This window comes from Lepidochelys olivacea (assembly GCF_965140295.1).
Source record: "Lepidochelys olivacea isolate rLepOli2 genome assembly, chromosome: 24".
NCBI lineage: Eukaryota > Metazoa > Chordata > Testudines > Cheloniidae > Lepidochelys > Lepidochelys olivacea.
Window position 1 is genome coordinate 2,773,788 of NC_140434.1, and position 70,480 is coordinate 2,844,267.

The 70,480-nt window shown below is 42.0% G+C and overlaps 9 protein-coding genes across 9 annotated transcripts; 4 read left to right on the forward strand and 5 right to left on the reverse strand.

The window, feature by feature from the left end:
- Positions 1-5,641: 5,641 nt before the first annotated feature.
- LOC311512323 (uncharacterized protein) lies at positions 5,642-8,500 on the reverse strand. The gene is made up of 2 exons (XM_084613470.1): positions 8,469-8,500; positions 5,642-6,630 (listed from the first exon to the last, which is right to left on the reverse strand). Exon 2 carries the CDS (start codon positions 6,608-6,610, stop codon positions 6,107-6,109), a length of 504 nt encoding a protein of 167 aa, XP_084469596.1. The 5' UTR covers positions 6,611-6,630; positions 8,469-8,500; the 3' UTR covers positions 5,642-6,106.
- Positions 8,501-12,090: 3,590 nt separating this feature from the next.
- On the forward strand, positions 12,091-14,129 carry LOC311512325 (uncharacterized protein). Its single transcript, XM_084613472.1, has 2 exons — positions 12,091-12,119; positions 13,156-14,129. Exon 2 carries the CDS (start codon positions 13,176-13,178, stop codon positions 13,662-13,664), a length of 489 nt encoding a protein of 162 aa, XP_084469598.1. The 5' UTR covers positions 12,091-12,119; positions 13,156-13,175; the 3' UTR covers positions 13,665-14,129.
- Positions 14,130-16,459: 2,330 nt separating this feature from the next.
- On the reverse strand, positions 16,460-19,308 carry LOC311512322 (uncharacterized protein). Its single transcript, XM_084613469.1, has 2 exons — positions 19,287-19,308; positions 16,460-17,448 (listed from the first exon to the last, which is right to left on the reverse strand). The coding sequence occupies exon 2, from the start codon at positions 17,426-17,428 to the stop codon at positions 16,925-16,927; it is 504 nt and encodes a 167-aa protein (XP_084469595.1). The 5' UTR covers positions 17,429-17,448; positions 19,287-19,308; the 3' UTR covers positions 16,460-16,924.
- Positions 19,309-22,907: 3,599 nt separating this feature from the next.
- Positions 22,908-24,947, forward strand: LOC311512326 (uncharacterized protein). Its single transcript, XM_084613473.1, has 2 exons — positions 22,908-22,937; positions 23,974-24,947. Exon 2 carries the CDS (start codon positions 23,994-23,996, stop codon positions 24,480-24,482), a length of 489 nt encoding a protein of 162 aa, XP_084469599.1. The 5' UTR covers positions 22,908-22,937; positions 23,974-23,993; the 3' UTR covers positions 24,483-24,947.
- A 2,330-nt stretch (positions 24,948-27,277) lies between these two features.
- On the reverse strand, positions 27,278-30,136 carry LOC311512321 (uncharacterized protein). The gene is made up of 2 exons (XM_084613468.1): positions 30,106-30,136; positions 27,278-28,266 (listed from the first exon to the last, which is right to left on the reverse strand). The coding sequence occupies exon 2, from the start codon at positions 28,244-28,246 to the stop codon at positions 27,743-27,745; it is 504 nt and encodes a 167-aa protein (XP_084469594.1). The 5' UTR covers positions 28,247-28,266; positions 30,106-30,136; the 3' UTR covers positions 27,278-27,742.
- Positions 30,137-34,654: 4,518 nt separating this feature from the next.
- LOC311512327 (uncharacterized protein) lies at positions 34,655-36,737 on the forward strand. Its single transcript, XM_084613474.1, has 2 exons — positions 34,655-34,705; positions 35,764-36,737. Exon 2 carries the CDS (start codon positions 35,784-35,786, stop codon positions 36,270-36,272), a length of 489 nt encoding a protein of 162 aa, XP_084469600.1. The 5' UTR covers positions 34,655-34,705; positions 35,764-35,783; the 3' UTR covers positions 36,273-36,737.
- Positions 36,738-41,550: 4,813 nt separating this feature from the next.
- Positions 41,551-44,426, reverse strand: LOC311512320 (uncharacterized protein). The gene is made up of 2 exons (XM_084613467.1): positions 44,385-44,426; positions 41,551-42,539 (listed from the first exon to the last, which is right to left on the reverse strand). The coding sequence occupies exon 2, from the start codon at positions 42,517-42,519 to the stop codon at positions 42,016-42,018; it is 504 nt and encodes a 167-aa protein (XP_084469593.1). The 5' UTR covers positions 42,520-42,539; positions 44,385-44,426; the 3' UTR covers positions 41,551-42,015.
- A 4,470-nt stretch (positions 44,427-48,896) lies between these two features.
- LOC311512318 (uncharacterized protein) lies at positions 48,897-51,055 on the forward strand. The gene is made up of 2 exons (XM_084613465.1): positions 48,897-48,964; positions 50,067-51,055. Exon 2 carries the CDS (start codon positions 50,087-50,089, stop codon positions 50,588-50,590), a length of 504 nt encoding a protein of 167 aa, XP_084469591.1. The 5' UTR covers positions 48,897-48,964; positions 50,067-50,086; the 3' UTR covers positions 50,591-51,055.
- A 3,230-nt stretch (positions 51,056-54,285) lies between these two features.
- On the reverse strand, positions 54,286-56,444 carry LOC311512319 (uncharacterized protein). The gene is made up of 2 exons (XM_084613466.1): positions 56,377-56,444; positions 54,286-55,274 (listed from the first exon to the last, which is right to left on the reverse strand). Exon 2 carries the CDS (start codon positions 55,252-55,254, stop codon positions 54,751-54,753), a length of 504 nt encoding a protein of 167 aa, XP_084469592.1. The 5' UTR covers positions 55,255-55,274; positions 56,377-56,444; the 3' UTR covers positions 54,286-54,750.
- Positions 56,445-70,480: the final 14,036 nt, after the last annotated feature.

The following is a 70,480-nucleotide window of genomic DNA, read 5'->3' on the forward strand; positions in this document are numbered from 1 at the left end:
GACAACCCCATGCCACCAGCCCACCAAAGCCCTGCTGTAGTCACCCTCAGTTGTCTCCGCTGTAGGTCTTGAACTGGTAGGTGTGTGCTGAGAAAACCTACTGGACTGTGACCCACTGGTGAAATCAGGGGGAAATTCCTACTGAGCAGACTGAGGACACTGAGCACCTTGGCAGCATCAGGACCTTAGTGGATAGAAACTTAGGTGCTGAGGGAATTTAGGTGCCTGCAGTGTTACCAGTTTGGAAGACTTCAGTGTGACCAAGATCAAACAGAAAATCAAATGAAGAAACCAAATGCAGATTTCCTGAGTCCCTGTCTTATGACATGACCACAGGACTTTCTGTTCTCACCAGCCCAGGAGGGTCGAGTTAAAAATTACCAAGGCCACAGTCGAAAATATTTCCATCCTGGCATGCCTGGAAATTTCAAATTATTTTGGAAAGGTTTACCAGAAAGAAGTGCAGAGACTCTGGTAATAATGTGAGTGTCCTTTTTAAAAGAGCTCAAAACAGGAGCTAAAACCCCCATCTGATCTAAGTCATCATAGATCTCAGTCATCATAGCTACCGTTAATTCAAAGGTGCTATTTTAACTTACACAAGATAAAGATCTGAATCAAGGATTACAAGTTACACCCAGGTGATATACTGGATCAAATCAGTGGTCGAATTAATTCAGTGTCCTGTCTGTAATGCTGTGCAGCACCACACCCTTAGAGGAAATTATAGTAGCCCTGACATAGCCCGTTATGGAGGAAACTGCTCATAAGGAGAATTTTTTCCTCATATCAATAAAGCAGGGGCTAGGTTTGCCCTGAGGGAAAATTCATATAAAGCAATACCAACTTCTCAAACGTATCTAGATCTAGGTGGTGTACTAAACTAAAAAGAACAACCAAGTTGCTGTTCAATTGTTATATATATTTCAAAGCTGATCTCCAGCATTTTATGGAAACAATAAGGTCAGATGATGAGCTCACACAAATAGCTACGAGCCCAGTGAAATCAGCTGATGGTCTGGCAATTGTATTTATCTATAAAGAGTCAGACTAAATAAAGTGGTCCATTACCAAAGTAGCTTAAGGCTGAGATTTTTCATAATTGTCTAATGGATTTAAATGCCCTATCCTTTTATAACCATTGGGAATGGTGTCGCAGTCCAATATGGGGAATTGAAAATCCCAGGATTATATTTTTAAAGTCGGCATCCACCAAGTCCTGCAAGTGACTAGTTAGAGAGAGTCTCTCATGGAAAGACAAATCTGCCCTCCTAACATTTGCTAAAGACACACAGTATTGGTGCAGGTTTAGGCAGTAGTTTAAAGTATCTCTAAAGCAACAACTGGAGCAATTTGAATCCGATAGACTTACCCAGTTCACCACGGGGATGAAGTTAAGAGAAGTGGATAAAGCAACCCAGCGTTGCAAGCACTTCTATGTGCTTTCTTAGCATGGGGGAAGGATCGGAGATACCCTGGCTGTACCAAGACCTTATCAATAACGAAACAAAGTGTTTTCTTGCGTGCCTTACCGCTGAGAAAACAAAATCGTGACTTGCTTTGGTAAACTCCTTTAATTATTGTAATGGCTTTGCAATGGCTGATCCATTACTCAATTCCCAGTCCCACCTAGGATGGCATGCACATTTCAGCCAGCATTTCCTTTAATCTTAAACCTTTATGGGCAAGATACCTTCCTTTTATCATCCCACTGATCGCCTCGGTGTTGGCACAGGTATAAATATAGTTCCATTTGATTAGTTCTCCATTGAAGGACTTCAAAATAGAAGGGTGACTCAGAGGTGTGTCAATATTACAGTCTGTTGTCATGCACAGGTTTTCATTCTAGTTCTTTAAATCTCAAGTAGGTTCTAATTAGCGGCAAGGTGGAGTTCACCCTCGTAAATCCTTCAAGGGTGGGAGACATTATTCTCCATGTTTAGTGTCCCCACTCTTAGCTATACATGCTGTTTTTCAGTCAACACCCTTTTGAACAACATGAATGTCTTTCCAATCAGCTTAATGATCTTGTAACCAGGCCTTCTGGGTTACAGTCTTCTCCTGGACCCATGACCAGGACAGTGGAACAAATTGATAAATTTAATGGTAATAAGTCACCAGGACCACATGGTATTTACCCAGGAGTTCTGAAGGAACTCAAATAAGAAATTGTAGAACTGCTAACTGTTGTATGTAACGTATCACTGAAATCAGCCTCTCACTGGCAGATAATTAATGTGTCATCAATTTTTTTTAAAAGTGACTAAGGGCAATCCTGGCAATTACAGGCCAGTAAGCCTCACTTCAGCACCAGGCACATTGGTTGAAACTATGGTAAAGATCAGAATTATCAGCCACATAGATAAACATGACATGTTGGGAAAGAGTTAACACAGCTTTTACAAAGGGAAATCATGTTTCACCAGTATATTAGAATTCTTTGAATTGGTCAACAAATATGTGGACAGAGGTGATCCAGTGGAGAAAGTGTACTTGGACCTTAAGAAAGCCTTTGACAAGCTCCTTCACCAAAGGCTCTTAAGCAAAATAAAGAGTTATGAGATAAGAGGGAAGGTCCTCTCCTGGATCAGTAACTGCTTAAAATATAGGGGGGAAAGGATAGGAAGGAAATAGTCAGTTTTCAAAGGAAAAGAGGTAAATCATGGGCTCCCTCAAGGAGCTGTACTGGGATCAGTGCTGTTCCACCTATTCATAAACGATCTGGGAAAAGGGGTAAACTTTGAGATGGCAAAGTTTGCTGACCACACAAAATTACTCAAGATATTTAAGTGCAAAGCATACTGCAAAGAATTTAAAAGGGATCTTAGAAAACTGGGTGAGTGGGCAAGAAAATGGCAGCTGAAATTCTATGTTGACAAATGAACAGTAATACAGATTGGAAAACATAATCCCAACTATACATAAACAATGATGGGGTCTAAATTAGGAGTTGCCACTCAAGAAAGAACTTGAAGTCATTTTGGGTAGTTCTCTGAAAATATTTACTCAATATGCAGCAGGAGTCAAAAAAACAAAACAAAACAGAATGTTAGGAACCATTAGGAAAGGAATGGAAAAAGAAAAGGAGGACTTGTGGCACCTTAGAGACTAACCAATTTATTTGAGCATAAGCTTTCGTGAGTTACAGCTCACTTCATGGGATGCATACTGTGGAAAGTATAGAAGATGTTTTTATACACACAAACCATGAAAAAATGATTGATTATCACTACAAAAGGTTTTCTTTCCCCCCACCCCACTCTCCGATTGGTAACAGCTTATGTAAAGTGATCACTCTCCTTACAATGTGTATGATAATCAAGGTGGGCCATTACCAGCACAAATCCAGGTTTTCTCCCCCCCCCCCCCCAGAAAAAAAACACTCTCCTGTTGGTAATAGCTTATCTAAAGTGATCACTCTCCTTACAAGGTTGATCTCTTATAAGGAGAGTGATCACTTTAGATAAGCTATTACCAACAGGAGAGTTTTGGGGGGGGGTGTGTTGGGGTGGGGGAGAAAACCTGGATTTGTGCTGGTAATGGCCAACCTTGATTATCATACACATTGTAAGGAGAGTGATCACTTTACATAAGCTGTTACCAGCAGGAGAGTGGGGTGGGGGGAGAGAAAACCTTTTGTAGTGATAATCACCCATTTTTTCATGGTTTGTGTGTATAAAAACGTCTTCTGTACTTTCCACAGTATGCATCCCATGAAGTGAGCTGTAGCTCACGAAAGCTTATGCTCAAATAAATTGGTTAGTCTCTAAGGTGCCACAAGTACTCCTTTTCTTTTTGCAAATACAAACTAACACGGCTGTTACTAGGAAAGGAATAGGTCATAAGACAGAAAATATCATAATGCTACTAAATAAATCCATGTATGTCCACCCCTGTGATACTGCATGTGGTTATGGTCACCCCATCTCAAAAAAATATTAGAATTGGAAAAAGTCCAGAGAAGGGCAACACAAAAGATTAAGGGTATGGAACAGCTTCTATATGAGGTGAGATTAAAAAGACTGGAACTGTTCATCTTGGAAAAGAGACTACTAAGGGGGAATATGATAGAGGAATGTAAAATCATGATTGGTGTTGAGAAAGACAAAGATGAAGTATTTATCCCTCCACATAACAGAAGAACCAGGGATCGCCCAAAGAAATTAATCGGCAGCAGGTTTAAATCAAACATGAGGAAATACTTCTTCACCCAACACACAGTCAATCTGTGAACTTGTTTCCAGGGCATTGTGTGAGGTCAAAAATGTAACTGGCTTCAAAAAAGAATTAGATAAATTCTTTGAGGATACATCCATCAATGGCTATTAGGGCAGATGGTCCAGGAGGCAACCCCATGCTCTGGGTGTCCCTAAACCTAAAGCTGGGACTGAAAGACAGGGGATAGATTACTTGATAAATTGTCTATTTCTGGGAAGGTTATCATAAATTAGCTGGAGGGAAATTATTTTAGAGCCCCAACTGTATCTTGATATTAGTAAAGCTTTTGAAACAGTCCCACAGCATATTCTTATAAGCAAACTAGGGAAACATTTCCCTCAACCACATGGTTGAGACAAAATTATTATCAGGTGCTACATAACTGGTTGAAAGACTGGACTCAGAGACTAGTTATCAATGGTTTGGTGTCAACCTGGGAGGTTATATCTAAAGGGCACCCACAAGAGGTTATCCTGGGTCTTTTATTTTTCAAGATTTTCACTAATTACTTGCATAACAGTTCACTGATATAATTTGCAGAGGACACCAAGCTGAGAGAGGTTGCGAGCACTTTGGAAGACAGGATGAGAAGTCAAAATGAGCTTCCCTAATTGATGACTTCATCTGAGAAAAGCAAAATGAAATTCAATAAAGTGAACTGCAAAGTATGAAGTCTAGGAAGGAAATTGTCCCACTCTGATAGACACTGGTGGGCCTAAGCTGGAGTTTTCTCCCCAGTTTTGGCCAGCACAATTCAATAGGGAAGATGTGGACAAACTAGAGAGAGTCCAGAGGAGAGCAACAAAAAAAAAAACCCAAAAGGTTTAGAAACCTGACCTCTGAGGACTAGTTCAAAACACTGGACATGTTTTGTGCTGAGAAAAGCAGATTGACATGGGAACGGATAACAGTTTTCAGGTATATGCAGGGCTGTTATAAAGAGCATCCTGTTCAATTGTTTTGCGTGTCGGATGAAAATAAGATGAGTTGTAATTGGTTTAATCTGCAGCATGGGAGATTGAGGATGGATATTAGCAATAACTTTCTAACTATCATAGTTAAGCATTGATTTCACACTCCCACAGGAAGTTGTAGAATCTCCATCATTGAAGGTGTTTATAAGGACATGTAATCAAAGGCCGGTCAGGTGCTCCCTCCGCACAGGGGGCTGGACTAGGTGACCTCTCCAGGTTCCTTTCAGCCCTCTTTCTCAAGGATTCTACATTTTTTATGTAATATTTAGACCAGGGAAATATATTCTAATTCCCTTTTGAGACTACCTGATTTGCTGCTTAGTTATTCCCTTGAGGCGGAGGGTTGTAGTGCAGGGGGCACATATGAAGCATCTACACTGGGGTGAATTTCACCCAAATCGCTTTGGATAGAAAGAAGGGAGGAGAAAGTAAAACCAGAAGGCCAATGCTATGATGCAGAATAATTTTTAATGGGAATGAGCAGCGGAGCACACACTTGCAGAATGAATGAATGCAGAGTACAAAGAATGTATTTTCAGGGTTACAATACGAGCAAGAACCAATCACCCGCTCCAAAGTGATTCTTTTCACACAAGATGATCTGCTTTCTGTCTTGAAGCTGCTGACTTTGAAAATCACGTCCCTTTTTCAACCAAGTGACTTGTTTTAGCCAGTTCAACATCAAGTAGCGCAAAGCACAATAGGAGCATAAGACTACGCTGCAAAACCATTGGATCATAAACCTACACTAATATGTAACAAGTGGAAGAGACCGATAGGCCTGATTTACGGAGGTGATGAACACCCACAGTCTGCAAGTAGAGTTGTAGGCATCATTGTCCATTAGATCAGTTGTGAATCTCTATCTTGTCATTTCCTGTTTGTTTCTCATTCCATGGCTCGTTCTTCTGGGTTTAACATGGCCCACAATTTCCATAGCCGGACCCAGAATATCCTCCCCCAGAAATGCTACGATATGACTTCCTGCTATAACCACATGAGCCCCCGTAACCATATGAGCCTCCATAACCACCCCCATAACCACGCCCGGCTCCACCTCCATAACCACCCCCGGCTCCACTCCCAGAAACAACAACGTTACCTCCCCCGTAACCACCACCATAATCTCCCCCATAACCACCACCATAACTACCCCCAGAACCGATTGAGCCTCTGAAACCACCACTAGAACCATATGGGACTCCAGGTCTTGCGGGCAAATTTGGTATGGTTGTTCCCACAATGCTGTCTTGAGGGCAAGTAGCGAGAGTTGGTCCTGGGAATCTCACAACAACTGGTGGCGCATAAACCACTGCACTCGAATCGCCACATGATGTGACACACGGCTCATTGCGGACGTCAATACATGGGCGTGGGCATATATCATAATAGCAATCCTGGGGCGGGCAGTAAGACATCTTCTGTGATGGAAAGAATCCTGAAAAACACAGGAGGGAGGAAAACATAAGACACAACTGATAATGGAAAAAGAGATTCAGGCATTCAGTTTTAGAGTAAGGGGGGTTAGGTAGGTAGATAAGTTTTGTTGAAGGCCACATATCTGCTTCTGTTTCTTCCTTCTAGTCCTCTGAACCCATTCCCCCTTAAGCTTCAGAAACAAAAACAAACTAAAATAATTCCAAGCAATTTCATGAGAAATTACCCTTTCACTGCTCCATGCAAGCATAAAGCTGCACAACACACAAGTGAGTTGCTATTTTCGTTGGGAGACAAGATTAACAGCACAGAGGATAGATGCAAGTGACTTGCTCACCATCATTGGTGAGTCATTGGATGGGTTGGAAGCAGAATTTAGACCTTCCTAATTTCTATTTGTGATAGAATTGATCATTAGGAAATTCCAATTGCTCCTAACTGCTGCAACTGAGACTAGGGCCCCATTGTGACAGGCACTGTACAACAAACAAAGAGTAAGACCAGAGGTAAGGAGCTCACCTGTGAGTTGTCAGATCTGGGGTCAAGTTGCTGCTCTGACTTTGACAGAGTGAGATTGTGAAAACAGGTCTCCTAAATCTGAGCAGAGTGCTCTAACCACTGGGCTATCAGATATTCTAGAACACCCCCATGCCATTAGCTACACTGTCTGAGTGCTGAGCTGTTTGAGAAGCTCATCCTATCGGACAGAGCTGTTTGAGAAGCTCACCCTATTGCCCACCATCACACAGGAAATCAAATGCAGAATCCGAATGCAGATTAACTGCGTCCTTGTCCTCTGCCCTGACCCCAGGACCTTCTGTTCTCACCAGCCCAGGAGGAATGAGTTAAAAAACATAGAGTCTAATTCCTAAACCCACAGTAGAAACTATTTCCCTTATGGATGCCTGGAATTTTCAAATCCTTTTGGAAAGTTTTACCAGAAAGAAGTTCAGAGAATTTGTTAAAAATGCAAGTACCCTTGTTAAATGAGCTCAAAAGTGGGGCTAGAACCCTCATCTGATCTAAGTCATCATAGCTGCTTTTATTTCAAAGGTGCTATTTCAACTTACACCAGGTAAAGATCTGTATTGAAGATTACAAGTTGCTCCCATAACACTTTACAGTTTGCGATACTGGTAAGCTCAGTGGTTGAACTCATCCAGTACCCTGTCTCTAATGCTGTGCAGCACCACACCCTTCAGAGGAAATTCTAGGGGCCCTGTTATGGCCCATTATTGAGGAAACTGCTCATAAGGAGAATTTCTTCCTAACATTACTAACGAAGAGGCTAGAATTGCCCTGAAGAAGAATTCACATATAGCACTTCCAACTTCTCAAACTTACCTTGATCTAGATCATCTACTAAACTAAAAAGAACAATTGGATTGCATTTCAATTGTTATATTTCAAAATTGATCTCCAGGGTTTTATGGAAACAGCAGGATCAGGTCATCCCCTCATGCAAATACTTCTGAATCCAGTGGAGTCGGCTCAAGGTCTGCCAGTCTTACTTGTCTATAACGGTCGGAATAAAGCTGTCCATTCCTAAAGTCGTTTAAGGCTGCAATTTTTCAGGATTGTGGAATGGATTTACATAGCCTACCCTAGTATAATTATTGGGAATGGGTGTCCCCGTCCCATTTGTTAATCCTAGCGTGATATTTTTAAAGTCGGAATCCACCAAGGCCTGCAACGGACTAGTTCCAGAGAGCCTCTTTTGGAAAGAAAGAACTAACCTCCTTAATACTGCTAATCTTACAGACTGTTGGTGCAGGTTCAGTCCATAGTTAAACTATCTCTAAAGCAACAACTAGAGTAGTTTGAATTCAATAGACTTACCCAGGTCACCAAAGGGATGAAGTCAAGAGAGGTGGATAGAACAACCCGGCCTTGCAAGCACTTTTATATGCCTTCTTAGCCAATGAGAAGGCTAGGAGACACCCTTTCTGTACTAAGACCTTATCAGTAACAAAACAAAGTGTTTTTTCTCGATGGGTAACATCTCTAATGTTTGCAGTAGTCTTGATCATGATTAATCAATTACTCAATTCTCAGTTCCACATAGATGACATGAACATTTCATCTTAAATCTTTGTGGGCAAGATACCTCCCTGGTATTATCTCTGATCTCCTTGGTGTTGACACAAGTATAAATCCAGTTCCATTTCATTAGTACTCCACTGAAAAACTTCAAAATAAGAGGGTGACTCAGAGGCGTATCGAGGTTACAATCTGCTGTGACATACAGGATTGCATGTTATTTCATTAAATCCCGACAAGCATCTAATTAGTGACAAGGTGGAGTTCGCCCTTCTAAATCCTTGTAGGGTGGGAGACATTATTCTGCATGCTTAGTATTCCCACCCTTAGCTATACCATGTATGTTTGAGCCAACACCCTTTCGAAGTGCATGACTGTCTCTCCAATCAGTTCAATGGCCTTGGAACCAGGCCTTTTGGGTTACAGTACTGTGCCGGACACATGACCAGGGCAATGGCACAAACAGATAAATTAAATGGTAATAAGTAATAACTTGGATTTTCAGAAAGTCTTTGACAAGCTCCCGCACCAAATACTCTTAAACAAACTAAAGCAGTTATGGGGGTAAAAGGCAAAGTTCTCTCATGGATTAGTAACCAGTTAATATATAATGGGAAAGGGGTAGAAAGGAAATTTTTAGTTTTCAAAGTGGAAAGAGGTAAACAGTGGGCTCCCTCAAGGAGTCGTACTCAGACCAGTGCTCTTTAATGTATTCATAAATGATCTGGAAAAAGAGGTAAATTTTGAATTGGCAAAGTTTGCAGGCCACACAAAATACTTATGATTGTTAAGTGTGGTGCATACTGCAAAGAGTTACAAAGAGATCTTACAAAACTGGGTAAGAAAATGGTAGTACGATTTCAAGTTGACAAATGCAAAGTAATAGAGATTGAAAAATATAATCTCAATTATACGCTAACAATGATGGGGTCTAATTTTAGTTGTTGCCACTCAAGAAAGATCTTGGAATTATTGTGGGGAGTTTTCTGAAAACGTCCGCTCAATCGTAGAATCACAGAAATGTAGGCCTGGAAGGGACCTTAGGAGGTCATGTAGTCCAGTCCCCTGCACTCATGGCAGGGCTAAGTTTTATCTAGACCATCCCTGACAGGTGTTTGTCTAACTTTCTCTTAAGATCTCTATTGATGGAGATTCCACAACCTCCCTGGGGAATTTATTCCAGTTCTTAACCACCCTGGCATTCGGAAGTTTTTCCTAACGTCCAATCTAAATGGCCCAACCTGCAATTTGAGACCATTGCTTCTTGTTCTATCCTCAGAGGTTAAGGAGAACAAGTTTTCTCCCTCCTCCTTCTAACAACCTTTTATGTGCTTGGAAACTGTTATCATGTCGCCTCTCAGTCTTCTCCTCTCCAGAGTATACAAGCCTACTTTCTGCAATGTTCCCTCATAGGTCATGTTTTCTAGACCTTTAATCATTTTTGTTGCTCTTCTCCGATGTTTGTTTTAAACTTGCTGCCTATTAATTACTTTGGGTGACCCCTGGTTCATGTGTTATGTGAAAGGGTAAATAGCACTCCCTTATGCATTTCCATTACATGACTCATGATTTTGTAGACCTCTGTCACGTTCCCCCTCAGTCCTCCCTTTTCCAAGTTGAACACTCTTAGTCATTTTAATCTCACCTCATATGGAAGCTGTTTTATACCCTTAATCATTTGTGTTGCCCTTCTCTGGATTTTATATCTTTTTTGAGATGGGGTGACCAGCACCGCATGCAGTATTCCAGGGGTGGCACACCATAGATTTACATAGTAGCATTACAATGTTTTTCTGTTTTAGGATCCTATCTGTTTCATAATGGTTCCTAACATTCTCTTAGCCTTTTTGACTGCTGCTGGACATGGAGCCGATATTTTCAGAGACCTACCTGCAGTGAGTTTAAAATCTCTTTCCTGGGGGGTAACAGCTAACTTAAACCCCATTGTTGTGCACGTAGAGTTGGGATTATGTTTTCCAATGTGCATTACTTTGCCTTTTCCAACATGCCATTTCATCTGCCATTTTCTTGCCAGTTTTGTAAGATCCCTTTGTAACTCTTTGCAGTATGCTTCAACTTAACTATCTGGAGTAATTTTGTGTGGTTTGCAAACTTTGCCAACTCACAGTATACCCCCTTTTTCATTTATGAGTATGTTCAACAGCACTGGTCCCAGTACAGCTCCTAGAAGGAGCCAGCTATTTACCTCTTTCCACTTTGAAAACTGAACATTTTCTTCCTACCCTTTTCCTCCCTATGTTTTAACCAGTTACTGATTCATGAGAGGACCTTCCCTCTTTTCCCATAACTGCTTAGTTTACTTAAGGGCTTTCAGTGCAGGAGCTTGTCAAAGACTTTCTGAAAGTCCAAGTATACATTCTCCTCTGGAACACCATTCTCCACGTATTTGTTGACCAACTCAAGGAATTCTAATGATTGGTAAGACATGATTTCTCTTCACAAAGTCATATTGATTCTGATCCAGTATATCCTGTTAATCTATGTAGCTGATCATTCTGATCTTTACCAAGTTACAACCAATTTACCTGATACTGAATTTAGGAGACTTTTCTCAAAATTGGTGTCACATTAGTTATCTGCCAGTCATCTCATAGAGAGGCTGATTTAAGCAATAGGCTAGTTACCACAGTTAGCAGGTCTGCAAGTTTATATTTGAGTTCCTTCTGAACTTTTGGGTGAACACCATCTGGTCCTGGTGACTTATTACCCTTTAAGTTATCAGTTTGTTCTATTGCCCTGGTCATGTGTCCAGCACAGTATTGTAACCCAGAAGGCCTGGTTCCAAGGCCATTGAACTGATTGGAGAGACATTCATGCAATTCCAAAGGGTGTTGGCTCAAATACCCACTGTACAGGTAAGGACAGGAATGCTAGACATGCAGAATAATGTCTCCCACCCCACTAAGACTTCAGAAGGGTGAATTCCACCTTGCCGCTAATTAGATACTAGTCAGGATTTCAGGAACGACATGGAATCCTGTACATCACAGCAGATTGTAATATTGATACACCTTCATGTTTTGAAGTTATTCAGTGAAGAAGTAATGCAATGGAACTGGATTTATACCTCTGTCAACACCAAGGAGATAAGTGGGATGATACCAAGAAGGTATGTTGCCCATAAAGCTTTCAGATTAAAGGAATTTCAGGGAGTAATACGCAAGTCATCCATATGTGGGATTGGGAATTGAGTAATTGATGAACCATGGCAAAGCCATTTAAATAATTAGAGGATAATAATAATTATCATCCAAAGCAAGAAAACATTTTGTTTGGTCAGTGGTAATGCACGCAAGAAAACACTTTGGTTGGTTGGTTATTGAAAGGGTGTCTCCTATCCTTCCCATTGGCTAAGAAAGCATATAAAAGTGCTTGCAACTCTGGGTTGTTTTAGCCACTTCTCTTGATTTCATCCCCTTGGTGAACTGGGTAAGTCTATTGAATTCAAATTACTCTAGTTGTTGCTTTAGTGTTAGTTTTAACTATGCATTGTACTTTCACCAATACTGTGTGATTTTAGCAATATTAATGAGGGTGGTTTTTCTTTCCAAAAGAGACTCTCTGTAACTAGTCAGTTGCAGGCCTTGGCGGTGGCAGACTTTAAAATTATCATGCTGGGATTTTCAAATCCACATATGGGATTGGGACACCCATTTGCAATAAATATAACAGGCTAGTGCATGTACATCCATTACAGAATTCTAAAAAATCTCAGCCTTAAACTACTTTAGGAATGGACAGCTTTATTCTGACTCTTTATGGATAAATATAATTGCCAGACTGTCAGCTGACTTCACTGGACTCACAGGTATTTGCAGGAGGTGATCATCTGATCCTCCAGTTTCCATAAAATGCTGGAGATCAGTTTTGAAATATAACAACTGAACAGCGACTTGATTGTTCTTTTTAGTTTAGTAGATGATCAAGATCTAGATAAGTTTGAGAGGTTGGAAGTGCTTTAAAGGAATTGCCCTTCAGGGCAAATCTAGCCCCTAGTTTAGTGATGCTGAGAAGAAATTCTCCTTATGAGCAGTTTCCTCCATAATGGGCCACGTCGAGGACATTGGATGAGTTGGACCATGAGCTGACCCACTATGGCAAAACTTAAAGTCTTAAGGGTAGAGCTTGTAATGTTCGATCCTGATCTTGAGTTGGTACAAGCTGAAATAGCAGCTTTGAATGAAAAGTAGCTCTCACTGACTTCACAGAGTGTTGTGCAGCATAATGGTTGCATGAAGCAGTGAAAAGGTAACTTGTTTTGAAATTGCTGGGATTTTGTGTGTGTGTGTTTGAAGCCTAAGGGGAAAGAGTGCGAAGAAATAGAAGAAAGAAACGGGAGCAGATATGTGGCCTTCAACAAAACGTATCTACCTACCTAACCCCCATTTCTCTAAAACTCAATGCCTGAATCTCTTTTTCCGTTATCAGTTGTGTCTTACGTTTTCCTCCCTCCTGTGTTTTTCAGGATTCTCTCCATCACAGAAGATGTCTTACTGCCCGCCCCAGGATTGCTATTATGATATATGCCCACGCCCATGTATTGATGTCCGCAACGAGCCGTGTGTCACATCATGTGGCGATTCGAGTGCAGTGGTTTATGCACCACCAGTTGTTGTGAGATTCCCAGGACCAACTCTCGCTACTAACCCTCAAGACAGCATCGTGGGAACAACCATACCAAATTTGCCATATATTTCTGGTGGAGGTTTCAGAGGCTCAATTGGTTCTGGGGGTAGTTATGGTGGTGTTTATGGGGGAGGTTACAATGGTGGTGGTTACGGGGGAGGTAACGGTCTTGTTTATGGGGGAGGTTACAATGGTGGTTATGGGGTTGGAGCCGGGGGTGGCTATGGGGGTGGTTATGGAAGCTCATATGGTTATGGGGGCTCATGTGGTTATAGCAGGAAGTCATATCGTAGCATTTTTGGGAGAGGATATTCTGGGTCCGGCTATGGAAATTGTGGGCCATGTTAAACCCAGAAGAACAATCCATGGAATGAGAAACAAACAGGAAATGACAAGATAGAGATTCACAACTGATCTAATGGACAATGATGCCTACAACTCTACTTGCAGGCTGTGGGTGTTCATCACCTCTGTAAATCAGGCCTATCTGCGTCTTCCACTTCTTACATATTAGTGTAGGTTTATGATCCAATGGTTTTGCTGCTTAGTCTTATGCTCCTATTGTGCTTTGCGCTACTTGATGTTGAACTGGCTAAAACAAGTCACTTGGTTGAAAAAGGGACGTGATTTTCAAAGTCAGCAGCTTCAAGACAGAAAGCAGATCATCTTGTGTGAAAAGAATCACTTTGGAGCGGGTGATTGGTTCTTGCTCGTATTGTAACCCTGAAAATACATTCTTTGTACTCTGCATTCATTCATTCTGCAAGTGTGTGCTCCACTGCTCATTCCCATTAAAAATTGTTCTGCATCATAGCATTGGCCTTCTGGTTTTACTTTCTCCTCACTTCTTTCTATCCAAAGCAACTTGGGTGAAATTCACCCTGGTGCAGATGCTCAGTACGTGCCCTCTGCACAACAACCCTCCGCCTCAATGGAATAACTGAGCAGCAAAGTGCATTAACTGGTCAATAGCATGGGGCTGGCCATCTGCTCAGGGGAGATATTCCCCCTTGTTCCAAAAGTCTCAGAAGGGAATTAGAATATATTTCCCAGCTCTAAATATTATATAAAATTGTAGAATCCTGGAAATAGAGGGCTGGAAGGAACCTTGGGATGTCACCCTGTGCAGCCCCCTGTGCGGACGCAGGACCCAACCTGACTGGTCTTTGTCGAACCTCTCTTTATAAACCGTCAATGATGGAGATTCCACAACTTCCCGTCAAAGCCTGAAATCAATGCTTTATAATCATAATAGTTAGAAAGTTATGGCCAGTATCTAACCTGTATCACCCAGCATACAGATTAAGCCAATTACATCTCATTTTATCGTCAGCGGACAAGCAGAACAATTTTCCATCATGCTCTTTAAAATGGCCCTACACAAACCCACCAAGTCTCTTTTCCTGCAAAATGTATTCACAGAAGAACTGAAAACTAAGAATTTCAAAAGTGCTAGATCCTAGATTCTGCTTGAGAGGTGACTTAGATCGATCCCCGCCCCCCATCGTGTAGACCAGGCCTTAGATAGATAAGTAGATTGTAATCTCCCCAGAATGAGTGATTTATCACCACCACCCTATTTACTGATGAAAGGGAGATGAAAGAGAATATTGATTTTGCAAAGGTGACTCAAGACGTCTGTGGCGAAACCCAAGACGTCGATTTTCAAAAGCAACTGGTGATTTTGGTTCCTAACTTCAGACATCTTGAAAAAATCCTTGTTTTTAGAAGTACTCGCTGTCTAGTCTCTGGACCCCTGTTCTCATGAATACGTCTCAAGCAGAATCTAGGACCATGCACTTTTGAAATTCTTAGTTTTCAGTTCTTCTGTGCATACATTTTGCAGGAACAGAGACTTAGAAATTTCGTGCATGAAACAAGCTAAGTGTTTCTAGTATAGTAAGTAGGTGTCACTTGAAGAAAATTCATTATTCAACTAAAAATCCTTTCACTCATATTCTCTTAAGGGTTATCATTTTATTATTTTAGAGTCCTATCTATATCTTGATCTTAGGAAAGTTTTTGACAATCACCCCAGATATTCTTATACGCAAACTTGGGAAACATTTCCCTCAACCACGTCAACCTAGAACGCTATACGTAGGGGGGTACCCAGAGGAGGTTATCCTGGGTCTTTTGCTTGTCAATATATTCTCTAATAACTTGAATAATGGCGTTGACAGTTCACTGATAATATTTGCAGAGGACGCCAAGCTGAGAGAGGTTGCAAGCACTTTGGAAGACAGGATGAGAAGTCAAAATGAGCTTCACTGATTGGAGACTTCATCTGAAATCAATAAACTGAAATTTAATAAAGGCAACTACTAAGTATGAAGTTTGGGAAGGAAATTGTCACACTCGGATAGGGACTGGTGAAGCGTAAGCTGGAGTTTTGTCTCCAGTTTGGGACATCATACTTCAATAGGGAAGATGTGGACAAACTGGAGAGAGTCCAGAGGAGAGCTACAAAAATGACAAAAATTATAGAAACCTGACATCTGAGGAAAAATTGAAAACACTGGGCCTGGTTAGTGTTAAGAAAAGCAGACTGACGGGGGACCGGATGACACTTTCAAGTATGCGTAGTAGAGTATGGTGATCAATTGAAAGAGTATGGTGATCAATTATTCTGCATGTCCGCTGAAGATAAGATGAGATGTAAGTGGCTTAATCTGCATGATAGGAGATACAGGTTAGATATTAGCCATAGCTTTCTAACTATAATGATTGTAAAGCATTGATTTCAAGCTTTCATGGGAAGTTGTAAATCATTCACGGTTTATAAGCAGAGATTTGATGAAGACCAGTCAGGTCAGGTCCTGCGTCCGCAAAGGGGGCTGGAATTGGTGACATCCCAAGATTCCTTCCAGCTCTATATTTCCATGATTCTACAATTTTATATAATATTTAGAGTAGGGAAATATATCTAATTCCCTTCTGAGACTTTTGGAACACGGAGGAATATCTCCCCTGGGCAGATGGCCAGCACCATGCTATTGACCAGTTGTTGCTTAGTTATTCCCTTGAGGTGGAGATTTGTAGTGCAGGGGGCACATACGAAGTATCTACACTGGGGTGAATTTCCACTGAAGTTGCTTTAGATAGAAAGAAGGAAGGAGAAAGTAAAACCAGAAGGCCAATGCTATGATGCAGAATAATTTTTAATGGGAATGAGCAGCGGAGCACACACTTGCAGAATGATTGAATGCAGAGTACAAAGAATGTATTATCAGGGTTACAATATGAGGAAGAACCAATCACCTGCTCCAAAATGATGCGTTTCACACAAGATGATCTGCTTTCTGTCTTGAAGCTGCTGACTATGAAAATCACGTCCCTTTTTCAACCAAGTGACTTGTTTTAGCCAGTTCAACATCAAGTAACGCAAAGCACAATAGGAGCATAAGACTAAGCTGCAAAACCATTGGATCATAAACCTACACTAATATGTAACAAGTGGAAGAGACCGATAGGCCTGATTTACGGAGGTGATGAACACCCACAGTCTGCAAGTAGAGTTGTAGGCATCATTGTCCATTAGATCAGCTGTGAATCTCTATCTTGTCATTTCCTGATTGTTTCTCATTCCATGGCTCGTTCTTCTGGGTTTAACATGGCCCACAATTTCCATAGCCGGACCCAGAATATCCTCCCCCAGAAATGCTACGATATGACTTCCTGCTATAACCACATGAGCCCCCGTAACCATATGAGCCTCCATAACCACCCCCATAACCACGCCCGGCTCCACCTCCATAACCACCCCCGGCTCCACTCCCAGAAACAACAACGTTACCTCCCCCGTAACCACCACCATAATCTCCCCCATAACCACCACCATAACTACCCCCAGAACCGATTGAGCCTCTGAAACCGCCACTAGAACCATATGGGACTCCAGGTCTTGCGGGCAAATTTGGTATGGTTGTTCCCACAATGCTGTCTTGAGGGCAAGTAGCGAGAGTTGGTCCTGGGAATCTCACAACAACTGGTGGTGCATAAACCACTGCACTCGAATCGCCACATGATGTGACACACGGCTCGTTGCGGACGTCAATACATGGGCGTGGGCATATATCATAATAGCAATCCTGGGGCGGGCAGTAAGACATCTTCTGTGATGGAAAGAATCCTGAAAAACACAGGAGGGAGGAAAACGTAAGACACAACTGATAATGGAAAAAGAGATTCAGGCATTGAGTTTTAGAGTAATGGGGGTTAGGTAGGTAGATAAGTTTTGTTGAAGGCCACATATCTGCTTCTGTTTCTTCCTTCTAGTCCTCTGAACCCATTCCCCCTTAAGCTTCAGAAACAAAAACAAACTAAAATAATTCCAAGCAATTTCATGAGAAATTACCCTTTCACTGCTCCATGCAAGCATAAAGCTGCACAACAAACAAGTGAGTTGCTATTTTCGTTGGGAGACAAGATTAACAGCACAGAGGATAGATGCAAGTGACTTGCTCACCATCATTGGTGAGTCATTGGATGGGTTGGAAGCAGAATTTAGACCTTCCTAATTTCTATTTGTGATAGAATTGATCATTAGGAAATTCCAATTGCTCCTAACTGCTGCAACTGAGACTAGGGCCCCATTGTGACAGGCACTGTACAACAAACAAAGAGTAAGACCAGAGGTAAGGAGCTCACCTGTGAGTTGTCAGATCTGGGGTCAAGTTGCTGCTCTGACTTTGACAGAGTGAGATTGTGAAAACAGGTCTCCTAAATCTGAGCAGAGTGCTCTAACCACTGGGCTATCAGATATTCTAGAAAACCCCCATGCCATTAGCTACACTGTCTGAGTGCTGAGCTGTTTGAGAAGCTCATCCTATCGGACAGAGCTGTTTGAGAAGCTCACCCTATTGCCCACCATCACACAGGAAATCAAATGCAGAATCTGAATGCAGATTAACTGCGTCCTTGTCCTCTGCCCTGACCCCAGGACCTTCTGTTCTCACCAGCCCAGGAGGAATGAGTTAAAAAACATAGAGTCTAATTCCTAAACCCACAGTAGAAACTATTTCCCTTATGGATGCCTGGAATTTTCAAATCCTTTTGGAAAGTTTTACCAGAAAGAAGTTCAGAGAATTTGTTAAAAATGCAAGTACCCTTGTTAAATGAGCTCAAAAGTGGGGCTAGAACCCTCATCTGATCTAAGTCATCATAGCTGCTTTTATTTCAAAGGTGCTATTTCAACTTACACCAGGTAAAGATCTGTATTGAAGATTACAAGTTGCTCCCATAACACTTTACAGTTTGCGATACTGGTAAGCTCAGTGGTTGAACTCATCCAGTATCCTGTCTCTAATGCTGTGCAGCACCACACCCTTCAGAGGAAATTCTAGGGGCCCTGTTATGGCCCATTATTGAGGAAACTGCTCATAAGGAGAATTTCTTCCTAACATTACTAACGAAGAGGCTAGAATTGCCCTGAAGAAGAATTCACATATAGCACTTCCAACTTCTCAAACTTACCTTGATCTAGATCATCTACTAAACTAAAAAGAACAATTGGATTGCATTTCAATTGTTATATTTCAAAATTGATCTCCAGGGTTTTATGGAAACAGCAGGATCAGGTCATCCCCTCATGCAAATACTTCTGAATCCAGTGGAGTCGGCTCAAGGTCTGCCAGTCTTACTTGTCTATAACGGTCGGAATAAAGCTGTCCATTCCTAAAGTCGTTTAAGGCTGCAATTTTTCAGGATTGTGGAATGGATTTACATAGCCTACCCTAGTATAATTATTGGGAATGGGTGTCCCCGTCCCATTTGTTAATCCTAGCGTGATATTTTTAAAGTCGGAATCCACCAAGGCCTGCAACGGACTAGTTCCAGAGAGCCTCTTTTGGAAAGAAAGAACTAACCTCCTTAATACTGCTAATCTTACAGACTGTTGGTGCAGGTTCAGTCCATAGTTAAACTATCTCTAAAGCAACAACTAGAGTAGTTTGAATTCAATAGACTTACCCAGGTCACCAAAGGGATGAAGTCAAGACAGGTGGATAGAACAACCCGGCCTTGCAAGCACTTTTATATGCCTTCTTAGCCAATGAGAAGGCTAGGAGACACCCTTTCTGTACTAAGACCTTATCAGTAACAAAACAAAGTGTTTTTTCTCGATGGGTAACATCTCTAATGTTTGCAGTAGTCTTGATCATGATTAATCAATTACTCAATTCTCAGTTCCACATAGATGACATGAACATTTCATCTTAAATCTTTGTGGGCAAGATACCTCCCTGGTATTATCTCTGATCTCCTTGGTGTTGACACAAGTATAAATCCAGTTCCATTTCATTAGTACTCCACTGAAAAACTTCAAAATAAGAGGGTGACTCAGAGGCGTATCGAGGTTACAATCTGCTGTGACATACAGGATTGCATGTTATTTCATTAAATCCCGACAAGCATCTAATTAGTGACAAGGTGGAGTTCGCCCTTCTAAATCCTTGTAGGGTGGGAGACATTATTCTGCATGCTTAGTATTCCCACCCTTAGCTATACCATGTATGTTTGAGCCAACACCCTTTCGAAGTGCATGACTGTCTCTCCAATCAGTTCAATGGCCTTGGAACCAGGCCTTTTGGGTTACAGTACTGTGCCGGACACATGACCAGGGCAATGGCACAAACAGATAAATTAAATGGTAATAAGTAATAACTTGGATTTTCAGAAAGTCTTTGACAAGCTCCCGCACCAAATACTCTTAAACAAACTAAAGCAGTTATGGGGGTAAAAGGCAAAGTTCTCTCATGGATTAGTAACCAGTTAATATATAATGGGAAAGGGGTAGAAAGGAAATTTTTAGTTTTCAAAGTGGAAAGAGGTAAACAGTGGGCTCCCTCAAGGAGTCGTACTCAGACCAGTGCTCTTTAATGTATTCATAAATGATCTGGAAAAAGAGGTAAATTTTGAATTGGCAAAGTTTGCAGGCCACACAAAATACTTATGATTGTTAAGTGTGGTGCATACTGCAAAGAGTTACAAAGAGATCTTACAAAACTGGGTAAGAAAATGGTAGTACGATTTCAAGTTGACAAATGCAAAGTAATAGAGATTGAAAAATATAATCTCAATTATACGCTAACAATGATGGGGTCTAATTTTAGTTGTTGCCACTCAAGAAAGATCTTGGAATTATTGTGGGGAGTTTTCTGAAAACGTCCGCTCAATCGTAGAATCACAGAAATGTAGGCCTGGAAGGGACCTTAGGAGGTCATGTAGTCCAGTCCCCTGCACTCATGGCAGGGCTAAGTTTTATCTAGACCATCCCTGACAGGTGTTTGTCTAACTTTCTCTTAAGATCTCTATTGATGGAGATTCCACAACCTCCCTGGGGAATTTATTCCAGTTCTTAACCACCCTGGCATTCGGAAGTTTTTCCTAACGTCCAATCTAAATGGCCCAACCTGCAATTTGAGACCATTGCTTCTTGTTCTATCCTCAGAGGTTAAGGAGAACAAGTTTTCTCCCTCCTCCTTCTAACAACCTTTTATGTGCTTGGAAACTGTTATCATGTCGCCTCTCAGTCTTCTCCTCTCCAGAGTATACAAGCCTACTTTCTGCAATGTTCCCTCATAGGTCATGTTTTCTAGACCTTTAATCATTTTTGTTGCTCTTCTCCGATGTTTGTTTTAAACTTGCTGCCTATTAATTACTTTGGGTGACCCCTGGTTCATGTGTTATGTGAAAGGGTAAATAGCACTCCCTTATGCATTTCCATTACATGACTCATGATTTTGTAGACCTCTGTCACGTTCCCCCTCAGTCCTCCCTTTTCCAAGTTGAACACTCTTAGTCATTTTAATCTCACCTCATATGGAAGCTGTTTTATACCCTTAATCATTTGTGTTGCCCTTCTCTGGATTTTATATCTTTTTTGAGATGGGGTGACCAGCACCGCATGCAGTATTCCAGGGGTGGCACACCATAGATTTACATAGTAGCATTACAATGTTTTTCTGTTTTAGGATCCTATCTGTTTCATAATGGTTCCTAACATTCTCTTAGCCTTTTTGACTGCTGCTGGACATGGAGCCGATATTTTCAGAGACCTACCTGCAGTGAGTTTAAAATCTCTTTCCTGGGGGGTAACAGCTAACTTAAACCCCATTGTTGTGCACGTAGAGTTGGGATTATGTTTTCCAATGTGCATTACTTTGCCTTTTCCAACATGCCATTTCATCTGCCATTTTCTTGCCAGTTTTGTAAGATCCCTTTGTAACTCTTTGCAGTATGCTTCAACTTAACTATCTGGAGTAATTTTGTGTGGTTTGCAAACTTTGCCAACTCACAGTATACCCCCTTTTTCATTTATGAGTATGTTCAACAGCACTGGTCCCAGTACAGCTCCTAGAAGGAGCCAGCTATTTACCTCTTTCCACTTTGAAAACTGAACATTTTCTTCCTACCCTTTTCCTCCCTATGTTTTAACCAGTTACTGATTCATGAGAGGACCTTCCCTCTTTTCCCATAACTGCTTAGTTTACTTAAGGGCTTTCAGTGCAGGAGCTTGTCAAAGACTTTCTGAAAGTCCAAGTATACATTCTCCTCTGGAACACCATTCTCCACGTATTTGTTGACCAACTCAAGGAATTCTAATGATTGGTAAGACATGATTTCTCTTCACAAAGTCATATTGATTCTGATCCAGTATATCCTGTTAATCTATGTAGCTGATCATTCTGATCTTTACCAAGTTACAACCAATTTACCTGATACTGAATTTAGGAGACTTTTCTCAAAATTGGTGTCACATTAGTTATCTGCCAGTCATCTCATAGAGAGGCTGATTTAAGCAATAGGCTAGTTACCACAGTTAGCAGGTCTGCAAGTTTATATTTGAGTTCCTTCTGAACTTTTGGGTGAACACCATCTGGTCCTGGTGACTTATTACCCTTTAAGTTATCAGTTTGTTCTATTGCCCTGGTCATGTGTCCAGCACAGTATTGTAACCCAGAAGGCCTGGTTCCAAGGCCATTGAACTGATTGGAGAGACATTCATGCAATTCCAAAGGGTGTTGGCTCAAATACCCACTGTACAGGTAAGGACAGGAATGCTAGACATGCAGAATAATGTCTCCCACCCCACTAAGACTTCAGAAGGGTGAATTCCACCTTGCCGCTAATTAGATACTAGTCAGGATTTCAGGAACGACATGGAATCCTGTACATCACAGCAGATTGTAATATTGATACACCTTCATGTTTTGAAGTTATTCAGTGAAGAAGTAATGCAATGGAACTGGATTTATACCTCTGTCAACACCAAGGAGATAAGTGGGATGATACCAAGAAGGTATGTTGCCCATAAAGCTTTCAGATTAAAGGAATTTCAGGGAGTAATACGCAAGTCATCCATATGTGGGATTGGGAATTGAGTAATTGATGAACCATGGCAAAGCCATTTAAATAATTAGAGGATAATAATAATTATCATCCAAAGCAAGAAAACATTTTGTTTGGTCAGTGGTAATGCACGCAAGAAAACACTTTGGTTGGTTGGTTATTGAAAGGGTGTCTCCTATCCTTCCCATTGGCTAAGAAAGCATATAAAAGTGCTTGCAACTCTGGGTTGTTTTAGCCACTTCTCTTGATTTCATCCCCTTGGTGAACTGGGTAAGTCTATTGAATTCAAATTACTCTAGTTGTTGCTTTAGTGTTAGTTTTAACTATGCATTGTACTTTCACCAATACTGTGTGATTTTAGCAATATTAATGAGGGTGGTTTTTCTTTCCAAAAGAGACTCTCTGTAACTAGTCAGTTGCAGGCCTTGGCGGTGGCAGACTTTAAAATTATCATGCTGGGATTTTCAAATCCACATATGGGATTGGGACACCCATTTGCAATAAATATAACAGGCTAGTGCATGTACATCCATTACAGAATTCTAAAAAATCTCAGCCTTAAACTACTTTAGGAATGGACAGCTTTATTCTGACTCTTTATGGATAAATATAATTGCCAGACTGTCAGCTGACTTCACTGGACTCACAGGTATTTGCAGGAGGTGATCATCTGATCCTCCAGTTTCCATAAAATGCTGGAGATCAGTTTTGAAATATAACAACTGAACAGCGACTTGATTGTTCTTTTTAGTTTAGTAGATGATCAAGATCTAGATAAGTTTGAGAGGTTGGAAGTGCTTTAAAGGAATTGCCCTTCAGGGCAAATCTAGCCCCTAGTTTAGTGATGCTGAGAAGAAATTCTCCTTATGAGCAGTTTCCTCCATAATGGGCCACGTCGAGGACATTGGATGAGTTGGACCATGAGCTGACCCACTATGGCAAAACTTAAAGTCTTAAGGGTAGAGCTTGTAATGTTCGATCCTGATCTTGAGTTGGTACAAGCTGAAATAGCAGCTTTGAATGAAAAGTAGCTCTCACTGACTTCACAGAGTGTTGTGCAGCATAATGGTTGCATGAAGCAGTGAAAAGGTAACTTGTTTTGAAATTGCTGGGATTTTGTGTGTGTGTGTTTGAAGCCTAAGGGGAAAGAGTGCGAAGAAATAGAAGAAAGAAACGGGAGCAGATATGTGGCCTTCAACAAAACGTATCTACCTACCTAACCCCCATTTCTCTAAAACTCAATGCCTGAATCTCTTTTTCCGTTATCAGTTGTGTCTTACGTTTTCCTCCCTCCTGTGTTTTTCAGGATTCTCTCCATCACAGAAGATGTCTTACTGCCCGCCCCAGGATTGCTATTATGATATATGCCCACGCCCATGTATTGATGTCCGCAACGAGCCGTGTGTCACATCATGTGGCGATTCGAGTGCAGTTGTTTATGCACCACCAGTTGTTGTGAGATTCCCAGGACCAACTCTCGCTACTAACCCTCAAGACAGCATCGTGGGAACAACCATACCAAATTTGCCATATATTTCTGGTGGAGGTTTCAGAGGCTCAATTGGTTCTGGGGGTAGTTATGGTGGTGTTTATGGGGGAGGTTACAATGGTGGTGGTTACGGGGGAGGTAACGGTCTTGTTTATGGGGGAGGTTACAATGGTGGTTATGGGGTTGGAGCCGGGGGTGGCTATGGGGGTGGTTATGGAAGCTCATATGGTTATGGGGGCTCATGTGGTTATAGCAGGAAGTCATATCGTAGCATTTTTGGGAGAGGATATTCTGGGTCCGGCTATGGAAATTGTGGGCCATGTTAAACCCAGAAGAACAATCCATGGAATGAGAAACAAACAGGAAATGACAAGATAGAGATTCACAACTGATCTAATGGACAATGATGCCTACAACTCTACTTGCAGGCTGTGGGTGTTCATCACCTCTGTAAATCAGGCCTATCTGCGTCTTCCACTTCTTACATATTAGTGTAGGTTTATGATCCAATGGTTTTGCTGCTTAGTCTTATGCTCCTATTGTGCTTTGCGCTACTTGATGTTGAACTGGCTAAAACAAGTCACTTGGTTGAAAAAGGGACGTGATTTTCAAAGTCAGCAGCTTCAAGACAGAAAGCAGATCATCTTGTGTGAAAAGAATCACTTTGGAGCGGGTGATTGGTTCTTGCTCGTATTGTAACCCTGAAAATACATTCTTTGTACTCTGCATTCATTCATTCTGCAAGTGTGTGCTCCACTGCTCATTCCCATTAAAAATTGTTCTGCATCATAGCATTGGCCTTCTGGTTTTACTTTCTCCTCACTTCTTTCTATCCAAAGCAACTTGGGTGAAATTCACCCTGGTGCAGATGCTCAGTACGTGCCCTCTGCACAACAACCCTCCGCCTCAATGGAATAACTGAGCAGCAAAGTGCATTAACTGGTCAATAGCATGGGGCTGGCCATCTGCTCAGGGGAGATATTCCCCCTTGTTCCAAAAGTCTCAGAAGGGAATTAGAATATATTTCCCAGCTCTAAATATTATATAAAATTGTAGAATCCTGGAAATAGAGGGCTGGAAGGAACCTTGGGATGTCACCCTGTGCAGCCCCCTGTGCGGACGCAGGACCCAACCTGACTGGTCTTTGTCGAACCTCTCTTTATAAACCGTCAATGATGGAGATTCCACAACTTCCCGTCAAAGCCTGAAATCAATGCTTTATAATCATAATAGTTAGAAAGTTATGGCCAGTATCTAACCTGTATCACCCAGCATACAGATTAAGCCAATTACATCTCATTTTATCGTCAGCGGACAAGCAGAACAATTTTCCATCATGCTCTTTAAAATGGCCCTACACAAACCCACCAAGTCTCTTTTCCTGCAAAATGTATTCACAGAAGAACTGAAAACTAAGAATTTCAAAAGTGCTAGATCCTAGATTCTGCTTGAGAGGTGACTTAGATCGATCCCCACCCCCCGTCGTGTAGACCAGGCCTTAGATAGATAAGTAGATTGTAATCTCCCCAGAATGAGTGATTTATCACCACCACCCTATTTACTGATGAAAGGGAGATGAAAGAGAATATTGATTTTGCAAAGGTGACTCAAGACGTCTGTGGCGAAACCCAAGACGTCGATTTTCAAAAGCAACTGGTGATTTTGGTTCCTAACTTCAGACATCTTGAAAAAATCCTTGTTTTTAGAAGTACTCGCTGTCTAGTCTCTGGACCCCTGTTCTCATGAATACGTCTCAAGCAGAATCTAGGACCATGCACTTTTGAAATTCTTAGTTTTCAGTTCTTCTGTGCATACATTTTGCAGGAACAGAGACTTAGAAATTTCGTGCATGAAACAAGCTAAGTGTTTCTAGTATAGTAAGTAGGTGTCACTTGAAGAAAATTCATTATTCAACTAAAAATCCTTTCACTCATATTCTCTTAAGGGTTATCATTTTATTATTTTAGAGTCCTATCTATATCTTGATCTTAGGAAAGTTTTTGACAATCACCCCAGATATTCTTATACGCAAACTTGGGAAACATTTCCCTCAACCACGTCAACCTAGAACGCTATACGTAGGGGGGTACCCAGAGGAGGTTATCCTGGGTCTTTTGCTTGTCAATATATTCTCTAATAACTTGAATAATGGCGTTGACAGTTCACTGATAATATTTGCAGAGGACGCCAAGCTGAGAGAGGTTGCAAGCACTTTGGAAGACAGGATGAGAAGTCAAAATGAGCTTCACTGATTGGAGACTTCATCTGAAATCAATAAACTGAAATTTAATAAAGGCAACTACTAAGTATGAAGTTTGGGAAGGAAATTGTCACACTCGGATAGGGACTGGTGAAGCGTAAGCTGGAGTTTTGTCTCCAGTTTGGGACATCATACTTCAATAGGGAAGATGTGGACAAACTGGAGAGAGTCCAGAGGAGAGCTACAAAAATGACAAAAATTATAGAAACCTGACATCTGAGGAAAAATTGAAAACACTGGGCCTGGTTAGTGTTAAGAAAAGCAGACTGACGGGGGACCGGATGACACTTTCAAGTATGCGTAGTAGAGTATGGTGATCAATTGAAAGAGTATGGTGATCAATTATTCTGCATGTCCGCTGAAGATAAGATGAGATGTAAGTGGCTTAATCTGCATGATAGGAGATACAGGTTAGATATTAGCCATAGCTTTCTAACTATAATGATTGTAAAGCATTGATTTCAAGCTTTCATGGGAAGTTGTAAATCATTCACGGTTTATAAGCAGAGATTTGATGAAGACCAGTCAGGTCAGGTCCTGCGTCCGCAAAGGGGGCTGGAATTGGTGACATCCCAAGATTCCTTCCAGCTCTATATTTCCATGATTCTACAATTTTATATAATATTTAGAGTAGGGAAATATATCTAATTCCCTTCTGAGACTTTTGGAACACGGAGGAATATCTCCCCTGGGCAGATGGCCAGCACCATGCTATTGACCAGTTGTTGCTTAGTTATTCCCTTGAGGTGGAGATTTGTAGTGCAGGGGGCACATACGAAGCATCTACACTGGGGTGAATTTCCACCGAAGTTGCTTTAGATAGAAAGAAGGAAGGAGAAAGTAAAACCAGAAGGCCAATGCTATGATGCAGAATAATTTTTAATGGGAATGAGCAGCGGAGCACACACTTGCAGAATGATTGAATGCAGAGTACAAAGAATGTATTTTCAGGGTTACAATACGAGGAAGAACCAATCACCTGCTCCAAAATGATGCGTTTCACACAAGATGATCTGCTTTCTGTCTTGAAGCTGCTGACTATGAAAATCACGTCCCTTTTTCAACCAAGTGACTTGTTTTAGCCAGTTCAACATCAAGTAACGCAAAGCACAATAGGAGCATAAGACTAAGCTGCAAAACCATTGGATCATAAACCTACACTAATATGTAACAAGTGGAAGAGACCGATAGGCCTGATTTACAGAGGTGATGAACACCCACAGTCTGCAAGTAGAGTTGTAGGCATCATTGTCCATTAGATCAGCTGTGAATCTCTATCTTGTCATTTCCTGATTGTTTCTCATTCCATGGCTCGTTCTTCTGGGTTTAACATGGCCCACAATTTCCATAGCCGGACCCAGAATATCCTCCCCCAGAAATGCTACGATATGACTTCCTGCTATAACCACATGAGCCCCCGTAACCATATGAGCCTCCATAACCACCCCCATAACCACGCCCGGCTCCACCTCCATAACCACCCCCGGCTCCACTCCCAGAAACAACAACGTTACCTCCCCCGTAACCACCACCATAATCTCCCCCATAACCACCACCATAACTACCCCCAGAACCGATTGAGCCTCTGAAACCGCCACTAGAACCATATGGGACTCCAGGTCTTGCGGGCAAATTTGGTATGGTTGTTCCCACAATGCTGTCTTGAGGGCAAGTAGCGAGAGTTGGTCCTGGGAATCTCACAACAACTGGTGGCGCATAAACCACTGCACTCGAATCGCCACATGATGTGACACACGGCTCGTTGCGGACGTCAATACATGGGCGTGGGCATATATCATAATAGCAATCCTGGGGCGGGCAGTAAGACATCTTCTGTGATGGAAAGAATCCTGAAAAACACAGGAGGGAGGAAAACGTAAGACACAACTGATAATGGAAAAAGAGATTCAGGCATTGAGTTTTAGAGTAATGGGGGTTAGGTAGGTAGATAAGTTTTGTTGAAGGCCACATATCTGCTTCTGTTTCTTCCTTCTAGTCCTCTGAACCCATTCCCCCTTAAGCTTCAGAAACAAAAACAAACTAAAATAATTCCAAGCAATTTCATGAGAAATTACCCTTTCACTGCTCCATGCAAGCATAAAGCTGCACAACAAACAAGTGAGTTGCTATTTTCGTTGGGAGACAAGATTAACAGCACAGAGGATAGATGCAAGTGACTTGCTCACCATCATTGGTGAGTCATTGGATGGGTTGGAAGCAGAATTTAGACCTTCCTAATTTCTATTTGTGATAGAATTGATCATTAGGAAATTCCAATTGCTCCTAACTGCTGCAACTGAGACTAGGGCCCCATTGTGACAGGCACTGTACAACAAACAAAGAGTAAGACCAGAGGTAAGGAGCTCACCTGTGAGTTGTCAGATCTGGGGTCAAGTTGCTGCTCTGACTTTGACAGAGTGAGATTGTGAAAACAGGTCTCCTAAATCTGAGCAGAGTGCTCTAACCACTGGGCTATCAGATATTCTAGAAAACCCCCATGCCATTAGCTACACTGTCTGAGTGCTGAGCTGTTTGAGAAGCTCATCCTATCGGACAGAGCTGTTTGAGAAGCTCACCCTATTGCCCACCATCACACAGGAAATCAAATGCAGAATCCGAATGCAGATTAACTGCGTCCTTGTCCTCTGCCCTGACCCCAGGACCTTCTGTTCTCACCAGCCCAAGAGGAATGAGTTAAAAAACACAGAGTCTAATTACTAAACCCACTGTAGAAACTATTTCCGTTATGGATGCCTGGAATTTTCAAATCCTTTTGGAAAGTATTACCAGAAAGAAGTGCAGAGAAGCTGTTAAAAATGCAAGTACCCTTGTTAAATGAGCTCAAAAGTGGGGCTAGAACCCTCATCTGATCTAAGTCATCATAGCTGCTTTTATTTCAAAGGTGCTATTTCAACTTACACCAGGTAAAGATCTGTATTGAAGATTACAAGTTGCTCCCATAACACTTTACAGTTTGCGATACTGGTAAGCTCAGTGGTTGAACTCATCCAGTACCCTGTCTCTAATGCTGTGCAGCACCACACCCTTCAGAGGAAATTCTAGGGGCCCTGTTATGGCCCATTATTGAGGAAACTGCTCATAAGGAGAATTTCTTCCTAACATTACTAACGAAGAGGCTAGAATTGCCCTGAAGAAGAATTCACATATAGCACTTCCAACTTCTCAAACTTACCTTGATCTAGATCATCTACTAAACTAAAAAGAACAATTGGGTTGCATTTCAATTGTTATATTTCAAAATTGATCTCCAGGGTTTTATGGAAACAGCAGGATCAGGTCATCCCCTCATGCAAGTACTTCTGAATCCAGTGGAGTCGGCTCAAGGTCTGCCAGTCTTACTTGTCTATAACAGGTCGGAATAAAGCTGTCCATTCCTAAAGTCGTTTAAGGCTGCAATTGTTCAGGATTGTGGAATGGATTTACATAGCCTACCCTAGTATAATTATTGGGAATGGGTGTCCCCGTCCCATTTGTTAATCCTAGCGTGATATTTTTAAAGTCGGAATCCACCAAGGCCTGCAACGGACTAGTTCCAGAGAGCCTCTTTTGGAAAGAAAGAACTAACCTCCTTAATACTGCTAATCTTACAGACTGTTGGTGCAGGTTCAGTCCATAGTTAAACTATCTCTAAAGCAACAACTAGAGTAGTTTGAATTCAATAGACTTACCCAGGTCACCAAGGGGATGAAGTCAAGAGAGGTGGATAGAACAACCCGGCCTTGCAAGCACTTTTATATGCCTTCTTAGCCAATGAGAAGGCTAGGAGACACCCTTTCTGTACTAAGACCTTATCAGTAACAAAACAAAGTGTTTTTCTCAATGGGTAACACCTCTAATGTTTGCAGTAGTCTTGATCATGATTAATCAATTACTCAATTCTCAGTTCCACATAGATGACATGAACATTTCATCTTAAATCTTTGTGGGCAAGATACCTCCCTGGTATTATCTCTGATCTCCTTGGTGTTGACACAAGTATAAATCCAGTTCCATTTCATTAGTACTCCACTGAAAAACTTCAGAATAAGAGGGTGACTCAGAGGCGTATCGAGCTTACAATCTGCTGTGACATACAGGATTGCATGTTATTTCATTAAATCCCGACAAGCATCTAATTAGTGACAAGGTGGAGTTCACCCTTCTAAATCCTTGTAGGGTGGGAGACATTATTCTGCATGCTTAGTATTCCCACCCTTAGCTATACCATGTATGTTTGAGCCAACACCCTTTCGAAGTGCATGACTGTCTCTCCAATCAGTTCAATGGCCTTGGAACCAGGCCTTTTGGGTTACAGTACTGTGCCGGACACATGACCAGGGCAATGGCACAAACGGATAAATTAAATGGTAATAAGTCACCAGGACCAGATGGTATTCACCCAAGAGTTCAGAGGGAACTCAAATATGAAATTGCCTCAGTACTAACTGTGGTAAGAAGTCTATTGCTTACAGCAGCCTCTCTATCAGATGATTGACGGATATCTAATGTGATGCCGATTTTTAAAAATGGCTCTGAAGTTCAGTACAAGGTATATTGTTTGAAACTATAGTAAAGATCAGTATTATCAGCCATATAGAGGAACATGATATGCGGGGGAAGAGTCAATGTGGCTTTTGTGAAGAGAAGTCATGGCTTACTAATCATTAGAATTCTTTGAGTCAGTTAACAAATATCTGGGCAAGGGTGATCCAGTGGAGAATGGGTACTTGGACTTTCAGAAAGTCTTTGACAAGCTCCCGCACCAAATACTCTGAAACAAACTAAAGCAGTTATGGGGTAAAAGGGAAAGTTCTCCCATGGATTAGTAACCAGTTAATATATAATGGGAAAGGGATAGAAAGGAAATTTTTCGTTTTCAAAGTGGAAAGAGGTAAACAGTGGGCTCCCTCAAGGAGCCATACTCAGACCAGTGCTCTTTAATGTATTCATAAATGATCTGGAAAAAGAGGTAAATTTTGAATTGGCAAAGTTTGCAGGCCACACAAAATATTTATGATAGTTAAGTGCGGTGCATACTGCAAAGAGTTACAAAGAGATCTTACAAAACTGGGTGACTGGGCAAGAAAATGGTAGTACGATTTCAAGTTGACAAATGCAGAGTAATAGAGATTGAAAAATATAATCTCAATTATACGCTAACAGTGATGGCGTCTAATTTAGTTGTTGCCACTCAAGAAAGATCTTGGAATTATTGTGGGGAGTTTTCTGAAAACGTCCGCTCAATCGTAGAATCACAGAAATGTAGGCCTGGAAGGGACCTTAGGAGGTCATGTAGTCCAGTCCCCTGCACTCATGGCAGGACTAAGTTTTATCTAGACCATCCCTGACAGGTGTTTGTCTAACTTTCTCTTAAGATCTCTATTGATGGAGATTCCACAACTTCCCTGGGTAATTTATTCCAGTGCTTAACCACCCTGTCGTTCGGAAGTTTTTCCTAATGTCCAATCTAAATGGCCCAACCTGCAATTTGAGACCATTGCTTCTTGTTCTATCCTCAGAGGTTAAGGAGAACAAGTTTTCTCCCTCCTCCTTCTAACAACCTTTTATGTGCTTGGAAACTGTTATCATGTCGCCTCTCAGTCTTCTTCTCTCCAGAGTATACAAGCCTAATTTCTGCAATGTTCCCTCAAAGGCCGTGTTTTCTAGACCTTTAATCATTTTTGTAGCTCTTCTCCGATGATCCCGAATAACTCAGATACCAACTCAGTCAGCTCCTTGAGTATTCTAGCATGTATTTAATCAGGCCCTGGTAACTTGAAGACATCTGATTTGTCTAAGTGTTTTTAACTTGTTCTTTCCCTATTTTAGCCTCTGATCCTACTTCATTTTCCACTGGCCTTTACTACATTAGACGTCTGATCATTACTAACCTTTTTGGTGAAAATTGAAATGAAAAGTCATTTAACACATTGTGGATAAGTCATGAACATAAAAATGCCCTGCAGGGTTAGAACAGTGGTCCATCTAGCCCAGTATATGATCTTCCAACAGTGGCCGGGGCCAGATGCTTCAGCAAGAGTAATCAGAAATGGGCAATTTGTCATCCAGTCCCAGCTTCTAGCCGTCACAGGATTAGGAACACCCAGAGCATGGGGTTGCCTTCCTGACCAACTGGGTTACTAGGCATAGATGAACTTATCTTCTGTGAACTCACCTATTTCTTTTTTGAATCCAGTTATCATTTTGGCCTTTACATGATTCATGATTTTATAGACCTCTGTCACATTCCCCCTCAGTCCTCTCTTTTCCAAGTTGAACACTCTTAGTCATTTTAATCTCGCCTCATACGGAAGCTGTTCTATACCCTTAATCATTTGTGTTGCCCTTCTCTGGACTGTATACATTTTCTGAGATGGGGTGACCAGAACTGCATGCAGTATTCCAGGGGTGGCACACCATAGATTTACATAGTGGCATTACAATGTTTTTCTGTCTTAGAATCATAGAATATCAGGGTCGGAAGGGACCTCAGGAGGTCATCTTGTTCAACCCCCTGCTCAAAGCAGGACCAATCTCCAGTTTATGCCCCAGATCCCTAAATGGCCCCCTCAAGGGTTGAACTCACAACCCTGGGATTAGCAGGCCAATGCTCAAACCACTGAGCTATCCCTCCCCCCAGGGATCCTATCCATTTCATAATGGTTCCTAACATTCTCTTAGCGTTTTTGACTGCTGCTGGACATGGAGCCGATATTTTCAGAGACCTACCTGCAGTGAGTTTAAAATCTCTTTCCTGAGGGGTAACAGCTAACTTAAACCCCATCGTTGTGCACGTAGAGTTGGGATTATGTTTTCCAATGTGCATTACTTTGCCTTTTCCAACATGCCATTTCATCTGCCATTTTCTTGCCAGTTTTTTAAGATCCCTTTGTAACTCTTTGCAGTATGCTTCAACTTAACTATCTGGAGTAATTTTGTGTGGTTTGCAAACTTTGCCAACTCACAGTATACCCCCTTTTTCATTTATGAGTACGTTCAACAGGACTGGTCCCAGTACAGCTCCTAGAAGGAGCCAGCTATTTACCTCTTTCCACTTTGAAAACTGAACGTTTTCTTCCTACCCTTTTCCTCCCTATGTTTTAACCAGTTACTGATTCATGAGAGGACCTTCCCTCTTTTCCCATAACTGCTTAGTTTACTTAAGGGCTTTCAGTGCAGAAGCTTGTCAAAGACTTTCTGAAAGTCCAAGTATACATTCTCCTCTGGAACACCATTCTCCACGTATTTGTTGACAAACTCAAGGAATTCTAATGATTGGTAAGACATGATTTCTCTTCATAAAGTCATATTGATTCTGATCCAGTATATCCTGTTAATCTATGTAGCTGATCATTCTGATCTTTACCAAGTTGCAACCAATTTACCTGATACTGAATTTAGGAGACTTTTCTCAAAATTGGTGTCACATTAGTTATCTGCCAGTCATCTCATAGAGAGGCTGATTTAAGCAATAGACTAGTTACCACAGTTAGCAGTTCTGCAAGTTTATATTTGAGTTCCTTCTGAACTTTTGGGTGAACACCATCTGGTCCTAGTGACTTATTACCATTTAATTTATCAGTTTGTGCTATTGTCCTAGTTATGTGTCCAGCACAGTATTGTAACCCAGAAGGCCTGGTTCCAAGGCCATTGAACTGATTGGAGAGACATTCATGCAATTCCAAAGGGTGTTGGCTCAAATACCCACTGTACAGGTAAGGACGAGAATGCTAGACATGCAGAATAATGTCTCCCACCCCACTAAGAATTCAGAAGGGTGAATTCTACGTTGCCGCTAATTAGATACTAGTCAGGATTTCAGGAACGACATGGAATCCTGTACATCACAGCAGATTGTAATATTGATACACCTTCATATTTTGAAGTTATTCAGTGAAGAAGTAATGCAATGGAACTGGATTTATACCTCTGTCAACACCAAGGAGATCAATGGGATGATACCAAGAAGGTATGTTGCTCATAAAGCTTTCAGATTAAAGGAATTTCAGGGAGTAATACGCAGGTCATCCATATGTGGGATTGGGAATTGAGTAATTGATGAACCATGGCAAAGCCATTTAAATAATTAGAGGATAATAATAATTATCATCCAAAGCAAGAAAACATTTTGTTTGGTCAGTGGTAATGCACGCAAGAAAACACTTTGGTTGGTTGGTAATTGAAAGGGTGTCTCCTATCCTTCCCATTGGCTAAGAAAGCGTATAAAAGTGCTTGCAACTCTGGGTTGTTCTATCCACTTCTCTTGACTTCATCCCCTTGGTGAACTGGGTAAGTCTATTGAATTCAAATTACTCTAGTTGTTGCTTTAGTGTTAGTTTTAACTATGGATTGAACTTTCACCAATACTGTGTGATTTTAGCAATATTAATGAGGGTGGTTTTTCTTTCCAAAAGAGACTCTCTGTAACTAGTCAGTTGCAGGCCTTGGCGGTGGCAGACTTTAAAATTATCATGCTGGGATTTTCAAATCATATTTTCAAATCAATTTTCAAAACATATGGGATTGGGACATCCATTTGCAATAAATATAACAGGCTAGTGCATATATCTCCATTACACAATTCTGAAAATTCTCAGCCTTAAACTACTTTAGGAGTGGACAGCTTTATTCTGACTCTTTATAGATAAATATAATTGCCAGACTGTCAGCTGACTTCACTGGACTCACAGGTATTTGCAGGAGGTGATCATCTGATCCTTCAGTTTCCATAAAATGCTGGAGATCAGTTTTGAAATATAACAACTGAACAGCGACTTGATTGTTCTTTTTAGTTTAATGGATGATCAAGATCTAGATAAGTTTGAGAGGTTGGAAGTGCTTTAAAGGAATTTCCCTTCAGGGCAAATCTAGCCCCTAGTTTAGTGATTCTGAGAAGAAATTCTCCTTTTGAGCAGTTTCCTCCATAATGGGCCACGTCGAGGACATTGGATGAGTTGGACCATGAGCTGACCCACTATGGCAAAACTTAAAGTCTTAAGGGTAGAGCTTGTAATGTTCGATCCCGATCTTGAGCTGGTACAAGCTGAAATAGCAGCTTTGAATGAAAAGTAGCTCTCACTGACTTCACAGAGTGTTGTACAGCTTAATGGTTGCATGAAGCAGTGAAAAGGTAACTTGTTTTGAAATTGCTGGGATTTTGTGTGTGTGTGTTTGAAGCCTAAGGGGAAAGAGTGCGAAGAAATAGAAGGAAGAAAGGGGAGCAGATATGTGGCCTTCAACGAAACTTATCTACCTACCTAACCCCCATTTCTCTAAAACTCAATGCCTGAATCTCTTTTTCCATTATCAGTTGTGTCTTACGTTTTCCTCCCTCCTGTGTTTTTCAGGATTCTCTCCATCACAGAAGATGTCTTACTGCCCGCCCCAGGATTGCTATTATGATATATGCCCACGCCCATATATTGATGTCCGCAATGAGCCGTGTGTCACATCATGTGGCGATTCGACTGCAGTGGTTTATGCACCACCAGTTATTGTGAGATTCCCAGGACCAACTCTTGCTACTAACCCTCAAGACAGCATCGTGGGAACAAGCTTACCAAATTTCCCATATATCTCTGGTGGAGGTTTCAGAGGCTCAATCGGTTCTGGGAGTAGTTATGGTGGTGTTTATGGGGGAGGTTACAATGGTGGTGGTTACGGGGGAGGTAACGGTCTTGTTTATGGGGGAGGTTACAATGGTGGTTATGGGGTTGGAGCCGGGGGTGGCTATGGGGGTGGTTATGGAAGCTCATATGGTTATGGGGGCTCATGTGGTTATAGCAGGAAGTCATATCGTAGCATTTCTGGGGGAGGATATTCTGGGTCCGGCTATGGAAATTGTGGGCCATGTTAAACCCAGAAGAACAATCCACGGAATGAGAAACAAACAGGAAATGACAAGATAGAGATTCACAACTGATCTAATGGACAATGATGCCTACAACTCTACTTGCAGACTGTGGGTGTTCATCACCTCTGTAAATCAGGCCTATCGGTCTCTTCCACTTGTTACATATTAGTGTAGGTTTATGATCCAATGGTTTTGCAGCTTAGTCTTATGCTCCTATTGTGCTTTGCGCTACTTGATGTTGAACTGGCTAAAACAAGTCACTTGGTTGAAAAAGGGACGTGATTTTCATAGTCAGCAGCTTCAAGACAGAAAGCAGATCATCTTGTGTGAAACGCATCATTTTGGAGCGGGTGATTGGTTCTTTCTCGTATTGTAACCCTGAAAATACATTCTTTGTACTCTGCATTCATTCATTCTGCAAGTGTGTGCTCCGCTGCTCATTCCCATTAAAAATTATTCTGCATCATAGCATTGGCCTTCTGGTTTTACTTTCTCCTCACTTCTTTCTATCCAAAGCAACTTGGGTGAAATTCACCCTGGTGCAGACGCTCAGTACGTGCCCTCCGCACAACAACCCTCTGCCTCAAGGGAATAACTGAACAGCAAAGTGCATTAACTGGTCAATAGCATGGGGCTGGCCATCTTCCCAAGGGAGATATTCCCCTTTGTTCCAAAAGTCTCAGAAGGGAATTAGAATATATTTCCCAGCTCTAAATATTATATAAAATTGTAGAATCCTGGAAATATAGGGCTGGAAGGAACCTTGGGATGTCACCTTGTCCAGGCCCCTGTGCGGACGCAGGACCCGACTTGACTGGTCTTTGTCGAACCTCTCCTTATAAACCGTCAATGATGGAGATTCCACAACTTCCCGTCAAAGCCTGAAATCAATGCTTTACAATCATAATAGTTAGAAAGTTATGGCCAGTATCTAACCTGTATCTCCCATCATGCAGATTAAGCCTATTACATCTCATTTTATCTTCAGCGGACATGCAGTACAATTTTCCATCATGCTCTTTAAAATGGCCCTACACAAACCCACCAAGTCTCTTTTCCTGCAAAATGTATTCACAGAAGAACTGAAAACTAAGAATTTCAAAAGTGCTAGATCCTAGATTCTGCTTGAGAGGTAACTTAGATCGATCCCCGCCCTCCGTCGTGTAGACCAGGCCTTAGATAGATAAGTAGATTGTAATCTCCCCAAAATGAGTGATTTATTACCACCACCCTTTTTACTTATAGGGTGATGAAAGAGAATATTGATCCTCCAAAAACCACACACTCAAACTCACTCTCCTGCTGGTGTGTGTGTGTGTGTCCCCGGAGGTGGGGGGGGGGGGTGAGAGAGCCTGGATTTGTGCTGGACATGGCCCACCTTGATTACCATGCTCATTGTAGGGAGAGTGCTCACTTTGGATGAGCTATTACCAGCAGGAGAGTGAGTTTGTGTGTGTATGGGGTTGGGGGGGTGAGAAAACCTGGATTTGTGCTGGAAATGGCCCACCTTGATTATCATGCACATTGTAGGGAGAAAAGGAGTACTTGTGGCACCTTAGAGACTAACCAATTTATTAGAGCATAAGCTTTCGTGAGCTACAGCTCACTTCCTCAGATGCATATCGTGGAAACTGCAGCAGGCTTTATATATACACAGAGAATATGAAACAATACCTATTCCCACCCCACTGTCCTGCTGGTAATAGCTTATCTAAAGTGATCATCAGGTGGGCCATTTCCAGCACAAATCCAGGTTTTCTCACCCTCCACCCCCCCCACACAAATTCACTCTCCTGCTGGTGATAGCCCATCCAAAGTGACAACTCTTTACACAATGTGCATGACAATCAAGTTGGGCTATTTCCTGCACAAATCCAGGTTTTCTCACATCCCCCCCACCCCCATACACACACAAACTCACTCTCCTGCTGGTAATAGCTCATCCAAACTGACCACTCTTCAAGTTTAAATCCAAGTTAAACCAGAACATCTGGGGGGGGGGGGTAGGAAAAAACAAGAGGAAACAGGCTACCTTGCATAATGACTTAGCCACTCCCAGTCTCTATTTAAGCCTAAATTAATAGTATCCAATTGGCAAATGAATTCCAATTCAGCAGTTTCTCGCTGGAGTCTGGATTTGAAGTTTTTTTGTTTTAAGATAGCGACCTTCATGTCTGTGATTGCGTGACCAGAGAGATTGAAGTGTTCTCCGACTGGTTTATGAATGTTATAATTCTTGACATCTGATTTGTGTCCATTTATTCTTTTACGTAGAGACTGTCCAGTTTGACCAATGTATATGGCAGAGGGGCATTGCTGGCACATGATGGCATATATCACATTGGTGGATGTGCAGGTGAACGAGCCTCTGATCGTGTGGCTGATGTTATTAGGCCCTGTGATGGTGTCCCCTGAATAGATATGTGGGCACAATTGGCAACGGGCTTTGTTGCAAGGATAAGTTCCTGGGTTAGTGGTTCTGTTGTGTGGTATGTGGTTGTTGGTGAGTATTTGCTTCAGGTTGCGGGGCTGTCTGTAGGCAAGGACTGGCCTGTCTCCCAAGATTTGTGAGAGTGTTGGGTCATCCTTTAGGATAGGTTGTAGATCCTTAATAATGCGTTGGAGGGGTTTTAGTTGGGGGCTGAAGGTGACGGCTAGTGGCGTTCTGTTATTTTCTTTGTTAGGCCTGTCCTGTAGTAGGTAACTTCTGGGAACTCTTCTGGCTCTATCAATCTGTTTCTTTACTTCTGCAGGTGGGTATTGTAGTTGTAAGAAAGCTTGACAGAGATCTTGTAGGTGTTTGTCTCTGTCTGAGGGATTGGAGCAAATGCGGTTGTATCGCAGAGCTTGGCTGTAGACGATGGATCGTGTGGTGTGGTCAGGGTGAAAGCTGGAGGCATGCAGGTAGGAATAGCGGTCAGTAGGTTTCCGGTATAGGGTGGTGTTTATGTGACCATTGTTTATTAGCACTGTAGTGTCCAGGAAGTGGATCTCTTGTGTGGACTGGACCAGGCTGAGGTTGGTGGTGGGATGGAAATTGTTGAAATCATGGTGGAATTCCTCAAGGGCTTCTTTTCCATGGGTCCAGATGATGAAGATGTCATCAATATAGCACAAGTAGAGTAGGGGCTTTAGGGGACGAGAGCTGAGGAAGCGTTGTTCTAAATCAGCCATAAAAATGTTGGCATACTGTGGGGCCATGCGGGTACCCATAGCAGTGCCGCTGATCTGAAGGTATACATTGTCCCCAAATGTGAAGTAGTTATGGGTAAGGACAAAGTCACAAAGTTCAGCTACCAGGTTAGCCGTGACATTATCGGGGATAGTGTTCTTGACGGCTTGTAGTCCATCTTTGTGTGGAATGTTGGTGTAGAGGGCTTCTACATCCATAGTGGCCAGGATGGTGTTGTCAGGAAGATCACCGATGGATTGAAGTTTCCTCAGGAAGTCAGTGGTGTCTCGAAGGTAGCTGGGAGTGCTGGTAGCGTAGGGCCTGAGGAGGGAGTCTACATAGCCAGACAATCCTGCTGTCAGGGTGCCAATGCCTGAGATGATGGGGCGCCCAGGATTTCCAGGTTTATGGATCTTGGGTAGTAGATAGAATATCCCAGGTCGGGGTTCCAGGGGTGTGTCTGTGCGGATTTCATCTTGTGCCTTTTCAGGAAGTTTCTTGAGTCTCTAAGGTGCCACAAGTACTCCTTTTCTTTTTGCGAATACAGACTAACACGGCTGTTACTCTGAAACCTGTCATTGTAGGGAGAGTGGTCACTTTGGATGAGCTTTTACCAGCAGGAGGGTGAGTTTGTGTGTGTGGTTTTTGGAGGGGGCTGAGGGGGTGAGAGAACCTGGATTTGTGCAGGAAATGGCCCACCTTGATTATCATGCACATTGTGAAGAGAGTTGTCACTTTGGATGGGCTATTACCAGCAGGAGAGTGAGTTTGTGTGGGGGGGTGGAGGGTGAGAAAACCTGGATTTGTGCTGGAAATGGCCCAACTTGATGATCACTTTAGATAAGCTATTACCAGCAGGACAGTGGGGTGGGAGGAGGTATTGTTTCATGATCTCTGTGTGTATATAATATCTGCTGCAGTTTCCACGGTATGCATCCGATGAAGTGAGCTGTAGCTCACGAAAGCTCATGCTCAAATAAATTGGTTAGTCTCAAAGGTGCCACAAGTACTCCTTTTCTTTTTGCGAATAAGACTAACACGGCTGTTACTCTGAAACACGTCAACCTAGAATGCTATACGTAGGGGGGTACCCAGAGGAGGTTATCCTCGGTCTTTTGCTTGTCAATATATTCTCTAATAACTTGAATAATGGCGTTGACAGTTCACTGATAATATTTGCAGAGGACACCAAGCTGAGAGAGGTTGCAAGCACTTTGGAAGACAGGATGAGAAGTCAAAATGAGCTTCACTGATTGGAGACTTCATCTGAAATCAATAAACTGAAATTCAATAAAGGCAACTACAAAGTATGAAGTTTGGGAAGGAAATTGTCACACTCGGATAGGGACTGGGGACGCGTAAGCTGGAGTTCTGTCTCCAGTTAGGGCATCATACTTCAATAGGGAAGACGTGGACAAACTGGAGAGAGTCCAGAGGAGAGCTACAAAAATGACAAAAAATTATAGAAACCTAACATCTGAGGAAAAATTGAAAACACTGGGTCTGGTTAGTGTTAAGAAAAGCAGACTGACGGGGGACCGGATAACACTTTCAAGTATGCATAGCATACTTTAAAGAGTATGGTGATCAATTATTCTGCATGTCCGCTGAAGATAAGATGAGATATAAGTGGCTTAATCTGCATGATAGGAGATACAGGTTAGATATTAGCCATAGCTTTCTAACTATAATGATTGTAAAGCATTGATTTCAAGCTTTCATGGGAAGTTGTAAATCATTCACGGTTTATAAGCAGAGATTTGCCGAAGACCAGTCAGGTCAGGTCCTGCGTCCGCAAAGGGGGCTGGACTAGGTGACATCCCAAGATTCCTTCCAGCCCTATATTTCCATGATTCTGCAATTTTATATAATATTTAGAGTAGGGAAATATATCTAATTCCCTTCTGAGACTTTTGGAACACGGAGGAATATCTCCCCTGGGCAGATGGCCAGCACCATGCTATTGAACAGCTGCTGCTTAGTTATTCCCTTGAGGTGGAGGTTTGTAGTGCAGGGGGCACATACGAAGCATCTACACTGGGGTGAATTTCACCCAAATCGCTTTGGATAGAAAGAAGGGAGGAGAAAGTAAAACCAGAAGGCCAATGCTATGATGCAGAATAATTTTTAATGGGAATGAGCAACGGAGCACACACTTGCAGAATGAATGAATGCAGAGTACAAAGAATGTATTATCAGGGTTACAATACGAGCAAGAACCAATCACCCGCTCCAAAGTGATGCTTTTCACACAAGATGATCTGCTTTCTGTCTTGAAGCTGCTGACTTTGAAAATCACGTCCCTTTTTCAACCAAGTGACTTGTTTTAGCCAGTTCAACATCAAGTAGCGCAAAGCACAATAGGAGCATAAGACTAAGCTGCAAAACCATTGGATCATAAACCTACACTAATATGTAACAAGTGGAAGAGACCGACAGGCCTGATTTACAGAGGTGATGAACACCCACAGTCTGCAAGTAGAGTTGTAGGCATCATTGTCCATTAGATCAGCTGTGAATCTCTATCTTGTCATTTCCTGATTGTTTCTCATTCCATGGCTCGTTCTTCTGGGTTTAACATGGCCCACAATTTCCATAGCCAGACCCAGAATATCCTCCCCCAGAAATGCTACGATATGACTTCCTGCTATAACCACATGAGCCCCCGTAACCATATGAGCCTCCATAACCACCCCCATAACCACGCCCGGCTCCACCTCCATAACCACCCCCGGCTCCACTCCCATAAACAACAACGTTACCTCCCCCGTAACCACCACCATAATCTCCCCCATAACCACCACCATAACTACCCCCAGAACCGATTGAGCCTCTGAAACCGCCACTAGAACCATATGGGACTCCAGGTCTTGCGGGCAAATTTGGTATGGTTGTTCCCACAATGCTGTCTTGAGGGCAAGTAGCGAGAGTTGGTCCTGGGAATCTCACAACAACTGGTGGCGCATAAACCACTGCACTCGAATCGCCACATGATGTGACACACGGCTCGTTGCGGACGTCAATACATGGGCGTGGGCATATATCATAATAGCAATCCTGGGGCGGGCAGTAAGACATCTTCTGTGATGGAGAGAATCCTGAAAAACACAGGAGGGAGGAAAACATAAGACACAACTGATAATGGAAAAAGAGATTCAGGCATTGAGTTTTAGAGTAATGGGGGTTAGGTAGGTAGATAAGTTTTGTTGAAGGCCACATATCTGCTTCTGTTTCTTCCTTCTAGTCCTCTGAACCCATTCCCCCTTAAGCTTCAGAAACAAAAACAAACTAAAATAATTCCAAGCAATTTCATGAGAAATTACCCTTTCACTGCTCCATGCAAGCATAAAGCTGCACAACACACAAGTGAGTTGCTATTTTCGTTGGGAGACAAGATTAACAGCACAGAGGATAGATGCAAGTGACTTGCTCACCATCATTGGTGAGTCATTGGATGGGTTGGAAGCAGAATTTAGACCTTCCTAATTGCTATTTGTGATAGAATTGATCATTAGGAAATTCCAATTGCTCCTAACTGCTGCAACTGAGACTAGGGCCCCATTGTGACAGGCACTGTACAACAAACAAAGAGTAAGACCAGAGGTAAGGAGCTCACCTGTGAGTTGTCAGATCTGGGGTCAAGTTGCTGCTCTGACTTTGACAGAGTGAGATTGTGAAAACAGGTCTCCTAAATCTGAGCAGAGTGCTCTAACCACTGGGCTATCAGATATTCTAGAACACCCCCATGCCACTAGCCCACCAAAGCCCTGATGTGGTCACCTTCAGTTGTGTCTGTGGTGCATCTTGAACTGGTAAGGTGTGCCCTGAGGCAACCTAATGCACTATGAGCCATAGGTGAGATCGGGGGGAAATTCCCCCTGGAGCCAGGACACTGAGCACCATGGGAGAATCAGGACATTGGTGGTTTTCTGCATGTGCATAAATAGAAACTTAGGTGCTGAGAGAATTTAGGTGCCTGCAGTGCTGGCAGTTTGGAAGACATCAGTGTCACCTTATTGTTGGACTTCATTGCCTAAAGGGGACCTTAGATGCTTAAGTCTCTTTGTTGATGTAGCTTCAGGAGATTAGAGTCCCAGCTTTCATTGCAGCTACACTGTCTGAGTGCTGTGCTGTTTGAGAAGCTCATCCTATTGCCCACCACCACAGAGGAAATCAAATGCAGAATCCGAATGCAGATTAACTGCGTCCTTGTCCTCTGCCCTGACCCCAGGACATTCTGTTCTAGACAGCCCAGGATGAATGAGTTAAAAAACACAGAGTCTAATTCCTAAACCCACAGTAGAAACTATTTCCGTTATGGATGCCTGGAATTTTCAAATCCTTTTGGAAAGTTTTACCAGAAAGAAGTGCAGAGAAGTTGTTAAGAATGCGAGTACCCTTGTTAAATGAGCTCAAAGTGGGGCTAGAACCCTCATCTGATCTAAGTCATCATAGTTGCTTTTAGTTCAAAGGTGCTATTTCAACTTACACCAGGTAAAGATCTATATTTCAAAATTGATCTCCAGGGTTTTATGGAAACAGCAGGATCAGGTCATCCCCTCATGAAAATACTTCTGAATCCAGTGGAGTCGGCTCAAGGTCTGCCAGTCTTACTTGTCTATAACGGGTCAGAATAAAGCTGTCCATTCCTAAAGTCGTTTAAGGCTGCAATTTTTCAGAATTGTGGAATGGATTTACATAGCCTACCCTAGTATAATTATTGGGAATGGGTGTCCCCGTCCCATTTGTTAATCCTAGCGTGATATTTTTAAAGTCGGAATCCACCAAGGCCTGCAACGGACTAGTTCCAGAGAGCCTCTTTTGGAAAGAAAGAACTAACCTCCTTAATACTGCTAATCTTACAGACTGTTGGTGCAGGTTCAGACCATAGTTAAACTATCTCTAAAGCAACAACTAGAGTAGTTTGAATTCAATAGACTTACCCAGGTCACCAAGGGGATGAAGTCAAGAGAGGTGGATAGAACAACCCGGCCTTGCAAGCACTTTTATATGCCTTCTTAGCCAATGAGAAGGCTAGGAGACACCCTTTCTGTACTAAGACCTTATCAGTAACAAAACAAAGTGTTTTTCTCGATGGGTAACACTTCTAATGTTTGCAGTAGTCTTGATCATGATTAATCAATTACTCAATTCTCAGTTCCACATAGATGACATGAACATTTCATCTTAAATCTTTGTGGGCAAGATACCTCCCTGGTATTATCTCTCTGATCTCCTTGGTGTTGACACAGGTATAAATCCAGTTCCATTTCATTAGTACTCCACTGAAAAACTTGAGGGTGACTCAGAGGCGTATCGAGGTTACAATCTGCTGTGACATACAGGATTGCATGTTATTTCATTAAATCCCAACAAGCATCTAATTAGTGACAAGGTGGAGTTCACCCTTCTAAATCCTTGTAGGGTGGGAGACATTATTCTGCATGCTTAGTATTCCCACCCTTAGCTATACCATGTATGTTTGAGCCAACACCCTTTTGAAGTGCATGACTATCTCTCCAATCAGTTCGATGGCCTTGGAACCAGGCCTTTTGGGTTACAGTACTGTGCCGGACACATGACCAGGGCAATGGCACAAACGGATAAATTAAATAGTAATAAGTCACCAGGACCAGATGGTATTCACCCAAGAGTTCAGAAGGAACTCAAATATGAAATTGCCTCAGTACTAACTGTGGTAAGAAGTCTATTGCTTACAGCAGCCTCTCTATCAGATGATTGACGGATATCTAATGTGATGCCGATTTTTAAAAATGGCTCTGAAGTTCAGTACAAGGTATATTGTTTGAAACTATAGTAAAGATCAGTATTATCAGCCATATAGAGGAACATGATATGTGGGGGAAGAGTCAATATGGCTTTTGTGAAGAGAAGTCATGGCTTACTAATCATTAGAATTCTTTGAGTCAGTTAACAAATATCTGGGCAAGGGTGATCCAGTGGAGAATGGGTACTTGGACTTTCAGAAAGTCTTTGACAAGCTCCCGCACCAAATACTCTTAAACAAACTAAAGCAGTTATGGGGAAAAGGGAAAGTTCTCTCATGGATTAGTAACCAGTTAATAAATAATGGGAAAGGGATAGAAAGGAAATTTTTAGTTTTCAAAGTGGAAATAGGTAAACCGTGGGCTCCCTTAAGGAGCCAGTGCTCTTTAATGTATTCATAAATGATCTGGAAAAAGAGGTAAATTATGAATTGGCAAAGTTTGCAGGCCACACAAAATACTTATGATAGTTAAGTGCAGTGCATACTGCAAAGAGTTACAAAGAGATCTTACAAAACTGGGTGACTGGGCAAGAAAATGGTAGTACGATTTCAAGTTGACAAATGCAAAGTAATAGAGATTGAAAAATATAATCTCAATTATACACTAACAATGATGGGGTCTAATTTAGTTGTTGCCACTCAAGAAAGATCTTGGAATTATTGTGGGAAGTTTTCTGAAAACGTCCGCTCAATCGTAGAATCACAGAAATGTAGGCCTGGAAGGGACCTTAGGAGGTCATATAGTCCAGTCCCCTGCACTCATGGCAGGACTAAGTTTTATCTAGACCATCCCTGACAGGTGTTTTTCTAACTTTCTCTTAAGATCTCTATTGATAGAGATTCCACAACCTCCCTGGGTAATTTATTCCAGTGCTTAACCACTCTGGCGTTCGGAAGTTTTTCCTAATATCCAATCTAAATGGCCCAACCTGCAATTTGAGACCATTGCTTCTTGTTCTATCCTCAGAGGTTAAGGAGAACAAGTTTTCTCCCTCCTCCTTCTAACAACCTTTTATGTGCTTGGAAACTGTTATCATGTCGCCTCTCAGTCTTCTCCTCTCCAGAGTATACAAGCCTAATTTCTGCAATGTTCCCTCAAAGGCCGTGTTTTCTAGACCTTTAATCATTTTTGTTGCTCTTCTCCGATGATCCCGAATGACTCAGATACCAACTCAGTCAGCTCCTTGAGTATTCTAGCATGTATTTAATCAGGCCCTGGTAACTTGAAGACATCTGATTTGTCTAAGTGTTTTTAACTTGTACTTTCCCTATTTTAGCCTCTGATCCTACTTCATTTTCCACTGGCCTTTACTATGTTAGACGTCTGATCATTACTAACCTTTCTGGTGAAAATTGAAATGAAAAGTCATTTAACACATTGTGGATAAGTCATGAACATAAGAATGCCCTGCAGGGTTAGAACAATGGTCCATCTAGCCCAGTATCCAATCTTCCAACAGTGGCCGGGGCCAGATGCTTCAGCAAGAGTAAACAGAAATGGGCAATTTGTCATCGAGTCCCAGCTTCTAGCCGTCAGGGGTTCAGGAATACCCAGAGCATGGGGTTGCCTTCCTGACCAACTGGGTTACTAGGCATAGATGGATCTATCTTCTATGAACTCACCTATTTCTTTTTTGAATCCAGTTATCATTTTGGCCTTTACATGATTCATGATTTTATAGACCTCTGTCACATTCCCCCTCAGTCCTCCCTTTTCCAAGTTGAACACTCTTAGTCATTTTAATCTCGCCTCATACGGAAGCTGTTCTATACCCTTAATCATTTGTGTTGCCCTTCTCTGGACTGTATACATTTTCTGAGATGGGGTGACCAGAACCGCATGCAGTATTCCAGGGGTGGCACACCATAGATTTACATAGTGGCATTACAATGTTTTTCTGTCTTAGAATCATAGAATATCAGGGTCGGAAGGGACCTCAGGAGGCCATCTAGTCCAACCCCCTGCTCAAAGCAGGACCAATCTCCAGTTTTTGCCTCGGATCCCTAAACGGCCCCCTCAAGGGTTGAACTCACAACCCTGGGTTTAGCAGGCCAATGCTCAAACCACTGAGCTATCCCTCCCCCCAGGGATCCTATCCGTTTCATAATGGTTCCTAACATTCTCTTAGTGTTTTTGACTGCTGCTGGACATGGAGCCGATATTTTCAGAGACTTACCTGCAGTGAGTTTAAAATCTCTTTCCTGAGGGGTAACAGCTAACTTAAACCCCATCATTGTGCACGTAGAGTTGGGATTATGTTTTCCAATGTGCATTACTTTGCCTTTTCCAACATGCCATTTCATCTGCCATTTTCTTGCCAGTTTTGTAAGATCCCTTTGTAACTCTTTGCAGTATGCTTCAACTTAACTATCTGGAGTAATTTTGTGTGGTCTGCAAACTTTGCCAACTCACAGTATACCCCCTTTTTCATTATGAGTACGTTCAACAGCACTGGTCCCAGTATAGCTCCTAGAAGGAGCCAGCTATTTACCTCTTTCCACTTTGAAAACTGAACGTTTTCTTCCTACCCTTTTTCTCCCTATGTTTTAACCAGTTACTGATTCATGAGAGGACCTTCCCTCTTTTCCCATAACTGCTTAGTTTACTTAAGGGCTTTCAGTGCAGGAGCTTGTCAAAGACTTTCTGAAAGCCCAGGTATACATTCTCCTCTGGACACCCTTATCCACGAATTTGTGGACCAACTCAAAGAATTCTAATGATTGGTAAGACATGATTTCTCTTCACAAAGTCATATTGATTCTGCCCCAGTGTATCCTGTTAATCTATGTGGCCGATCATTCTGATCTTTTCCAAGTTGCAACCAATTTACCTGATACTGAATTTAGGAGACTTTTCTCAAAATTGGTGTCACATTAGTTATCTGCCAGTCATCTCATAGAGAGGCTGATTTAAGCAATAGGCTAGTTACCACAGTTAGCAGGTCTGCAAGTTTATATTTGAGTTCCTTCTGAACTTTTGGGTGAACACCATCTGGTCCTGGTGACTTATTACCATTTAATTTATCAGTTTGTGCTATTGTCCTGGTCATGTGTCCAGCACAGTATTGTAACCCAGAAGGCCTGGTTCCAAGGCCATTGAACTGATTGGAGAGACATTCATGCAATTCCAAAGGGTGTTGGCTCAAATACCCACTGTACAGGTAAGGACAGGAATGCTAGACATGCAGAATAATGTCTCCCACCCCACTAAGACTTCAGAAGGGTGAATTCCACCTTGCCGCTAATTAGATACTAGACAGGATTTCAGGAACGACATGGAATCCTGTACATCACAGCAGATTGTAATATTGATACACCTTCATATTTTGAAGTTATTCAGTGAAGAAGTAATGCAATGGAACTGGATTTATACCTCAGTCAACACCAAGGAGATCAGTGGGATGATACCAAGAAGGTATGTTGCCCATAAAGCTTTCAGATTAGAGGAACTTCAGGGTGTAATACTCAAGTCATCCATATGTGGGACTGGGAATTGAGCAATTGATGAACCATGGCAAAGCCATTTAAATAATTAGAGGATAATAATAATTATCATCCAAAGCAAGAAAACATTTTGTTTGGTCAGTGGTAATGCACGCAAGAAAACACTTTGGTTGGTTGGTTATTGAAAGGGTGTCTCCTGTCTTTCCCTTTGGCTAAGAAAGCGTATAAAAGTGCTTGCAACTCTGGGTTGTTCTATCCACTTCTCTTGACTTCATCCCCTTGGTGAACTGGGTAAGTCTATTGAATTCAAATTACTCTAGTTGTTGCTTTAGTGTTAGTTTTAACTATGGATTGAACTTTCACCAATACTGTGTGATTTTAGCAATATTAATGAGGGTGGTTTTTCTTTCCAAAAGAGACTCTCTGTAACTAGTCAGTTGCAGGCCTTGGCGGTGGCAGACTTTAAAATTATCATGCTGGGATTTTCAAATCATATTTTCAAATCAATTTTCAAAACATATGGGATTGGGACATCCATTTGCAATAAATATAACAGGCTAGTGCATATACCTCCATTACACAATTCTGAAAATTCTCAGCCTTAAACTACTTTAGGAATGGACAGCTTTATTCTGATTCTTTATAGATAAATATAATTGCCAGACCGTCAGCTGACTTCACTGGACTCACAGGTATTTGCAGGAGGGGATGATCTGATCCTCCAGTTTCCATAAAATGCTGGAGATCAGTTTTGAAATATAACAACTGAACAGCAACTTGATTGTTCTTTTTAGTTTAGTGGATGATCTAGATAAGTTTGAGAGGTTGGAAGTGCTTTATATGAATTTCCCTTCAGGGCAAAACTAGCCCCATTTTAGTGATGCTAAGAAGAAATTCTCCTTATGAGCAGTTTCCTCCATAATGGGCCACGTCAGGGCTTCTATAATTTTCTCTCAAGGGTGTGGTGCTGCACAGCATTAGAGACAGGACATTGGATGAACTGGACCAAGAGCTGACCCACTATGGCAAAACTTAAAGTCTTAAGGGTAGAGCTTGTACTGTTCGATCCCGATCTTTAGCTGGTGCAAGCTGAAATAGCAGCTTTGAATGAAAAGTAGCTCTCACTGACTTCACAGGGTGTTGTGCAGCTTAATGGTTGCATGAAGCGGTGAAAAGGTAACTTGTTCTGAAATTGCTGGGATTTTGTGTGTGTGTGTTTGAAGCCTAAGGGGAATCGGTGTGAAGAAATAGAAGGAAGAAACGGGAGCAGATATGTGGCCTTCAACAAAACGTATCTACCTACCTAGCCCCCCTTACTCTAAAACTCAATGCCTGAATCTCTTTTTCCATTATCAGTTGTGTCTTACGTTTTCCTCCCTCCTGTGTTTTTCAGGATTCTCTCCATCACAGAAGATGTCTTACTGCCCGCCCCAGGATTGCTATTATGATATATGCCCACGCCCATGTATTGATGTCCGCAACGAGCCGTGTGTCACATCATGTGGCGATTCGAGTGCAGTGGTTTATGCGCCACCAGTTGTTGTGAGATTCCCAGGACCAACTCTCGCTACTTGCCCTCAAGACAGCATTGTGGGAACAACCATACCAAATTTGCCCGCAAGACCTGGAGTCCCATATGGTTCTAGTGGCGGTTTCAGAGGCTCAATCGGTTCTGGGGCTAGTTATGGTGGTGGATATGGGGGAGATTATGGTGGTGGTTACGGGGGAGGTAACGTTGTTGTTTATGGGAGTGGAGCCGGGGGTGGTTATGGAGGTGGAGCCGGGCGTGGTTATGGGGGTGGTTATGGAGGCTCATATGGTTACGGGGGCTCATGTGGTTATAGCAGGAAGTCATATCGTAGCATTTCTGGGGGAGGATATTCTGGGTCCGGCTATGGAAATTGTGGGCCATGTTAAACCCAGAAGAACGAGCCATGGAATGAGAAACAATCAGGAAATGACAAGGTAGAGATTCACAACTGATCTAATGGACAATGATGCCTACAACTCTACTTGCAGACTGTGGGTGTTCATCACCTCTGTAAATCAGGCCTGTCGGTCTCTTCCACTTGTTACATATTAGTGTAGGTTTATGATCCAATGGTTTTGCAGCTTAGTCTTATGCTCCTATTGTGCTTTGCGCTACTTGATGTTGAACTGGCTAAAACAAGTCACTTGGTTGAAAAAGGGACGTGATTTTCAAAGTCAGCAGCTTCAAGACAGAAAGCAGATCATCTTGTGTGAAAAGCATCACTTTGGAGCGGGTGATTGGTTCTTGCTCGTATTGTAACCCTGAAAATACATTCTTTGTACTCTGCATTCATTCATTCTGCAAGTGTGTGCTCCGCTGCTCATTCCCATTAAAAATTATTCTGCATCATAGCATTGGCCTTCTGGTTTTACTTTCTCCTCCCTTCTTTCTATCCAAAGCAACTTGGGTGAAATTCACCCTGGTGCAGACGCTCAGTACGTGCCCTCCGCACAACAACCCTCTGCCTCAAGGGAATAACTGAACAGCAAAGTGCATTAACTGGTCAATAGCATGGGGCTGGCCATGAATCATAGAATCATAGAATATCAGGGTTGGAAGGGACCTCAGGAGGTTCTAGTCCAACCCCCTGCTCAAAGCAGGACCCATCCCCAATTAAATCACCCCAGTCAGGGCTTTGTCAAGCCTGACCTTAAAAACTTCTAAGGAAGGAGATTCCACCACCTCCCTAGGTAACGCATTCCAGTGTTTTACCACCCTCCTAGTGAAAAAGTTTTTCCTAATATCCAACCTAAACCTCCCCCACTGCAACTTGAGACCATTACTCCTTGTTCTGTCATGTGCTACCTCTGAGAACAGTCTAGAGCCATCCTTTCAGGTAGTTGAAAGCAGCTATCAAATCCCCCCTCATTTTCTCTTCCGTAGACTGAACAATCCCAGTTCCCTCAGCCTCTCCTCATAAGTCATGTGTTCCAGACCCCTAATCATTTTTGTTGCCCTCCGCTGGACTCTTTCCAATTTTTCCACATCCTTCTTGTAGCATGGGGCCCAAAACTGGACACAATACTCCAGATGAGGCCTCACCAATGTCGAATAGAGGGGAACGATCACTTCCCTCAATCTGCTGGCAATGCCCCTACGTATACATCCCAAAAGGCCTTCTTGGCAACAAGGGCACACTGTTGACTCATATCCAGCTTCTCGTCCACTGTAACCCCTAGGTCCTTTTCTGTAGAACTGCTGCCGAGCCATTCGGTACCTAGTCTGTAGCGGTGCATTGGATTCTTCCGTCCTAAGTGCAGGACTCTGCACTTGTCCTTGTTGAACCTCATCAGATTTCTTTTGGCCCAATCCTCCAATTTGTCTAGGTTCCTCTGTATCCTATCCCTACCCTCCAGCGTATTTACCTCTACTCCCAGTTTAGTGTCATCTGCAAACTTGCTGAGGGTGCAATCCACACCATCCTCCAGATCATTTATGAAGATATTGAACAAAACCGGCCCCAGGACCGACCCTTGGGGCACTCCACTTCATACCAGCTGCTAGCTAGACATGGAGCCATTGAGCTCTACCCTCTGAGCCCGAAAATCTAGCCAGCTTTCTATCCACCTTATAGTCCACCGTGTGCAGACGCAGGACCTGACCTGACTGGTCTTCGTCAAACCTCTCCTTATAAACTGTCAATGATGGAGATTCCACAACTTCCCATCAAAGCCTGAAATCAATGCTTTACAATCATAATAGTTAGAAAGTTATGGCCAGTATCTAACCTGTATCTCCCATCATGCAGATTAAGCCAATTACATCTCATCTTATCTTCAGCGGACATGCAGAATAATTTACCATCATGCTCTTTAAAACAGCCCTACACATACTTAAAAGTTTTATCCGGTCCCCGTAAATCTGCTTTTCTTTACACTAACCAGGCCCAGTGTTTTCAATTTTTCCTCAGATGTCAGGTTTCTAAAATTTTTGACATTTTTGTAGCTCTCCTCTGGACTCTCTTCAGTTTGTCCACATCTTCCCTATTGAAGTATGATGCCCCAAACTGGAGACAAAACTCCAGCTTACGCTTCACCAGTCCCTATCCAAGTGTGACAATTTCCTTCCCAAACTTCATACTTTGTAGTTGCCTTTATTGAATTTCAGTTTATTGATTTCAGATGAAGTCTCCAATTAGTGAAGCTCATTTTGACTTCTCATCCTGTCTTCCAAAGTGCTTGCAACCTCTCTCAGCTTGGTGTCCTCTGCAAATATTATCAGTGAACTGTCGACGCCATTATTCAAGTTATTAGAGAATATATTGACAAGCAAAAGACCCAGGATAACCTCCTCTGGGTACCCCCCTACGTATAGCGTTCTAGGTTGACGTGGTTGAGGGAAAGTTTGCGTATAAGAGTATCTGGGTGACTGTGAAAAACTTTCCTAAGATCAAGATATAGATAGGACTCTAAAATAATAAAATGATAACCCTTAAGAGAATATGAGTGAAAGGATTTTTACTTGAATAATGAATTTTCTTCAAGTGACACCTACTTACTATACTAGAAACACTTGGCTTGTTTCATGCCCGAAATTTCTAAGTCTCTGTTCCTGCAAAACATATGCACAGAAGAACTGAAAACTAAGAATTTCAAAAGTGCATGGTCCTAGATTCTGCTTGAGACGTATTCATGAGAACAGGGGTCCAGAGACTAGACAGCGAGTACTTCTAAAAACAAGGATTTTTTCAAGATGTCTGAAGTTAGGAACCAAAATCACCAGTTGCTTTTGAAAATCGACGTCTTGGGTTTCGCCACAGATGTCTTGAATCACCTTTGCAAAATCAATATTCTCTTTCATCTCCCTATAAGTAAAAAGGGTGGTGGTAATAAATCACTCATTTTGGGGAGATTACAATCTACTTATCTATCTAAGGCCTGGTCTACACGACGGGGGGCAGGGATCGATCTAAGTTACCTCTCAAGTAGAATCTAGGATCTAGCACTTTTGAAATTCTTAGTTTTCAGTTCTTCTGTGAATACATTTTGCAGGAAAAGAGACTTGGTGGGTTTGTGTAGGGCCATTTTAAAGAGCATGATGGTAAATTGTACTGCATGTCCGCTGAAGATAAAATGAGATGTAATAGGCTTAATCTGCATGATGGGAGATACAGGTTAGATACTGGCCATAACTTTCTAACTATTATGATTGTAAAGCATTGATTTCAGGCTTTGACGGGAAGTTGTGGAATCTCCATCATTGACGGTTTATAAGGAGAGGTTTGACAAAGACCAGTCAGGTCGGGTCCTGCGTCCGCACAGGGGCCTGGACAAGGTGACATCCCAAGGTTCCTTCCAGCCCTCTATTTCCAGGATTCTACAATTTTATATAATATTTAGAGCTGGGAAATATATTCTAATTCCCTTCTGAGACTTTTGGAACAAGGGGGAATATCTCCCTTGGGAAGATGGCCAGCCCCATGCTATTGACCAGTTAATGCACTTTGCTGTTCAGTTATTCCCTTGAGGCAGAGGGTTGTTGTGCGGAGGGCACGTACTGAGCGTCTGCACCAGGGTGAATTTCACCCAAGTTGCTTTGGATAGAAAGAAGGGAGGAGAAAGTAAAACCAGAAGGCCAATGCTATGATGCAGAATAATTTTTAATGGGAATGAGCAGCGGAGCACACACTTGCAGAATGAATGAATGCAGAGTACAAAGAATGTATTTTCAGGGTTACAATACGAGCAAGAACCAATCACCCGCTCCAAAGTGATGCTTTTCACACAAGATGATCTGCTTTCTGTCTTGAAGCTGCTGACTTTGAAAATCACGTCCCTTTTTCAACCAAGTGACTTGTTTTAGCCAGTTCAACATCAAGTAGCGCAAAGCACAATAGGAGCATAAGACTAAGCTGCAAAACCATTGGATCATAAACCTACACTAATATGTAACAAGTGGAAGAGACCGACAGGCCTGATTTACAGAGGTGATGAACACCCACAGTCTGCAAGTAGAGTTGTAGGCATCATTGTCCATTAGATCAGTTGTGAATCTCTACCTTGTCATTTCCTGATTGTTTCTCATTCCATGGCTCGTTCTTCTGGGTTTAACATGGCCCACAATTTCCATAGCCGGACCCAGAATATCCTCCCCCAGAAATGCTACGATATGACTTCCTGCTATAACCACATGAGCCCCCGTAACCATATGAGCCTCCATAACCACCCCCATAACCACGCCCGGCTCCACCTCCATAACCACCCCCGGCTCCACTCCCATAAACAACAACGTTACCTCCCCCGTAACCACCACCATAATCTCCCCCATATCCACCACCATAACTAGCCCCAGAACCGATTGAGCCTCTGAAACCGCCACTAGAACCATATGGGACTCCAGGTCTTGCGGGCAAATTTGGTATGGTTGTTCCCACAATGCTGTCTTGAGGGCAAGTAGCGAGAGTTGGTCCTGGGAATCTCACAACAACTGGTGGCGCATAAACCACTGCACTCGAATCGCCACATGATGTGACACACGGCTCGTTGCGGACATCAATACATGGGCGTGGGCATATATCATAATAGCAATCCTGGGGCGGGCAGTAAGACATCTTCTGTGATGGAGAGAATCCTGAAAAACACAGGAGGGAGGAAAACGTAAGACACAACTGATAATGGAAAAAGAGATTCAGGCATTGAGTTTTAGAGTAAGGGGGGCTAGGTAGGTAGATACGTTTTGTTGAAGGCCACATATCTGCTCCCGTTTCTTCCTTCTATTTCTTCACACCGATTCCCCTTAGGCTTCAAACACACACACACAAAATCCCAGCAATTTCAGAACAAGTTACCTTTTCACCGCTTCATGCAACCATTAAGCTGCACAACACCCTGTGAAGTCAGTGAGAGCTACTTTTCATTCAAAGCTGCTATTTCAGCTTGCACCAGCTAAAGATCGGGATCGAACAGTACAAGCTCTACCCTTAAGACTTTAAGTTTTGCCATAGTGGGTCAGCTCTTGGTCCAGTTCATCCAATGTCCTGTCTCTAATGCTGTGCAGCACCACACCCTTGAGAGAAAATTATAGAAGCCCTGACGTGGCCCATTATGGAGGAAACTGCTCATAAGGAGAATTTCTTCTTAGCATCACTAAAATGGGGCTAGTTTTGCCCTGAAGGGAAATTCATATAAAGCACTTCCAACCTCTCAAACTTATCTAGATCATCCACTAAACTAAAAAGAACAATCAAGTTGCTGTTCAGTTGTTATATTTCAAAACTGATCTCCAGCATTTTATGGAAACTGGAGGATCAGATCATCCCCTCCTGCAAATACCTGTGAGTCCAGTGAAGTCAGCTGACGGTCTGGCAATTATATTTATCTATAAAGAGTCAGAATAAAGCTGTCCATTCCTAAAGTAGTTTAAGGCTGAGAATTTTCAGAATTGTGTAATGGAGGTATATGCACTAGCCTGTTATATTTATTGCAAATGGATGTCCCAATCCCATATGTTTTGAAAATTGATTTGAAAATATGATTTGAAAATCCCAGCATGATAATTTTAAAGTCTGCCACCGCCAAGGCCTGCAACTGACTAGTTACAGAGAGTCTCTTTTGGAAAGAAAAACCACCCTCATTAATATTGCTAAAATCACACAGTATTGGTGAAAGTTCAATCCATAGTTAAAACTAACACTAAAGCAACAACTAGAGTAATTTGAATTCAATAGACTTACCCAGTTCACCAAGGGGATGAAGTCAAGAGAAGTGGATAGAACAACCCAGAGTTGCAAGCACTTTTATACGCTTTCTTAGCCAAAGGGAAAGACAGGAGACACCCTTTCAATAACCAACCAACCAAAGTGTTTTCTTGCGTGCATTACCACTGACCAAACAAAATGTTTTCTTGCTTTGGATGATAATTATTATTATCCTCTAATTATTTAAATGGCTTTGCCATGGTTCATCAATTGCTCAATTCCCAGTCCCACATATGGATGACTTGAGTATTACACCCTGAAGTTCCTCTAATCTGAAAGCTTTATGGGCAACATACCTTCTTGGTATCATCCCACTGATCTCCTTGGTGTTGACTGAGGTATAAATCCAGTTCCATTGCATTACTTCTTCACTGAATAACTTCAAAATATGAAGGTGTATCAATATTACAATCTGCTGTGATGTACAGGATTCCATGTCGTTCCTGAAATCCTGTCTAGTATCTAATTAGCGGCAAGGTGGAATTCACCCTTCTGAAGTCTTAGTGGGGTGGGAGACATTATTCTGCATGTCTAGCATTCCTGTCCTTACCTGTACAGTGGGTATTTGAGCCAACACCCTTTGGAATTGCATGAATGTCTCTCCAATCAGTTCAATGGCCTTGGAACCAGGCCTTCTGGGTTACAATACTGTGCTGGACACATGACCAGGACAATAGCACAAACTGATAAATTAAATGGTAATAAGTCACCAGGACCAGATGGTGTTCACCCAAAAGTTCAGAAGGAACTCAAATATAAACTTGCAGACCTGCTAACTGTGGTAACTAGCCTATTGCTTAAATCAGCCTCTCTATGAGATGACTGGCAGATAACTAATGTGACACCAATTTTGAGAAAAGTCTCCTAAATTCAGTATCAGGTAAATTGGTTGCAACTTGGAAAAGATCAGAATGATCGGCCACATAGATTAACAGGATACACTGGGGCAGAATCAATATGACTTTGTGAAGAGAAATCATGTCTTACCAATCATTAGAATTCTTTGAGTTGGTCCACAAATTCGTGGATAAGGGTGTCCAGAGGAGAATGTATACCTGGGCTTTCAGAAAGTCTTTGACAAGCTCCTGCACTGAAAGCCCTTAAGTAAACTAAGCAGTTATGGGAAAAGAGGGAAGGTCCTCTCATGAATCAGTAACTGGTTAAAACATAGGGAGAAAAAGGGTAGGAAGAAAACGTTCAGTTTTCAAAGTGGAAAGAGGTAAATAGCTGGCTCCTTCTAGGAGCTATACTGGGACCAGTGCTGTTGAACGTACTCATAATGAAAAAGGGGGTATACTGTGAGTTGGCAAAGTTTGCAGACCACACAAAATTACTCCAGATAGTTAAGTTGAAGCATACTGCAAAGAGTTACAAAGGGATCTTACAAAACTGGCAAGAAAATGGCAGATGAAATGGCATGTTGGAAAAGGCAAAGTAATGCACATTGGAAAACATAATCCCAACTCTACGTGCACAATGATGGGGTTTAAGTTAGCTGTTACCCCTCAGGAAAGAGATTTTAAACTCACTGCAGGTAAGTCTCTGAAAATATCGGCTCCATGTCCAGCAGCAGTCAAAAACACTAAGAGAATGTTAGGAACCATTATGAAACGGATAGGATCCCTGGGGGGAGGGATAGCTCAGTGGTTTGAGCATTGGCCTGCTAAACCCAGGGTTGTGAGTTCAACCCTTGAGGGGGCCGTTTAGGGATCCGAGGCAAAAACTGGAGATTGGTCCTGCTTTGAGCAGGGGGTTGGACTAGATGGCCTCCTGAGGTCCCTTCCGACCCTGATATTCTATGATTCTAAGACAGAAAAACATTGTAATGCCACTATGTAAATCTATGGTGTGCCACCCCTGGAATACTGCATGCGGTTCTGGTCACCCCATCTCAGAAAATGTATACAGTCCAGAGAAGGGCAACACAAATGATTAAGGGTATAGAACAGCTTCCGTATGAGGCGAGATTAAAATGACTAAGAGTGTTCAACTTGGAAAAGGGAGGACTGAGGGGGAATGTGACAGAGGTCTATAAAATCATGAATCATGTAAAGGCCAAAATGATAACTGGATTCAAAAAAGAAATAGGTGAGTTCATAGAAGATAGATCCATCTATGCCTAGTAACCCAGTTGGTCAGGAAGGCAACCCCATGCTCTGGGTATTCCTGAACCCCTGACGGCTAGAAGCTGGGACTCGATGACAAATTGCCCATTTCTGTTTACTCTTGCTGAAGCATCTGGCCCCGGCCACTGTTGGAAGATTGGATACTGGGCTAGATGGACCATTGTTCTAACCCTGCAGGGCATTCTTATGTTCATGACTTATCCACAACGTAAATCACTCCATAGCCTTCAAAGTAGAGCTGAAGCAGGATTGAAATGTTTTGATAATCTTTTGTGCTCTTGCTCTGCTCAGTAGTGACTTTCAGCCTAATGGAATTAGACTTTCCAGTCTGAAGAGATGTCCAGTCAAGTGATCATTGGTTTAGGGACTGGAAGACAGGTGATGATTATAACAGGACACCGAAGGGCTACCTACAGCAGGCTTGCTCCTGGGTTGCAGCAAAAGTGGCAGTAGGAGAAAGGAAAGAGTGCAGTGTTGTATAAAGACTTGTATACACTATGGAACCTGTAACAAGACACTGGTGTTTTTTCTGGGACAATGTAACCAACAAAGCACAGGAAGTATACCATCAGCGATGGAAGTGAACCCTACTTAATCATCGGCAGAATGGTTGAGGGATAACGTTCTAGAGCAAAGTAGACTAATCCAGTGTATGACCAGCTTCAGCACAGGATGCAAGGTCTTCCTTTTTCAGAGAACTATCCTACCACTGCTGGAATGATTTTTAAATTGCTGTATACAGCCCATGACCAGAAGAAGTGCTCAGTGTAGCTCAAAAGCTTGTCTCTCAGCAACAGAAGTTGATCCAATAAAAGATATTACCTGACCTTCCATGTCTCTCTAATGTACAGTCCAAGCATAGCTTCCTATAATGAGGGAAGTAGGAAGAACAAAAGACTCTATGAAGCTTACTGGGGAACTCTCTGTGGATATTTAGGAAGAGAGGAATTGCTCAGTCGTTCCTCTGGTCCTAGATCCTTTGGTCAATAATACCCAGTAGCACCTCTTTCAAAGAAAGGAAAGGAGTACTTGTGGCACCTTAGAGACTCACAAATTTATTTGAGCATAAGCTTTCGTGAGCTACAGCTCACTTCATCGGATGCATGCAGTGGCAAATACAGTGGGGAGATTTATATACTCAGAGAACATGAAACAATGGGTGTTACTATACACACTGTAATGAGAGTGATCAGGTAAGGTGAGCTATTACCAGCAGGAGAGCGGGGGAAACCTTTTGTAGTGCTAATCAAGGTGGGCCATTTCCAGCAGTTGACAAAAACGTGTGAGGACATTTAGCAAAGGCTTAATGTACTGTGCTAGTGGGTATTATAGAATAATGTCCGATAGATAAATGTCCTTCATACTTTATACTAAAGAACATGGGAGCCTTCAACTAGGCTCAGAACAGCCTGGAAAAGAAATGTATAGACATGCTTAAAGAGACAGAGCATGCTTTTCCTACAAAGGAGAATACACATCACTAGCGGAGCTGGAGTGTCCTAGGAAAATACTACTTGAAATATAGGGCCAAATCCTCAACTGGTGTAAACTGGAACAATATCATTGGTGTTGGCTCAAGACTCACATGACTAGAAGTCCCTTCGGAGATGAATTTATAATAACCGAATAATAAAAATGTGAGCCTGGAAGGGACCTTGAGAAGTCATCTAGTCCATTCCCCTGAACTGAGGCAGGACCAAGTAAACCCAGACCATCCCCAATAGGTGTTTGTCCAACCTGTTCTTAAAAACCTCCAGTGATGGGGATTCCACAACGCCCCTTGGAAGCCTATTCCAGAGCTAATCTACCCTTAGAGCTAGAAAGATTTCCTAATAGCTAATCTGAATCTCCCTTGCTGCATTTTAAGCCCATTACTTCTTGTCCTAGTTTCAGTGGACATGGAGAACAGTTGATCATAAATGCCGTGAACATATTTGAAGACATTTATCGGGTCACCTCTCAATCTTCTTTTCTCAAAACTAAACGTGGCCAGGTTTTTTTAACCTTTTTTCTTGTACGTCCGGCTTTCTAAACCTTTTGTCCTTGTTGTTTCTCTACTCTGGAGTCTCTCCGGTGCATCAACGTCTTTTAGAGTGTGGAGCCCAGAACTGGACACAGTGTTTCAACTGAGGCCTCACCTGTGCTGAGTGGAGGGGGACAGTTATCTCCTGTGTCTTACCTACAACACTCCTGTTAATACAGCCTCGAATGATATTATCCTTTTTCACAACTGTGTCACACTGTGGACTCACATTCAGTTTGTGATCCGTTATAGCCCACAGATCCTTTTCAGCCGTACGACTACCTTGCCAGTTATTTCCCATTTTGTAGTTTGCATTGGATTGTTCCTCCCCAAATGAAGTACTTTGCACTTGTTTTTATTCAATTTCATCTTGATGAATTTACACCAGTCCTCCAATCATCATAGGATGAAATTCAGCCAGGCTAGAGGGACACCATAAAGGTCTGTGCCTCACTTCAGTCCTACTTCAGTTCTTTGTATGTTTAAGAGAGATCCAAATGGAGCATCTGTCTTTTGTCGCCCTTTGCAGAGGAGGAAAGTGCAACCCACAGGGACATATTAAAAGGGAACTCAAGTTATTGGATTTCACTGGGCATTGTATCAGCCCCGACTCTATTAAAAACCTTGCTCTTAATCTCTCTATTCATGTCCTCCCTATCATTCATATGGGGATAATGATTCATGGGTTTATAGATTCCAAAGCCACAAAAGGGACCACTGTGATCGTTCATGTTGATTGCTTGTATAATGCAGGCCACTGAATATCTCCGAAAAAAATCCTGCAGCATGTCTTTTAGAAAAACATTCTGCGGGACCTTGGGCAAGTCAGTTCATCGCCTCCCAATCTGCAAAATGGTGATGATTGTCCTTCCTCCCACCCTTTCTCAGTCATGTCTAGTTAATTTATCAACTCTTCAAGATAGGAACTGTCTCAGACTCTGGGCTTGTAAAGTGAGCAGCACACTGGGGCCCTGATCTCAGTGGTGGCATCCAGGATATCCTGGAGTTCAAATTATAAATAATAAGATTAATACTAATTAGGTGTGGCGGTATTCTAGTTCTAGTCTTTCCACTGAAGTGGCCTTGGGCAACTCAGTTAGGATTTGTGCATCAACGATCTCTTCATTAAGTAATAAAATAATAATTACCTATTTCATACAAGTGTTGTGAGAATTAATGGTGCCATGAATGGTGAAAATGTAAACTGCTATAAAAGTTATAGCCAGACTTTTTTTTATTGTCTGAAGCTGTAAAAGGAAGGATTAGCAGCTGCAGGGTGGAACGGTCAGGAAACGGGGGGCAGGTGGCCAAGAGAAGTGGAAGAAAGAGGATGGTAGAAGGTCAGAGCTGTGGGATCGCAACAAATGGTCACCAATAAAGGCTTTAGAAAACAGGAGCATTTCAGTGGCAGGTCCCAAAGAAAGAGAGGAGTCGGGGGCGAGTGGGGGGGGAAGAGTGAGGAGATAAAAGAAGGCGAAGGGTTCAAAAATATTGGTTAGAAGGAAGTCTATGGGGAAAAGGGTATGAGGACCAAAAGGAGAAAATGGGCCAGAGATCTGGCCAAGAACTAGAGGACCAAGTCATCAACACCCTCTCTTTAATTAGCTATATATGCAAGTTCCTACAGAGCCCCTACTATAATAATATTGGATCACTGGAACTTTTATTCTTACTCTCCTCTCCACAGTGTGTTTCGGGTTTACCTCCATCACAGAGACATGTCTTCCTATTGACAGCTTGTTTGCACTGTTTTTGTAGCTGTGTTAGTCCCGGGATATTAAAGACAATGTGGGTGAGGTCATACCTTTTATTGGACCAACTTCTGTTGAGGAAAGAGTACAAGCTTGTGAGCCACCCAGAGCAACGCCACCTTGTGATGTGATATTTCCCCACCAAAAAGTTAAAGTCTGCAATGAGCCCTTGTCTCGCATCATGTGGAGACACAAGAGCAGTGGTCTATGTACTACCAGTTGTAGTCACATTCCAGGACCAATTCTCAGCACTTGCTCTCAGACAAGCTAAGTGGGAACTGCAGTGCCAACTGAATAAGGAATGTGTATGGTTCTGGGGGCTCCAAAGTTTTTGGTACCTCCTATGGTTCCAGGGGATCATAGAGTTCTGGGGTTTCCTATAAGGCTGTAGATATGGCTCTGGAAGTTTTGGGCCATGTTAAATACAGAAGAAATATGCACAGAACAAGGAAGCACCAGGAAATGAAAAGCAAAATGCAGTTTCACAACTAAGCTTATGGGCATGGCTTTCAGAAGTGCTGAGTATCCATGACTCCAAGGGAAGTCAAAGGGAACCAGGAAAGCTCAGAACCTCTTTAAATCAGATCTGCATATGTTTTCCCCTTGTTATGCTTTTCCTTATATGAATAGCTTTTTTGTTTTTATCACGTTTCAGCTTAAGCCCCTGCTTATATTATATTTTGCCTTTTTTGACATCAAGTGAGGTAAAACAAGTAATCTAAAATTGTTGAAAATAGGACATGACCGTCAAATTCCACACATGCAACCAAGAACGAAGAACATCCTGTGTTAAATGCAGCTGGCTGGAGTAGGTGAATGATTATAGCCTGCCGTGAAACCCTGGAACTATATTCGCTCTACTCTGCATCACTTTGTTCTGAAAGTATAGACTTGACTTCTCATTTGCTTTAAAATTCTGTTGCATTGTAATATTGGCCTTCTGGTTTTCCTTCCTCCTGCATTTTTTATTTACACACCACTTGGTGAAATTCACGCCTGTGCAAGGGACCTGCAGTAGGCCTATGTACTACTTAAGCCTCACTCAGGTAAGATGAGAATCTGGCCTGTTAAGTGGTCATTAGCATTGTGCACATCCTTTGTACAGGGGTCAGTTTCACTATTGTTACATACATTTGCCAAAGAGGGTTCATATTCAGAGTCCTTGGGTCGAAAGGCTATATGTATCTTCACTAAAGCCACTGATGGAGAACATGAGAGCTGCCTGTGATATGTTTATGCGTATTATATATCCATCCATTTGTTTAGTAGCTATTAAATTGCTTGCTAGGTGACTACCAAAGAGTTAATTCTGTGAGAGCTAGCTACAGTTGGCTGGCAAGCAGACAGTGGCTTCGGATAATCCCTAAAGCTATTACACAAAAGCCAACAGAACTTTCAAATCCTTTGAAGTTTTACCTCTGCTTTGCTTAAGACACTGTCATGCTCATGATTCCAAGGGAGATGTGATCCAGACAGAGAACCTAACAAAGAGTTTTGAAACTGTTTAAAGCACAGGCTCTGATGAGATGGAGATGGAGGAACTGAATGGAGGCATTCTGCTCTTTGGACTCCAGAAGTGTGTGGGGAGGGAGGAGAGCCTGGGATAAGCTAGGTCCATGTAAGTACAGGTAAGACATAGGTTCATAGACTCCAAAGCTAAAAGGGACTCTTCTAATCATCTAGTCTGACCTCCTGGATATCACAGACCATAGAACTTCCTCCAAAATAATTCCTTATGAAGTAGAGCGTATCTTTTAAACAAAACATCCAATTGCCAGTGACGGAGAATCCACCACGACCCTTGGTTCATTACGCCCCCTGTCAATATTTTACATCTGATTTCCAGTCTGAATTTGTCTAGCTCCAACTTCCAACTGTTGATTCTTGTTTATCTTTGTATAAAAGTGTGTAGACTGTCTAATATGGTAAGGTATGTTTCTCTGAAAGACCTGGTTTCTAGCAGAGCTTAAAGTGGTCTAAAAAGACTAGGGGGTCTATTATAATCTGGCAGCAGCCGCTTTGGTAAAACACTGTGTAAACCATACTTTGTTTTAAGTTATCACTTCGTCACTGTAATAATCCCTAGTCATAGCTCCCAAATGGAAGTTGACAGGAAAGGACAAAATGCAGCTAAGGAATCAGAGATGGGACATAAAGGACTGCAGCCAAAGTCCTGGTCAGAGAGTGGGGTAGAGAGGTGGAGGTAACAAGACCTATCCCCTGACGGAGTGGACTTGAGGAGATCATGCAGGGTCAGAGGTATAATTAACTCAGTGACGATGACTTGCTCACCAATGATCTCCTGAAGAGACAATATCCCCCAGTGGCTATTTGATTTTCATTAGGATTTTACTAGTATTTTCATTAAAAAAAATACTTGTTAGAATTGACTGGCTAGATCCACAGCTGGTGTAAACCAGCTTGAGATTCCACTGGCATACTCAGATTGTCCTAGACAGAGCTGTACCAGATAAAGGGATGGGGTGGAGGTAGTGAATCATGTTTGGTGTTATTCAGGCTGGAGTTTCCCAAGAGCTCCACCCCACCAAGTAAGCCCTTTTTAAGATGGCCTGATTCTTATAACATCTTTCGATCACAGCCATGCAAAAATCGATGGGTAGCATCAATGTAACCTTATATCTCTGCACTGCCTCTTAGCTCATCTAGGGTGTGGTACCAGTATCCAGCTTCAAAACCAAATAATTCCAAGGGTGTTAATTAAATCTTCATTCTGAATTATTAAAGCAGGGTGTATACTAATTCCAGCAAGAAAAACTAGCAATCTTGGCTTTCATTTCTTCAGGCTTCCTACTGAAGGCTAAGTGAGCCTGCTAAACATATTTACAGACATGCCTAAAGATAGAGAAGATTGGTTTACCATAAAGAAGAAGAGCATACACGTCACTGAGAGAGCTGGAGTGTCCTGCAGTAAAATACTCAGCACACAGCTGAATAAATTTTTTCAGACTAATGGTTTATTTGACGAAAAATGCGGTTTCGGTCGCCCCAAAACTGTTTGCAAATTTGACACAAATAGTTTCAGCCATTCACAAGGTGGCTGGTGGAGGGGGGAGGCTGTCAGTAAAGAAGTGGTAATAGGGGACTGCCGCTTGACCCAGTTATAACCTTTAGCCTGGCAGATAGCACCGTAGGCATGGGTTCAAATCCCTGCTCTGGAACATCTCAAGGCGGAACAGATTGGTCAGAGGACAGAACATCTCAAGACAGACTTTTTCAATTAATCAAAAATTCCAGAGAATTTAAGATTCAGTCTTGCCAAATTGATTTTTGTTTCTTTTTGTTTGTAGTATTCTAGTAGCTTGTTGGTCTCAACGTATTAGAGAGACAAGGTGGGTGAGATCATATCTTTTATTGGACCAACTTCTGTCAATGAGAGAGACAAACTTTCGAGTTATGCTGAGCTCCGTTTCCATGCTGGGAGAGGTACTCAGGGTGTCACAGCTAAATAGAAGGTGGAACAGATCGTTTAGCATAAGTAGTTAACACATATTCTAAGAGACCATTCAAGGTGAAGTGGCCCATGAAGCTCTGCAGTCACAGGACTAAAAAGGGGGATTAGTGGGTTATAATAAGCCATAAATCCAGTTTCTCTGTTCAATCCATGATTTTTAGTGTCTAGCAAAGTTATAAATTTAAGCTCCCAGGCTTGTGATTTGAAGGTGTTGGGTCACTTCACCTGGAATGGTCTCTTAGAATATGTGTTAACTACTTATGCTAATCGATCTGTTCCACCTTCTATTTAGCTGTGACACCCTGAGTACCTTTCCCAGACCTGCAGAAGAGCTCTGTGTGGCTTGAAAGCTTGCCTCTTTCACCAACAGTTAGTCCAAGAAAAAACACTGTCTCACCCACCTTGTCTTTTTTTTTTCTTTTATTTATTTCTTTTATTATTTATTTTTCAGAACTGCCACTGAACTGAAACATCTGTTCTTTCTCCTGCTGCACTAGTGACCGTCAATGATTCACATGACTGGAGGTCCTTCAGAGCTGAATTTCTAATCCTTTTACTATGAAATGGGCCCCAGGGCAGAATGTCAGCCCAAAATTCTATGCTCCACTTCTGTCCCACTTAAACCCTATTTTGAAAGTTTAATAGGGATTTAAATGGTGCATATGCCTTCTGCCAGGACTGTGTCCAGGAGATAACTGCAACCCACCGAGTCATATCTGAAGGCCATTTAACTCATTGAAAAGCTGTCCACTGATTTCCTTCCAGTTACCTGCCTTTGCAGGAGCCTCCAGCACTGGTACAACTTGGTCCCTTCTATTCTCTGCCTGTGGCAGACAATAGTTTAGACTCCTGTGGACTGTAATATTTTGTTGCATTTAGGTTGTTGGGAGTGAGTGTGTGGGCGCTGGGTAGTTTTGGTGACCTGTGAAATATCTTAAACTCTATTAATTCATTTCAAAGGGCCCATAGAGAATTGTTAGGGGTAGGAATCCTAAACATACAGAATAAAATCTCCCATCCTCCTAGGAGTTACAAGGATAAATTCCACCATGCCCCCAACTGGATACTCACCTGGATTTAAAAAAAGAACAAACTAATCTAGAATCCTGTGCACAACAGCAGATTGCACTGCTGATACATATCTGAGCCAGCTCATATTATCAGGTTATTAAATTCTCATTTTGACACCTGTGAAGTCAGTGGAATGAAACAAGAAAAGAACAGGGGACGTAACAATTTAAGATTAAAGCAATTTGCAGGGTGTAATATGCATATCCGACAATCTAGGAATGCCTAATAACCATAAACAATTATTAAAACAGTTACCAAAATTAGAGGTGTTACCTGTGTGAAAATTTAGTTTGGTAAGTGACAAGGACTTCCTTCACCAAGGGCTTCTCATATCCTCTGCCTGGTTTAACAAAACTCATTAATATTAAAATGTTGCTTTACTGTTTAGTTTGAACATAGACTTGAACCTGCACAAACATTCTGTGATTCTAAGCAATGTTAGGGAAATGCACCCCAAATTCACAAACAGTTTCAGTTAACTCCAATTTCAATGAATAAACAATTCACCCAAAAAATGTTGCCCAGTCAATTGCAGGCAGTGGTAGAGTCCAGTTTCAGGTGGAAAATATAAGGTGGGTAATTTCAAAACCACATAGGGATTTGGGACTCCTAATTCTGGTTAAATTTAAATTGGATATTCATAAGCCTTAGACAGCTTTCAAAAAATCTCAGCCTAAAAGGTACTTGGCTACTAGAGAATATTATTTGGGCATTTTTTAAATATATACATAAATGACCAAATCCTCATCTGACTTACTAGAGACAGTGTTTCTGCAGCCATGTCGGCCCCAGAATATTAGAGAAACAAGGTGGGTGAGGTGATATCTTTTACTGGACCAACTTCTGCTGATGAGAGAGACAAGCTTTCAAGCTGCATCAAACTCTTTTTCAGGCCCCGAAGAGTTCTGTGTAGCTCGAAAACTTGTCTCTCTCAAAATATTTTCTTGACCACCTTGTTTTACTAGAGTCAGGGCAAAATACACCAGCAGAGGATTTGGCCCTACTAATTCCATCAGGCTATGGTGATCAGCTTTCATAGATATTTTGAAGTGGAACTAGCTAGCTGGCTAGACTCCATCATTTGTTTATCCTCCTTTTTCAGGGAAAAGCTCACCTGTACCTTACTTGTATAAGAGACAGACTCTCCCTATGGGCAGATTATTCTATAATGGACCATTTCAGGGTACTTATAATTTTTTTCTGCAGTATCTGCGGCTTAACACTATGAAGGACAGAATAATGGACTAGCTGGAAAAGTGGGCTGGACTGGTCTAGAGATTCCTGAGTTCTTATGTGTACAACTAACATTTGTAGATCCAGCCCCTCAGCAGGTATAAGTTAGTGTAGGTCCACTGAAGGAAAGTGAATTGTGACCATTTATATAATCTGTAGGTTTTCTTTTCACAAAAGCATATTTTCTGCTTATTCATTTGCATGTATTGCTGACTCACAGGCTTTAGAAACCAGGCTTTACTGCACAGAACAGGTTTGCATGCTGAGATTAAATCTTAACAAAGGAGGTGGAATTATTAGCATTATCTCCACCCTGCTCAGCCCTATAATTTTCTAAACTGGTTTGAAAATAACATAGACTCTCAGATTCCAAGGCCAGATGGGACCATTGTGATCATCTAGTCTGACCTCCTGTGTAACACAGGCCATAGAACTTCCCCAAAATAATTCCTTCTGAACTAAAGCGTGTCATTTAAATGAAATCCAACCTTGATTTAAAAGCTGCCAGTGATGGAGAATTCACTATGACTCTTGGTAAATTCTTCCAATGGTTAATTACCCTCACTCTTAAAATTTTACAACTTATTTCCAGTTTGAATTTGTCTAGCTTCAACTTCCAGCCATTGGATTTTGTTATAATTTTGTCTGCTAAACTGACGAGCCCATTATCAAATATTTGTTCCCCATCTAAGTAATTATAAACTGGGATCAAGTCACCCTTAATCCAGCCTTTGTTAAGTGGAATAGACTGAACTCCTTGAGTCTTCTTTGAAGGTTTGTTTTCTAATCATCTCATCCTTCTTGTGGCTCTCCTTTGTCAGTGATAGAATGTTTGTATATAATCTGCTTACTTGTTACAATCAGAGATTTTAACCAAACCATCATCCTTAGCCTTCCTTATTCTGTGGGTTTTGTCAGAACAATTCTAGGGCATTGCAAGAAATGGGCTTCAAAAGGGAATAACAAACAATACAAAGTATCGCAATGACATGGACATGGGAGCAAATGAATGGTCTTGTGGTTGCGGCATTGTATTGCAACATAGGAAATCATGAATGGTGTGGAGAAAGTGAATGGGGAAGGGTTATTTACCCCTTCACTTTACACAAGACCTAGGGGTCACCCAATGAAATTATTATGCAGCATATTTGAAACAAATGTAAGGAAGTACTTCACACAACACACAGTCAACCTGGGGAACTCATTGCCAGGGGATGTTGTGAAGGCCAAAAGTATAACTGGGTTCAAAAAAGCAGTAGATAAGTTCATGGAGAATAGGTCTATCAATGCTTATTAGCCAAGATGATCAGGTCTCATAAATAAACTAGGGAAATGCAACCTAGTTGGAATTACTATAAGGTGGGTGCAAAACTGGTTGGAAAACCATTCCCAGAAAGTAGTTATCCATGGTTTGCTGTCCTGCTGGAAGGGCATAAGGAGTGGGGTCCCTCAGGGATCAGTTCTGGGTTTGGTTCTGCTCAAGAGAATTCAGGGTTGCATGAAACTGTGATATCGTAACTCGCTATGAAAATAATAGGCAGCCTTCTTGTTAATGTCTAATGCTATGAAAAGAAGGACTAGACTCTGCAGGGGGAAAGGCTCAAGAAACAGGGCAGGAGGAGGGATGGGGATGGTGCAAGCTCAAAGCAATGAGACCTCTGCAAACATTCATCAATTCCGGCTTTACAGCAGAAGTGCATTTCAGTAGCAGGTCTGAAAGAAAGAGGGAGGTTACTTAGTGTCTCCGAAAGGGAGACAATGAAAGTGAGAAAGGTTCATAGGTGTTGGTTCAGAGGGAAGCTCAGGGGAAAAGAGCAAGAAGGCCATAAGGAGAAAATGGCAGCAGTGTAAATTTGGCTGAAAATTGGAAATCCCTGAAAAAAAATTACATTAAACAAAATCTCAAATTTTGATGCAAAATATAAAATGTGCAATTTTTCACCCAGCCGGGCCATAAGCTGAAGCTATGGAACCTGTGGAACATGTCAAACCAAGCAGGAAGATCCACAGAACAAGGAGCAACCAGGAAATGAAGAGCAAGGCAAAGATTCACATCTGAGTTTAGGGCATGACTTTTGGAGGTACAGAACAGTGAGCACCCACAATCGCAGTCGAAGGAAGTGGCACTAATTGTTCACCTTTTTAAAATACCCTTGAATGATGTGTGACTGCTGCTCTTCGGAGTAAAAGCTAAAAGGTTGGAACTCAGTGAGGCTAATCACGTGGTGAAAGATAAGCACTTGTGTAAGTGTCTGCAGGTTCACAACCCAAGGCTGCACAAGTAAAAGAAAATTCTGCTCTGCTTTTGATGCCTTCATGTCTTTGGGGCTTTGAGGAGTTCATATGCCAGGTGAAGCAGCAAGGGGGAAGTGAGTGGTGGGGAAGAGTCTCCCAAAGTCTCTAC

Coding starts and splice junctions, on each gene's coding strand:
- LOC311512325 (XM_084613472.1), top strand. CDS start 13,176: ATGTCTTACTGCCCGCCCCAGGATTGCTATTATGATATATGCCCACGC.
- LOC311512320 (XM_084613467.1), bottom strand. CDS start 42,519: ATGTCTTACTGCCCGCCCCAGGATTGCTATTATGATATATGCCCACGC.
- LOC311512322 (XM_084613469.1), bottom strand. CDS start 17,428: ATGTCTTACTGCCCGCCCCAGGATTGCTATTATGATATATGCCCACGC.
- LOC311512327 (XM_084613474.1), top strand. CDS start 35,784: ATGTCTTACTGCCCGCCCCAGGATTGCTATTATGATATATGCCCACGC.
- LOC311512318 (XM_084613465.1), top strand. CDS start 50,087: ATGTCTTACTGCCCGCCCCAGGATTGCTATTATGATATATGCCCACGC.
- LOC311512319 (XM_084613466.1), bottom strand. CDS start 55,254: ATGTCTTACTGCCCGCCCCAGGATTGCTATTATGATATATGCCCACGC.
- LOC311512321 (XM_084613468.1), bottom strand. CDS start 28,246: ATGTCTTACTGCCCGCCCCAGGATTGCTATTATGATATATGCCCACGC.
- LOC311512323 (XM_084613470.1), bottom strand. CDS start 6,610: ATGTCTTACTGCCCGCCCCAGGATTGCTATTATGATATATGCCCACGC.
- LOC311512326 (XM_084613473.1), top strand. CDS start 23,994: ATGTCTTACTGCCCGCCCCAGGATTGCTATTATGATATATGCCCACGC.